Below are 72,089 nucleotides of genomic sequence, written 5' to 3' on the forward strand. Positions count from 1 at the left end.
TTACAGGAGAATTAGGCAGGCCCTCCCTGTACTGTACTTGGGTTCTGTCTCAGTACATGCCCCATGCATGGAGCCACTCTTGAGTTGTCTGTGCTGCCTACTTTGCACTGCTTGGGCACATGAAAAGTAGATAGGATGTATTTCATGGCAGTGATGCTGGGCTTGCTCTGCAGGCAATCTAGTCATAAACTTAGAGTAAGGTCTGTTCTATGTATTAGAACCATAAGTGAATTTAGGCACCTAACAATGATTCTATTCCACCCTGATATCGTCCCTGAAAAACTATTGACACAAGATTGGGTGGGTTCTCCTCCTTCCCAATTTTTTTGAGTCAGACTCAAGAGTCAGATGATGGTGTGTTGCACAAATTAGTTTAGTGAATTTGATACCCCGGTCTAAATTATGTATTCACTGGAAGAATTCTGAAGTATTTTCAAAAGACAGAGGTGCTGGAATTTTATTCAAGGTCTGAAGTATCCAGATGGCCATGCCCTACATTATATGCCTTCTGCATCTCTGCATATAGTTATATACAGAATATAGTTATATGCAGAGATGCAGAAGTAATTCTGAAAGCAGATCAGAAAGGAATGTGTTTGTATGTAAACTAAAGGCATGTGCACTAAAGGCATGTTTCACTAAAATGAAACCTTGCATTCAATTGTAAATATGTAAAGCAAAAGTAATCCTTCAATATGAAGAACAGTAGACTGACTCTCTAATAACATCTGTTTAAATATTATTCTAATGTTCCAAATACTATTTAGTATGACTGATACTGTTTAAAGTGTTTCTGTTCATTAAATGTTTGCTTTCCCAAGAAAGCACCAGAATCACCCCTTCCCTGCTTCAGGTAGGGACAGTGGTAACAGAGGTGGTAACAATCAGGTTCTTCCTCCCCTTGGGTGCCCTCCACCAGCGCAGGACCATGCTTAGGGGAAATCCACCCACTGCCTTTGCTGCTGCCACTGCTGCTATCACTGTCCCCAATGTGGAGTGGGCCAAGAGCAACTCTGGAGATCCCTGTGCCCCTAGGTCAGCAACAGAGCAAGGACAGTAGCAGCAACTGGCAGGGAAGGGAAGAAATGGGAGGGGAGGTGTCTCTGAACATGAATGCAAAGTGGGGGATGTTATCTGATGTGGGTCTTTAAAAATGTCCCTAGCTGCTGCTTCTGTGGCATGGTCTGTCCATCCTGGTATGGGCGTTGGGGAGGAGCTGGGAGCAGGGGAGTGCAGTCCCCCCTGCAGTGCTGGTCACTGTTCCCACATCCCCTTTACAAAAACCTGAATCTGCCTATGTTCTGGTCCCACTGAAGTCAGTGGAATCTTCCCATTTTCTCTAACACGGCCAGTATTTCAATGCATAGCATACATCCGGTACAATAGAATAGAAAGTCTTTGACTTTCTTTTTCTATCCCTTCTTTAGTGACCAATAGCATCCTCATACACCATGACACCTCACCACATAGGCATAAAAGACTGCAGAATCTAATAAATACCAATTGTCTGAACAGTGAGAATTTATGCAATACATGTCACTTGGTTTCCAGAGTTTTTAATAATTTTCACATTTTGGTAGTTATTAATGTTAGTATGCCTGATTCATAGAAGAAAAATATTTTTAATGCTAAAACAATTATTTTATTTAGTGACTAGCCGAGTCTACATAAGGTACTGACTGAGCAGTAGCCCGTGACTATGGCAGAAAGTGTGATGTGATGCTACTGCGCAGTAGTCTCAGGCTACTGCACAGTCAGTGTCACAAAAAAGCCATTCAGTGATGCTACTGTACAGTAACTCCAGTTACTGCACATTTAGAACTTTTTTATACAAATACTAAATGACTGCGAAGTAATGATTGTGCAGTCAGCATCTTGTGTATACACAGCCCCTAAGTATTAAGATATTTGTTCAGTGGATTTCGTGTCTGTGTGGTGATTGCAAATTTGTATTTTTTTTTCCTTGAAGCTTAAATATTTTATGGAAGATATTCTCCATTATTTCTCCCAGTTTTCTTTCATTTTGTCTCAATGAATAACTATTACCTGTAAAGCGCTTACAAAATACAGTCATTAAGTACAAGATAAACATTTTGTATCTGCTTTGATGTGGCATCTGATTCTGACTGAAGAATCACTGTCTAAATTTGTTAAACTTGTATTCATTTAAATCTGATTTATAAAGAAAGACTGGCTGTCTAAAATAGGATAAAGGTATACTTAATGATTTTATGTGTAAAGTGCACAAGCACAGACGCAGAATTGATTGGCAGACTAGTGCTGTGAAATGTGAATGCAACACACCTCAACAAGTTTAAAATGTTAGTAGTTAAACACTTTGGGCCTGATTTTAAGCAGTGCACCAGAAAATATTAATGGTTTAATTAAACCTCTTCATGCATGCACAAAGGAGGCTTGTTCTTAAAGGCTCCTATAGCATGCACACCATTTTTAAACTGATAACTAAATTGTATACATTGATGGCAAGCTTAGGATCATAGCAAAGTAGGGCTGCAAGAGACCTCATAAGGTCATAAGGTCATCTAGTACAGCCCCTTGCTCAAGCCTGGATCATCCCTGACTAAATCATTCCAGCCAAGTATCTGTGTAACCTGAGCTTGAAAATTTCCAAGAACTGAGGTTCTACAATTACTTATGCTTCTCCACCCTCATAGTCAGAAAGTTCCTCCTAATTTTCAGCCTATATTTCCTCTGCTACAGTTTGAATCTGTTGTCCTAATCCCAATGGCCACAGAGAATAATTTATCTCTTTCCTCTCTATAATCACTCTTCAGGTATTTGAAGACTGTTATCAAATCCTCCCCTTGGTCTCCTCTTCTGTAGACTAAATATATAGACTAAATAATATTACATCTTACAGCTTTTCCCCCAAGTTATGACCGGTCCCCAACTGTCTACATCCTTCTTGAAATGTGGGGCCCAAAACTGGAAATGGTATACCTAAAATTTACTCATCAGGCCTCAGAAAAGTGACCCTATTCTAATGGAACTTGATTCCCATTCTCTCACTTCCAGAGGTCAGTCCTATTGTATGTAGAGAGACACATAGCATTCCCATTCTGGCTATGGGAAACTCATAAAGGCAGACCCTAGTGTATCTAGCTGACAGATAACATTACTGATTTCATCATAAAGGTTGGAGCCAGGGCAACTTGCACAGGACCAAGGAGACCTGTGGTTTAGAGTTATCTTCCCACATCACACCCACATCACTTACTTCCCAGGTCTGTGTACCAATCACCATCCAAGGGCCAAGCAGAATTGAATCCTCTCTGTTATAGAATCATAGAACCGGAAGGGACTTTTAAGATCATCAAGTCCAGTCCCCTGCCATGTGCAGTAAGTTATTGGGCTCAGACAAGCTCAACAAGGTGCCTGTCTAGGCTCATCTTGAACACCTCCAAGGGTGGTGAGGAGACTCTACCAACCTCTGGAGTGCGTTGTAGAGTTGTTGTTGTAGGGAGCTGTCAAGTCATTTCTCAGCCTTCTCTTAATCAGACTGAACAGGCCCAGTTCCAGGCGTCTCCCCGCATAGGGCCTATTCTCCATGCCCTTAACCATATAGGTGGCCCTTCTTTGTACCCTCTCAAGCTTATCCATATGCTTCTTGAAGTGCGGTGCCCAGAACTGGACACAGTACTCCAGTTGGGACTTCACCAATGCCAAGTACAGTGGGAGGAGAACATCTTTAGATGTATTGACCACACATCAGCCCATGCATGCCAGAGCTCTATTTGCCCTTCTGGCAACCTCATTGCACACTTGGCTCATGTTCATCTTCTGGTTGATTGTGACCCCCAGGTCTCATTCAGATGCTGTATCAGCCAGTGGACCACCACCCATTGTGTAGTTGAGATGTGGGTTTTTCCTACCCAGATGAAGAACCTTGCAGTTCTCTGTGAAACCTCATCTGATTCTGTTCCACCCATGAATCCAGTCTGTCAAGGTCATCCTGGATCTTTACCCTATCCTCTGATCTGCCTGCATTTCCCCACAGCTTGGTATCATCCACAAACTTAATCACTGAACTTTCCACCCCCTCATCCAAATCATTAATAAATATATTTAAGCTCATGAATCCAAGCACTGAGCCCTGGGGGACACCACTGGAGACTAGCATATACTTCTTAAAACATCTAGCTCTTCTTTAACTTTAATTTATAAACTAATTGATTCATTAGTAAATTCTCAGAAAATTATTTCTGTACAAACAAAGCAGGGGCTATAACTTTTGCTACCAAAGAGGTTAAGCTCCTGTTCAACTTCTAGATGCAAATCAGGCATAAAAATGGGGTAATTGATGGTGCTTGTATAATTGTGCTAGATACAAGTTGCAGAGTGCATTTACGTGTTATCCTATGGTTATGTTGTTAGTGTGCCATACTTTAGTACTTCCATGTGGAAGTACAAAAACATGAAGTAGTAACCATCTATACTGTGCCATATGCACAGTGCACAGTTATTTTAAGCAGCTACTTCACTGTAGCAGTGCACTATAAATGGGGGAGCGTACCGCTATGGTAAAGTAGATGCTGGTCATGTGTAGACACCTATGGACACTACGTTGCCATAGTGCGTCACTATGGAGACATACTGCCATGTGTAGACATACCCACAGATATGGAACAGACTACCAACATGTTAAGTAAGTTTTGATACACATCAGTTGTCCTTCCTTCCCCACCAATGAAGATAAGGATCCTCCTTAGTCATTTTTTCCTCTAGAAACTGGCTATAACTCTGATGAATTCTCTTAAATGCCCATAGGAACATGAAGGTTAAAGAACTTAATTTTAAGATTAGTTATTATGGAAGGAAACAAAACATTTTCATCTTAGTTCCCTGATCAGTTATGCATGTGTATGCATGTGTATTTTAAGTATGTGCATGATAATAATTTTTGTACAAAATAAAAGAGACTGAGGGAACAGAAAGTAGACAGAAGGAATCCTGAATGGTTTTCACAGCTTCACATCATTTTAGGCCAGGAGGCATCATTAAATCATTTAATCTTTTGCATCTCACAGGCCATTACATTTCACCTAGTTTCTCCTGAATTGACCCTAACGTAAGCTGGATTGAAGCAGTTTACTTCACAGTGAGCTAAATTGTGTTCCACAGGAAAAGGGAAGAGAGACTTGGATGCCATCAGTGCCCAATGCCCCTGGAAAGAAAAGAAGAAAACATATATAGCTGTTCATGAGAAAGAATTTCACATTTGTGTAGGCAGGTCAAAGAAAACATGCATTCAAAGTAAAAAAATAAACATTTATTTAATGAATTATTTGATTTGATTTAAATGCTGAACTTCCCGACGAAGGCTCGTGGTGGCTTACAATAAGAAAACAGAATAAATATAAAAACAAGAGAGTGACAAGAGGACCAAAACAGCTTACAGTAGTGTAACAGGCCCATGCTGTCCAATCAGAGGGTGTAAGGTCCACTAGCGATAGGACCGGCCTGCCTACAGGCTTCCCCAGTCTCTTCTCTACCTCTAATCTCTCCTGCCACAACTTGATCTTAATGTAGTGTTCTTAAAAATTTTGGAGGCTGCCCGCAGAGGGACAAGGGATGGCCACTTCTAGGTGCCCAATGTGGTATGCAGTCTCCCAGATTTTTACACTGCCCTCCACAGGAGAAGTCATCCCTTTCAGGACTACTTGCCCAATTTCAGCCTTAAAGGTATTAATTGTGATCTCCTGCCTTCCCCATAATTATGCCCATGCCTTGCTGGTGTTGTCATATATCATGCTTAGGAAGCTTCTTGCCTTACTAACATTCAATCTGCCACGGCCTTTAAATGCTTGTTGGGGTTGTGGCTGTTTCCTGGCCTCCATTCCTTTTTCTAGCTGGGCTCTTCCCATCAAAGGCCCAACCTGCCTGGATCCAGCTTAGAAGCTCCAGCCCTACCTGTCTTTCTCTGTCCTCTGTCCTGCCCCAGGCAGGGCACTACCCCCTGTTGCTCAACACCAGTGCCTCACCATGGCCTCCTTACTCCCCCTACAGCCATCTCCCAGTCCACCTGGTGAAGTCCAACAAAAATGCAGGCTGCTGCCTTACATAAACCTATCCCTCTGATTCAATACATCAGAATCAATGCTCACAAAAAAAGAAAAACAAAAAAATGAACATTACCTCTTTAAGGGTACTTACTCATAGCATCAAAGTGTCACAGACTGGCCAGTGTTACTGTTGTTGGCATCTCCTCTTAGGCTCTCACCTGGGGCTCTCCCCTACCCTGGGGATCTTTAAGATAGACGTGCACCTGGCTGGGGTCATCTGACCCCAGTGCTCTTTCCTGCCCAGGGCAGCGGGTCATACTCGATGATCTCCTGAGGTTCCTTCTGACCCTAATATCTATGAAACGATGAAAGGTCCTGGCAGTCTGCAAGAGAAAAGCTCCTCTGTACTTGCAAGTCCCCAAGATTCCCCACTTTCCAGCTAGATGAACCTTGTGCTTCCTCCCCTTTCTCCTGCCCAGCTTCCATTACGACTTTTTAAGCATCTGAGGGCACTCTCAGCCAACCAATCACCTGCAACACCCTCCCACAGACAAGTCTTATATTTTAATTAACTGATAGCCCTCATGCCAGTGGCTACAGTTTCTTAAAGAGATAGGGTCCTGGCTCACTGTCACTGGTTCTCTTCCTCTACTTTCCTCTTGCAAGCCTCAAGAGGGAAGGTGTTCCAGAGCTGAGGACCAGTTGCAGAAAAATAACCTCCCCACATTTTCATCAAGTAGACTTCACGTATTAATGGTACTTATAAGAGGTTGCTCTTCACTGACCTTAAGGTTTGTGATGCTGAGGCATTAGGGTCCATTAGGTAGGGCCCAGACTGTTTATGACCTTACAGGTCAAAATCAACATGCTAAATTGCAGCCAGAAATCTAATGGAAGCCACTTCAGACAGGAGGATTGGAGTTATGTGCTCCTGGCAACCTGCCTCCATCAGAAGGCAGGCTACCATGTTCTATTCGAGCTGAAGACTGCCCAAAACCTGCAAGGGCAGCGCTACATAAGGTGCATTACAGTAATCTAGCCTTGAGGTTATGAAGGCATGGATGATTGATGGCCAGATCAGATTAGGGGGAGGGGACGGGAAAATGGTTGCAGCCTTTTCACCAGGCAGAGTTGATGGAAAGCACTCCTAGCTGCCATCCCAAGATCCAGATGCAGTAGAGCACTCCAAGGCTGTGAACCTGAGTGAGAAGAGGTGGCGGCCCCACCATTAATGATAAATGAGTCAGCCCCTCCTATGACATGCTGTCTGCCCACCACCATAAACTTTGTCTTATCTACATTTAATGTCAATTGGTTCAACCTGTTCAGTCTTCAACAAAGCAAAGTGGGTCATGAGAGAGCCACCAGGCAAAAGGAAGTCCCTGTGAGGGCACCCTGGGCCCCATCCCTGACTGTGGGTACAGGCACCTGGCATGTCTACACCCACAGTCCCTACAGCAGGGGGTACTTACCTGCTTCACCCTGGACAGGGCTTTTAAACCCCCACCAAAGTGGGGAATTGAACAACCTGATTGGCTGAGCCCTGGCAAGAGGTGTACTAGGGGTGTACTAAGCTGCCCCTGGAAACATGTGGGACTTCCACAGTGTTTTCAGGGCTCTGCTACCTTTTTTATTCATGCTTCATACAAGTTTCTTTTTTTAACTTTTTTCTCCACCCTCCCTCTCCACCACAGTTTCAGGCCATTTCCAGCCAAATCACAGTTTTCTAGGGCTTTAGGGGAAATGCTAAATGTTGGGCTTTCTCCCAAAATCCCCTGAAGCCTGAATTACAGTGTTACCTCCACACTGAGCAGGAGAGGAGACAAAATGGATCCCTGGAGGGCCCCAGAGGAAAGGTCTTGAGGGGATGAAAAATATTCACCTATCACCACCCTCTATGAAGTTCTTGCTAAGAAAGAGGAACCAATTTAGAGCAGTCCTGTGAATACCCACCAGGTCCTGTAAATGCTTTATCAGCAATTCACGGTAAATTGTATCAAAGGCCACTGAAAGATCAAGTAAGATCAGCAGGGCACAAATCTCTCTGTCAATCTCCAAGCAAAGATCATTGACCAAAGCCATGAGTGTAGTCTGTGTGTTATATCTAGGATGAAAGCCAGACTGACAAGGGTCCAGGAAAATGATGGCCTCCAGATGTACCTAGAGCTGTTGGGCAACTACCTGCTCAATGACCTTCCTCAAAAAGGGGAGGTTGGAGAAGGGTGAGAACTGGCAGGGGAGCATCGAGTGATGGCTTCTTGATCAGAGGCCAGAGAAATCTCAGCCTTAAGAACATCTGGTACCCTGCCTTCTGTACCATATAATATATTATATGATTTTACCATGTACCTCATCTCCTGCCTTCCAGTAGCCTCATTGCAAAAATCAATATTGTGCCATCACTTGGAGAGCTGTGTTTGGTAAAATGCATCCTGATCAAAAAGGATATAGCAGAATCATAAGCTGGAGGCAGGATTTCACAGAAGTGAGTACATGTAATATACTCAGAAAGAAAATTAAGTTTGAAGAATCATTTAAAAGCTGCAAGCTGAAAATGTTTAGTTTGGTGATGAAATCTTCAGTGAGGAACTGTTTACATCCAGTGAGAGCACACTATAAAATTATGTAAAATACTGTATGTACAGAGAGGTACAAATGGCACTTCTATTTATTTTCTCCCCCCCCACCCAAAAAGGGGGATATTCCATTAAATTGAAAGACAGGAAATTTAAAATAGATAAAAGGAAGTACTTTTTCATACAATATCCAATTAGTCTTCGAAACTGCTTGGGACAGGATATTTTTGAAACCCAGAAATTTTTAATTCCAAAGGACTAGATACATATATGGTTAACTGGAATAGTCCTCAAAGGCAGCTTATTTATCTGAGGGTTTCTTTCACTTTCTTCCAATGTAAGAGGGAGGATACTAAGGTAGGCCCACAATTTATCGTATCTATTCCTTTGTTCCTGTACTGAATTTTGACAAAAATAAATAAAATAAAGGAAATTAAAAATATGACTAAGGAGTTGGTTAAAAGGAACCAAATAATAGCAATTGGGCAAATTGAGGGAAAAAAAGCTTAGTTATACATCAAAAAACCTGGACAGGAAAATACTAGGTGTGGGGGAGGGAATCTTTTCACACTCTGGGAGCTTAAATGCCCCAAACAGTTCTGGAGGATACAATAAAATAACCGCTCCTTCTACCAACTTAGCCACTCAATTTAAGCTGAGTTATATGTAGCTGGAATCATTTTTTAAAATACATATGCAGGTATTCTTTTCTTCCCATGGTTCAATACATGCTTAGCTGGCAAGTCCGAGTAAAACAGTTCTCATTCTCAATCAAAAACAGCATCTCCTGTGTCCTGTGGAGCAAGTGGTGACCATCAGATATGAACCTCTGTTGGTTTAGTTTGCTCCTTGATAGCTGGATCCATGGGGCTAGTGCTTTGGGGTCTACAGTGGCAGCAGCACCAGCAGTGGAGGCAGTGGCAGAAGCATCATGGAAAGCAGCTGTGGAACAAGCGCCCACATGCTGCAGTATGGGAAGTGGAAACCACAAGTCAGGCAGCTATAGACCAAGCAGGGCTGTGTTGGGAGGGCTCTTGCTGCTAAGGGCCATGTTCTACAGGGCCCCAGTCCCCAGCCATGCCCCCAAATGCACTGACCCAACAGCTGTCAATCAATAAATGCAGCATTTTTGCCTTATGCCCCTTTATAAGGTCTTGCTCTTGATCTGATTAATTGGCAATTTGTATAACACAGCAGCTAGCAGCCCAGATGAAGCAGCTCCTTGGAATGGATCCATCCCAGGAGTTGTGTGTTTATCCACCTCTAGCATCATCCTGCCCCTTGAGTTAATAGCTGAATGCTTGGTGGCTTATGAGAAGAAGGACTCTGCTGCCTGTAGCCAGACTGGTACAAGTACAAGAACAACAATCAGCAGGCTAAATTTCCTTCCTGTAGGCAGCTTACAGATATAATCCTCCCCCCTCCCCAAAAACCATGGTTCTTTACTTTAAACTCCACACACCACCATGCCAAGCCCAGTGCATGCCCAGAAAAGGCATCATGTTACTTGAACCCAGCTCGCCCAATGTCTATATCGATTGGGTGCTTTAGTAGGGCTTTTGTGGCACTTTTATCTAATAGCTGGTTGCTGACTCTTCTGGTAAATCGTGTTTTGGGGGTGGGTTTCCCCTCACGCCTGTCAGCAGCACAGCATGCCTCCTGATCTACTCCCATGCACATCATCCAAACTCAGAAATATGGTTGTCAAGACCCTTCAGGTAGTCTCCTGGATCTCTGTGTGCTTGAGACCAGCTGCTAGGAATAAACCTGGAGTGACCTCACCACTATTTATCCCAGATAGTCATGTGTCTGCAAGAATAAATAAGCAGAGCATGTTTAGGGCTTATTCAGCCAGCACTTACTGTCATCAATGAGTAAGCATTATCTATAAGGATTCAAATCATAAAAACACTGGCTTCCTCTTACAGTCCCAGATAAATTGGGTAAGAATGTGTAAAATCTTCCCTTGCTCAGCTTTGTCAAGTTTTCTTACTTTCAGAGATGGCATCAAAGTTTAAAATACTTAGTGCCATATACACTCCTCCTGTAGAAGCTTGATTGCAAGCTTGGCCAATCAAGAATGGAAGAGTTATGGGATCAGATGAACAGCAAGCAAGATGGAGCCTGCCTCTGTAACCTTGTGGTTCCAGTTCTCACCTAGCTAGCATGGGTAACGATGACAGTGGAGATGTGGAAGCATAGACTTAGCCAAGGCTACCAGGGTGTCCCTTGCAGTAACTAGAAACAATGGCCACTAACTGACAGAGAGCAGATTTAGATTAGACATCAGGAAAAACTTTTTCATGGTAAGGTTACCAGAATCTGGAATAGGCTTCCAAGTGAGGTGGTGCTCTCCTTTACGTTGGAAGTCTTTAAGAGAAGACTGGACAAACATCTGGCTGGGGTTATATGACCCCAGCACTCTTTCCTGCCCAGGGCAGGGGGTCAGACTCAATGCTCTAAGGAGGTCCCTGCAACTGCCCAAAATCTATAAAATCTCTGAAGGCTTATATCCACACTACTAGCACTTCAGGGAACCTCAGTATGCATCTATAGGAGTATGATTAGCCTGTGCTAAAAATGCTGTTACTGTAACTCATATTAAGTAAAGGCATATGAGTAGCTAATAAGTAATCTTTACCATAAAGGTGGCCCCAACTAGCTTAGCATGGCCTAGCTTAGATTGAACTAGCCAAATGGGGATGGGCAGTCCTCCAAGGAACTTCATCCACAGTGGTATTCTACAAGCTTGTGCACTGTGATGACACAGCCCTGTGATCTGGTGAGATACCTCATAGTGCTTTGCAGTACATTGAAGTTGGGCCATTGTGTGAATTCATTCACAGGGTGCTTGCTCTCACCTAGTAAGGAGCTGCTGGGGGAGGGAAGTAGAGGGCCAAAGTGGTGAACACAGGAGAGCTCCACTTGACCCTGACAGCTGTTGCCATGCTGTGGTATCTCTGCACCCTGCTGCTGCTACTGTGGCACTGTGGTACTCTCAGCATCATAGACTGTTATTTTTTCCCCTCCTCTAAATCAGCAGCTGGGGCAAGTACCCTACTCACCCCTGTTTAGGCTATTAAAAGACCAATACTGTATGTACATAACTTCCAAATGGATGTCATCATTAATGTGAACAATTCTTAAAGTGAAATCAGATTGTGTGCCTGCCCTGGTCCGCTGCTCTCTGGGGCAGGGTAGGTGCCCCCAACTGTAGGAAGCTGGTGGCTGGCAGGGTCCTGCCAGACTTGCCAGCCCCTGCCTGCCGTGACTGGGTCCCCACCAACCCCCAGTCAGCCTCCAGATCAGGCTGACCACTATCTCCACCCTGTCTCCCACCCCAGAGATCCCCCTCCTCCATCCCTGCCCTTATGGCTTATCCATACTGCCTTTGTCCCCCAGATCACCTGTGGTTGCCAGTGCTGTCCCAGAAGAGCAAGCAGCAAAGGGGAACTTGCCACTGGTGGTGCTTGCCACTGCCACTGGACCAAGAGTGGTGCTTGCCACTGCCACCACTCTTGGCGCAGTGGTAGCTGTGGTTGCTGGGTAGGTTGGTTCTCCTTCCCTGCTTCCTTCCCCAGGACAGCACTGGCAGCCATAGACATGTGGGTAGGGGTGAGCTATGATAGTCAGGGGGAAGCCCCAGAGGTAGGGGGTAGGGGCCAAATTTTTTATCTTTGAGTGCTCCCCCAGCTGCTGCCACTATCACTGTTAGGAAAGATAGAGCAGCTGGGAGTGGTGCCTCCTGGGATGCTGGAAGACCACTAACAACTGGTTTGGGGCCTGTGTAGCAGTAACTTGTGACTCAATGGAAAAAACTATTATTATGGATTATCTGTAAGATGCTCATAGGGTCTCCAGCATATGTTCACTGCCCTAATGTGTGGACCCTCCTGTTCTAAGGACCCTTAACATGTATTTAAGTTAAATGTGGAACAGCACCCAAAGATGCTGAATACCTTTTGACTAATAACATGATCTCTATGAAATCTCACTAGAAACACTTCTTTTTATGATGATTTCCCAATACAAAAATTATGTTTTGAGATAGAATCATAGGAAAGTATAATTGCTGCTCAAGTTGTAGCAAGGTAGGTTTAAATTGGATATTAGGAAAAACTTTCTCCCTAGGAGGGTTAGCTCTATAACAGGTTACCTAGAGAGGTGACCCTCTATGCTTTGAGGTTTTTAAAGCCCACCTAGACAAAGCCCTGGCTAGAACGATCTAGCTGGGGCTGGTACTGCTTTGAGCATGGGGTTGGACTAGATGACCTCCTCAGGTCCCTTCTAACCCTAATTTTCTATGATTCTATGAAAGTAGAAGTGGAAGGGACCTCAGGAGGTTATTTAGTTCACCCCCCTGCCCATGGCAGGATCATTCCCAACTAAACCATCCAAGCCAAGTGTCTGTCTAACCTGTGCTTGAAAATTTTCAAGGCGATTCCACAGTTTTTTTCTATGTAGCCTGTTTCATTGCTTGACCACCCACATAGTCAGAAAGTTCCTCCTAAACTCGAACCTAGTCTCTTAATTTCCCTTGCTGCAGCCTGAGACCACTGCTCCTAGTCCTGTCCCCTATGACCACAGAGAAAAGCCCATCTCCACCCTCTGTAAAATTGCATTTTAAGTATCCTCCCTCAGTTTTCCTTCTCCAGACTAAATAACCCCAGTTCTTTTAGCCTGTCTTTATAAATCTTACCTCCCAGACTTCTAATCAGTTTTGCACTGCTCCTGATCCCTTCCAAACTGCCCACATCTTTCTCGGCTCGTGGAACCCAAAACTGAAGATCTATGTTGGTTTTTAAAATGCTCAGTAAAATTATATTTTGATTACTGAAATGTTTTATACCACTGTGCTTTGTGTTATGCAGTCAAATGCCATATGGAAACTCAGTACATTATGTACATACAAGGTGTGTCTATATGCGATGCTACTGTGTAGTTGTTACTGCACATTTATTTAGTACTTGTATTAGCAAGTACTAAATAAATGCTCAGTAACTGGAGTTACTCTGAAGTAGCACTGGTGAACATCTTTTAAGTGACACTACTGTGTGCTTTAGCCAAATAGTACTGTGCAGCAGGGTTAGTAGTGTCCATGCTGTGACATGCTACTGTGCAGTATTATTTGTCTACTGTGCAGTTAATGTCTTGTGTAGATGTGCTCACAGTTACCTTTAACAACCATACTTGTAATCCTTAAGAAAAAAAAAGGTAATTTGATAGGATGCATCACTCTGGTTGAGGCTTCAGACTCTGGGCAGGGTCCCACCTTGCTTTATTCAATGCCCTTGGCCCATCAGAGTTTTGGTTCTGTCTGGGACCTTGGCCTGGAAGATGCTTCTGCCTACCTCCTTCCCAGAAATAGCTACAAAAAAGAGGAAAGGGTAAGCTGGAAAAAAAACAATGGGAAAATAAATCATGGGTTGTTGAGTACTCTGCTCTGCAACCTCTGTACCTCCCCTCATAGCCACCCTGCTTTACTGGGACTTACTAAGTGATGAGCAGAGGGAAAAAAAAGAAAAAAAGAAAAGCAATGGTCTTTAGGCCAACATAAACAGTCCCCAATCCTCTGGGTGTACTCACCCCCCAGGACTCCTCCTGGGTAAACATAAACAGTCCTCAGTCTTTTGGGTACCTTCATTCCCCCAGGATCCTTCCCAAATTAACATTTAGGCTAGGTACTGGCATTCAAAAAGCCTGAAGCAGAATTGATCTAAGTTACGTGATTTTGTGTAAGCGGCGTAGTTTAGATTGGTAGTGAACAGACTACACTTTCACCCTTTGGTGGGGAGGTAGAGAAGGGGTGAATCTTGAACTAGTTTCCACCATTTTTAAACCAGTCTATGTGCTCCAAATGTCTGTTCTGTTATATGTATAGACCAGTTTTGTGTGCTGAACTTCTGTTCTGTTACTGGTATAGACCAGTTTCCAACCACTTATACTGCTAAAAGTGTAATATCTGTACCTGGTCAAAGAGTGCCCAGTGCTCCTTGTGTAGTCACACTCTTCACTAGAGACTCCCCCTCTTGGGCTGCAAGCCCCTCCTGTGGACTTTGCATTCATCCTTGTCCTCGGAAGGGCTCCATCCTTGTCTGCCACAGGAACCAGTTCATCTCCTGTATCCTAAAAGACAGTTTATATCCCAGTGATGTCCCTTCCCATCTGGTCAGCTGAACAGGTTTCCTTCTCATCTGGCCCAAGTGTGGCTAGTTTAAGCATCTCCTCTCGCTGCTGGGTCCTACAGCTGGCTTTTTGCAAGCTGGGCTCTGCAACGGTAAGTCCCTAGCTCAGGGCCAGTTGCTTCTCCTCAGGTCTCTGCCCTCGCCTTCAGCAGGCTGCATACCCTGTGTTGTCTGACTGGGTGCCCTTTCTAGTGGGCACCTCTGCCACCTCAGCTGCTCTGGCATAACTTTACTCTAATTCTCTTCCCCTTTGTGCTACAAAGGTTTTGGTTTTAAAGGGGCCTGCTGATTTTTCTTCCCTGGTCCTCTGTGCCCTATTACAGGGTTAGGGTTCCCTGTTACAGGGTCACATGGCTAATAATGATCCGCATCATCCCTTTTTGCCCTTTTAAAATCTTAACCAAACACTAGATCTCTTACAATCCTCCATTTCTGAGACATTAAAAGTTTACATTGACAGTGAAGAGAATTGCTGAGCGATCTTATTTTAAAAAAACTTTAGAGTGATTTTTTTTTGTACTTGTTGATTTTAAAATATTTGACTCCATTTCATGATGTTTACTTCTTCCTTTGCTCCTGTTGGAACACACAGTATTTCTATCTCACTGTTTTGTATAAATACATCATTCATGTTCAGGACAGAAAGTTTATTGAATATTTCTGCCTATACCTCAATATTATCATCAATATTACTTTTCTACCTAGTCATGAATTTACACCAATGTCTTCATTTCTTTAAATCCTGTTATAGTTCACTATTTCTTCTTTATGGATTTATTCCTACTAGTTGTTGGCTTTTTACTGATAACTTTAACTTGACATCAGTTGCCTGCATTTCTTAACTTCTGCTTTATATTCACTGCTACCAGTTTCCTTAGAGTTCACTTATCAGTTAACTGCTATATATTAGATTAAGATCTCATATAGGATTACTTCATTCTGTGTGCACCCTTTTCATATTAAACATCATCATTCTTTTTTTTTTAAATGCTATGTAAGTTTACTAGAGCCTGTACCTCTGAGTTGTCAGCTCCAATAGCACCTTTGATGTTGATCTCCAAGCTCTCTCTATTTGGTTGCTCTCTTCTTCCTTTGAGCTGTATTTATCCCCTTGATGACCTCCCCTTTTGATATTACTATAATGGCCTCTCAACTAATTTGATTAATCATCATTCAGAAGTTACTGCTATTAAAATAGAGGTTGTGAAAATCTCATAGTCTTCTGTCAACACAGAAGGTGGCCTGGTGTTCCACTACTTGCTAGGCAGATGTTTAACTCTAGTATATTCTGTTGCCTATCTTCTTCAGATGACATGGGAAGGAAATCATCTTCACTTCTGGTTGTCTTCTGTACTCTACTAACTGTACAGTGAAACCTGATGCTGTTGTGAGTGCTAAGCTGTCCCTTTCAAGCCAGCAGCCACCTCACTGAGTCCCGCAACCTCTAGATTGTTTGCTTCTTCCTGGTCCCTCTCCTATATATCCCCATCATCTTGCCAATGAGGGCAGCTTCAAAAGGAGTACTGGAGAAGAGCTTGTCAATGGCTGATATGTGGTATGGTGGTTGAGATGCTATGCTGAGAAGTTGGAAAGAGTCATGCTCAAGTCCTTGCTCAGTGATGAGGTCTAGAAGCTCTGCCTTTTGTCCCAAGTAGGTGCCTTAGCCACTCAGCTACTAGGGGAAAAAGAAAAAGAGATTTTTCTCTTAAATCCCATCCCATTCCCGAGTGAAAGACCAATAGCTGTGGGTTCTGCTTGACTACATTTTAGGGCATCTGAGGCCACTAAATCCACAAGGGGCATACATGAAAGTCTGGTAATGAACAGCCAGCATGGAGCTTTCACACATACATTTCTTTGTACATAAATGATGACATTCATGTGCAGGCTTATATGTCCAGGAATCCAGTTCCAACCTTGGCATAACTGGCTTTTGGCATTTAGATGACCAGAATGCCACTTAAAGGACCAACTCTGGATACTTAGATGACCAGGAAGGGAATAGAATTTAAGAAATCACATGCTTAAATTTCTTTATATAGGTACCCTGAATGTTAAAGCATTGGGTTTTGTTCAAAATATTAGGACAAAGTGGCCTAACAGTGCCTCATCTGCGTCACTGACATTTTCTAGTGGTTGTTCTTTCTGTCTCATCTAATCTTTTTTGATACTTCCAACAACACTTTAAAGACTCCTTTGTAGAAGTTTTAAATCTTGCATCTGGGTAACTTACTGAAAATGCAACCTGACAGCCAAGTGGAATCTGTCTTAGCTTCTTTACGTAAAAGGATCAATAGCACTTTACACCTAATCTTTATTTCAGCTTTTAAGCTTTTAATGCATCATTTGCTCCCTTTTGACACATAGGGAGGAAAAAAAAGTGCTACAAAACAACAATATAATTTTTTCCTCAATATAATTGACAGGAAACTTTTTTCTTTAGCTCTACGAAAGAAGAAATAAGATGTTAGGGTCACAGAAAACATTTATTTTGTTTTTCAGAAGACTGGGCAAAGGAAATGACTTTTCAATCAATATAAAGCTAGTCAATCAGAAAAAAAAGACAAAAACTGAAAAACACTGCAGAGGAAATTGAAGGGCCTTTTGCACTCTGTGCACAAGGGTGAAGAAAGCATTTTCCCTGGACTATGCATGAGCAACTGCTCTTCTAGTTGGCTTTTTTTCTTCCCCAATCTGAGTCAGCAGGGGCTAACATGGGGAGAAAGAGAGACAAAAGACACTGTGGGTCATTGAGTTAACCAGGCTTGTCTTCGTTAAAGACTTCTGTTTAGGGTCTACCTCTGTTCCTGCCTGCCACCCTGACCGCTCTGCAAGGGTTGCTTGACATTTGAACTGTGAAAGGAAGTAATGGTCTGGGAATTTTTGTCAAATAAAGGAGACATAGTGGATATTTAATTCAAACCTGTATTGGTTTTCCATTAGGTAGGCCTTTTAGAGAATGCAGATTTTCAGGAATGTATGTGTAGGTAGAAATATATCTATTTGTTGTTTGGTACACTGATAGATGTACCCCTCAGAAAAATAGCATGATTTGGTGGCTATGGGTACTAAGGGCTATTGCACGAGGGCTGGGGAAGTTATAAACCTCTATATAACTAAGAATTACAGGAGATAAGAAATTACTGCTCTTTCTGAAAGAAACAGGCAGCAAGGAAGCTTTTCAAAACATAAGGCTCAGCTAAAATTAAACTGATTTCATGTCTCTCAAATTGTCAGGAGAATGTTTCTTTTAATTCTGTGTAATTATCGTTAGGTGTAACTATCTAAAATATTAGAATAAGGAAACCAGATGAGAGATAATATGGAGTTACAGCAGATATGTGCAAATTAGGGTGTTGGAGACAAATGGGGGGACCTACTCTTGACACATAAAACAAGTTAATAAAAAATTCCTCGTTCACCCTCCTGCTTGATTTTAAAGGGTTGCTCTGGTTACATTTTGAGAGGAAACCTAACATACTGAAATAACTCCCTCCCTCTCTTCTGTGAATTTTATTCCTGATGTTTTTAGGCCATGTGATGGTATCTGAAGGCTCTTCCTCTTCCAATTGTCAGTCTTGAACCATCATCTCGGATAATAACATTCTGGATAAAGTGACTTGTTCTGAAATTTAAACTTTTTACTTTTTAAAAACTGGGGCCTATTCATGAATGTTTGAGAGGAAGTTCCACCCCTGTACAGGAACAGTAACCCACTGAGGGATAAAGGGAAGTGGGAGTCACCTCTCTGACTCACCTACTGACTGCTAATCTTCTAGTCTTTCTTAACTTGCATACGTGTTTTAATGGTTTGCAGAGGTACAGAATCACTAGGGCTCAGGTGTGCCCCTGCCAGAGTCCACTTGTTCTTCTTCTCCTATTTCCTGCCTCATCTTAAGAAACACCTCTTACCAGAGCTGCTCTAGACATTATCTAAACTTGTACCTCTGTCCCACAACTATTTTGAGCTAGTCAATGTACACGGCAGTGATAAAGACTGCCCTGAGGTTTTTGTGTGCATGCACACTGCTTTTGAATGATATCTAAACTCACTTTATAAAAGAGCTCTCAATTTGTCTGCTTCTGTTGCTCCATAAACTAAAAGGAAGGTGAGTTGTGATGACTTAAGTCATGTAAGTTCTGCCACCAAAGCCAATTGCAATTTGTTCTTTTAATTAGAAAAATTGACACAGTGCACCAATAATTAAAACTTTTTTTTTACAAAAATACTTTACAATATATGCATGACTGCTTAAAACAACTTTGCTTACAGAAAAAAAGAAGCATTGTCCACCACAAACTGAGTAGGTTTATTCAGTTACCTAATTAATTGGAGAACTCAGGAAAGTTCAGAGAGAGGTTATGCAAACACTGATGAACCCTTAAACTGCTTGAAGGACATGATGCCCTGCCCTTATTTACTGAGGAACCAATACTGAATGAAACACCACCAAATATATCCAGGGCAAGTAAGCCTGTAAGTTGAAAGTTAAGACTGAGGATATGCAAATATTAAGGAATATAAATTAAAAAATTCTAAAATAAGGATAAGGAAATATGTCTCTAACTAGGAAGTTGAGTATATTCCTATGTATAACAACATGTTAACATAAAAATTCATTTAACATTCTTGTCACTCTTATTCAAAGCTATATAAACATTGAAAATTAAACATAAAGTAGTGTGTAGGAATTGTAAAAAAAAATTAGAAAAGAAGAAAAGAGATTTTATACTGTACTTGATTCAATGGATTCTAAGCCATCAGGCCCAAATTTGCAAAAAGAAGACATTAAAGTTAGGCTCCTAAATTCTGAAGTTGATTGTGATTTTCAAAAGCATGTAAAGGCGTCACATGTATCCCTTTAAAATGCCATTGGAGTCAGTTGTCTAATTCCATCAAGCTACTTTGACACTGAATTTCAGGTGTGGTTACTGAAACTACAGAGTACCCAATACTTCCCATGGAAATAACCTGAGCTGAAGGGTGCTGAGAACTTTTGAAAATCATATAATTTATCTATCAGTCTAAATTAGGTTTGAGATGAAGTTCTGGGTACCATTTTGCTGGCACTAACACATCTACAGTGCCTACATCTCCCTACTTTTTATAGAGCCTGAGAGGATCAGAGGTAGGGGAAGTATCAGAGGTGGGAAGGTGGGCTCAATGTTCTACACAGTCTCAGTGATACTGCTCTTTGTCTGCTTGAAATTATAATAGTGGTGTGTCAACAAGTGACTGGTGTAAGATTGGGAGAGCACAGGGGTAGCCAAAATCCCACTCGAATGTGCCCCACCTCCCAGCTGTACAATGCATAAACTAAGAACTGGGCAAAACTAAGAACTGGGCCTAAGGTGTGGCAGTGTGGACTGCCATGCCAAATGCCCAACTACTTATTGAGTTAAACAGCATGAAGGTGTCCAAGCTCTTTTCAATTAAGTAGAATTACTTTGAATTTGCAACAGTGAAAACAAGAGCATATTTAATTCAATCTATCTACACTTATTACATATCCCTAAATGTTGCCAGTTCATAAGTAGAAAGTGGCAGAAAGGTAGCATTGCCTGACACATATGTTAGACTCAGTCTTAGGCCAGCACAGTACTTGTTAATGAGCAAAATGAAATGGCACTGCTGGCAAAAATGTCATGGCAAAAGTTAGCGATAGTCTTAACATGACATGGCCAATCCATATTCACCATGGCTTTATGTTTAAGCAAGTCTGGGAACAGAAATCTTTAGAACAAATTTTGGCCATGCTACTTGATCAATCATATCACTCATCTGAGAGGAAGCACAGTTGATTGTCAACATTGATCATCATCACCATTACAGAAGGCAACTACTTAGCTTTATTAGCTCTTTACTTATAATGTATTTTTTCCTTGAAAATGGGTACCTTCCAATATAGTAATTTATATTTACATGCTTCAGCTTTTTTCCCAGAAGGGCCACCTCTCAAGCTTGGAAAAAGTTATGTGAATTGGCATTCTAAATCAATCATTGGCTTCTCTGTCAATAGTGGCTGTGATGATGAGAATAATTTGATCATGCGATATGAAAACACATCTGGTACCTACTAACATTTAAGACAATTGGGGATCAGCATTGGTTGCTCCACTCCTCTGTAAGATGTAGTGGACTCCCAGAGTAAAGCGATCCCTTCACTTTCACCCTAATCACTATCTGCCTACTTGGGCTTATGTTTGTACCCAAGGGAGGAGTTTTTGCTATATGGAACACAGAAACTATAATTCTGATAGGCATTTTTGTAGAATATGCAAAGGAAAGAGTAAGCAAGTTGCAGGTGTGACAACCTGGCAGGCAAACAAAAGTTCATAAAGATAGTTTGCAAATATCTTAAATTATTTTTTTAAAATGTGACACAATTACTAGAGCTCTACAAAGCTTCAGTCCCTGATGCGATTCAGCAAAATTCAACCTGATTTGGTGGCCAAATCTCCAAATCTGAAGTGAATCAGAGGAGCCCTCCAAATCAATTTGGAAAGTTTTGGCAATTCAGACATAGACACAGCTTTAAATGTGTTTTCTACGTACCTCTAGGTAGCAGGTGGCTTAAGAATGCTGCTATGCTGGGGCACATAGAGTGTCCCACAGAAGCATGAGGGGGTCCCCAGCACGCTTGGCAGCAGACCCGAAAGTGGACCAGAAGTATTTCTGATCCACTTCCGTGTCTGTCGGGGAGCACGCTGGGTGGCCTCTCTGAACCCCCCTGGCTTGGCAACTGGTGCCTCCTGGATCTGGGGGGGCACCTGGGGTGCCCCTGTGGCTGATCTCTGAGCTGGAGATGCATGAAGGGCCCCCTGCGCACTCCTCAGTGAATCTGGAAGTGGACTGGAAGTATTTCTGGTCCACTTCCGGGTTTGCTGCTGAGCACATGGAGGCCCTCCCCCCTCCCCCACGCTCCTGTGGGATGCTCCATGCACCCCAACATTGCAGCATTCACAAGGCATGCTGGTACCTCAAAGCATGTAGAAAAAACTTTTAAAGCTGTATATATGTCCAAATCACTGATTCTCGCATCGAATCTTCAGATTTGGATTTGGCTAAATCGAATCTGGGACAGTGATCTGAAACAATGAATCAAATCACTGTCCCTGATTCAGGCTGAATCCAAATCCAAATTAAATAGGGCCTGGTTCGCACACCCCTAAACATTACCTCCCACCTATTAACCTAAACAGACAATATGAACAATATGGTCCAGTTCCCTAAAGGGATGTGTATCCATCTTCTGTTTATGTGTGCTCATACTTTTTGAGTGTTAGACAGTGCATGAACACACGATAGATTTTAACATCTATGAAAAGCAAAACCAGAATTTACACAAGTGAAAACCATGCCTCCAAATGGCTTGTGATCAAGAAAATTATCCTTCTAGTGACTAAAGCTGTTAGAATCAATCCACTATATATGCAGATGTTAGTGCTTGAAAAGTATATGCATAGATGTTTCTTTATGCATTAAATACAATCTATAGAAGTTTAGAAAATATAGTCTTATAATTGTACAATTTTGTTGTTTGATCTCACAGATTAAGAGCAGCAATCAGCTTCTCTATTAATGGGTGATTTGCAGGTTTTATATAAGTCATCTTTGTTGGGATATATGTGAATCCAAATTTTTGGTTCTGATGTTTGTAAACACATTAGGTCCTGAATTTCAGTATTTATATAGTTACATTTTAAGAATATTTTCAGACCCTCCCCCACAAATTCCAGGGTATTACTGATAGCCAGTGGGTCAGATAAAGAGGCTGCATTTTTTACACCCCCAGGTTTGATGAAAGATACTGAATCTCTATAGAAAATGTTATAACATATTGTACATTGTTTCCCCACTTCTATGAATTTCAGAGATTAACACTGAAACATCTAGTTTGTTTCATGTGGGTTTTTTTGTTTTGGGGGACTGTATGATGTGATACATTAGAGTGCTTGTTTGCAAATTCTTAGTCCAAGTCACACATGCAAACCAATCCCCAGATACAGCCTCATGGAGTGTGCCTACATATGCAATTAATGTGCCTTAATTTTCTGTGCAGAAAACTGTGACCCTGCACACATCTGAACGTGCACCTGTCAGGAACAAATTTGCTCCCGATGGGAGCAGTTCAGTCTAGGGCTACTTCTCCCCTTCTCTGCCCTCCTGTAGCAGTCAGGGGGAGCTTCAAGCTTACCCAGATTCCAGACGTGGGCTGGCAGGGGAAATGGGGGCTGGTTCTGATCTCTGCAGGATGAGGGAGAACTGTCCTGGCTGCCAGATGTGACCTAATCTCTGCATAGCTGACGTAGCTGAGAAAGCTGTCCTGGCTGCTGGGCAGTTGCCTCCCAGCCATGTGGAGATAGGGACATGTCGCAGTCTCCATGTGGCTGGAAGGCAGCATCCCACTGAGCCAGGACAGTTCTACTCATCTCCTGTCCCCCCCTCTGCCTAGGCTGACCAGGAGCAATTTGTTCTCGGTCAGTGTCTACACATGTACTTTGGCACACTAGTTTAATGCACGGATTTCTAGTACCTGCATTTACAGGCACTACAAAACAGTGCATTAGACTAATCTACTGCATGGTAATTGTTTTGCATGTGTAGACAGTGATGCTTTACTTGTGCATTAGATTTGCCTAATGTGCACTAAAGTGTCTAGTGTAGATGCATCAATGAAGGCCAACTTCTGGTACCACTAAGTGTGTTTACTCATACTCCTGACTGCGCATTTGGTACTGCGCATTTGACAGTCATTTAGTAGCAAATACTGTGCAGTCCTGGTGGAGCACAGTTATTTTTACATGCTACATTGTCATAGCGATGAACTACAGTGATGTAGCTTGTTGCTATGGTGACATAGCATTAGTGTCACAGCTTGTATCCACCGACGCTATGGCAACATAGTGTCTCATGTAAACGCACTCACTGAAGCCAATAAGAGCTTAACCATTAAGTATGGTGGGAGTAGGATAAGCCAAAACTAATACATTTAGAAAGACTGTCCCAGGAAGAAGTTCCAGATTCGATTATGAGTGTACATAGGAGAGTCTTTGAGGACTTATAAAGGAATATAGCAAGTAAAATGTATCAGGTAATAACAATGCTACAGATAAGGTGGAGAGATTTATTAAGAGATCAGTATTTCTGCTAACTTCTCTATGCAGCCACTGTTGTTCTTACTTCCTGGACATGTGGCAGATAATAATTCTTCTATCATCCATGTAATATTAATTAGAAACAGGTTCAAAGTTGGAATTGTACTGGCGCTTATGGATAATTTTTAATTAATAGTTAATTGTAAAAAAGATTCAGAGAAAAAGATAATAGTGTCCAATTTCTTTTTCATTGTCAGTTTTTGGCTATTGGCATACTTCAAAAACTTCTTGGGAAGCTGAGAAATTCTGCAAATAAGTTCAACTTCTTCAGCAGTTTAAATAAAAGCTGGGCAAAAATTTCAGGTTGAGTAATTTCAGGGCCACCAGAACTCTTCTGTGAATCCAGGGACTATATAAGAAATATTTCTCCTGAAAGAAGGGGGAAAAATAAGATTTTTGTTTAAAAAAACAAGGCATTTTTGCTATTTTTTTAATTAAAATAATCAAACATATGAAAACACCTGGAAAAGAAAAGTTTAATTTAGATTAGTTTTAATGAGGATTTTTTTTTTTTTTAATTTCAGGTGATCCCCAAATATTATTTAAAATTGGAACTGAAGTGTAAAAACCCCTATTATTTGTATGGCTTGTGCATACCAGGTATTCTTTCCACTGCTGACTCTTAAGATGTTACTTCAGCTCAGGGGAGAGATGTTGCTTTAGTTCAGGCATAAGGGAAGAGGCAGACTATAACAGAATATTTGTGTGTGAATGGGGAAGGGATAGATGATGTTGAAGGAGTCTTCTTCTAAGAATCTCTATTGCCAAGGTATTTGATAGAGTCCACAACTAACAGATCTCAGAGTCTGCTTCCTGGATAACCGGTCCATTATGAACCTGTGAGCCAGAAAATTAGGATGTGTACAGAGCATAAAACCATTCAACTTGGATCTAAACAAAGAGGAACCTGGGGCATGGGCATGGTATTCATAAATTTCATAGACATTAGGGCTGGAAGGGACCTCGGAAGATCATCGAGTCCAGCCCCCTGCCCAAAGGGCAGGAAGTCAGCTGGGGTCATAGGATCCCAGCAAGATAAGCATCCAATCTGCTCTTGAAGGTGTTCATTGTAAGTGCTTGAACCACCTCCAACGGCAGGCTGTTCCAGATCTTGGGGGCTCGGACAGCAAAGAAATTCTTCCTTATCTCCAGCCTGAAACAGTCTTGCAGTAGTTTATGACCATTCGACCTCGTCATCCCTTGGGGCACTCTAGTGAACAAACGTTCCCCCAGATACTGGTGGTCAAGGACAAGTGGTGTCCAGTAGCTGAACAGGTGAAGAAACCCATAACAACTTACTTCAACATAGCAACTACTCAGGGCAGCTAAAATGTGACCTCAAAACACCAACAGCGTCTTCAATATGACCAGAAATAAAAACATCAGAACAAGGAGAAGATGCATGAGAGCAGAGCCTGTTAAAGGCAGCAAATTGTGCAGTGCACAGATGGGAAATCAGGACCTTCTATTCTCCCAGTCTTATAGCACAAAAACAAGAGGACAAAGTAGCAAATTCAAGAGACATGACAGAAAGTGCCTAACTACTGAATTCATTATTCCCAGATAATCATGGGAGCAACAAACACAATAAGATTCAAAAAAGGAACCACCCTGCCTTTACTGCAGATTCTTACATACGGCATGTCTCAGAGTAAGATGCAAACCTTGTTTATAAAAGGTAGAATGAAGGGAAAAAATCTTTCCTTGGTATTTAGCATATTTACTCAAATATAAGATTCCCCCATACTGACTGGGAGGGGCTCAAAGCCCCTCGTTTTACATTTACATACAAGGAAGCTTCATTAAATACCCTAAAGCAGCATGTTCTTGCTAATGGGAACCAACTAAGAAGCTGATTAAATGGATCCAACACTGAGCATGTCTATAAAACACAGGACCCATATTGGGGAAACATTTTTTTTTTTTTTTCTGTTTTTTTGCACCAGTCCTGGAAGCACTGCAATACCAGGTCAATGCATGGAGTGGATGTATTGGGGAAACATACTGATGGGAACTTGCCACTAAGGTAGCTTGGTGTAGCCCATATGAACAAGATATATGACAGTACTTACTGTGTCAACTCTTTTTCAGGTCATGGCAAGCCACTAAACTAAATACATTTAGACTTCCTCTTCCCCCCCACATCTGAGCTGCACCTTTCTTTCCCTTTCCCAGTAACTTCCTAGTCCTTCTTAAATGCCTTGCAGACACCACCAAATGGGGCCCCAAACAGTTCACCCCAAATCCCTGTAACCCCCTTTCTCAGCTTTTTGCATTTGATTAGTATGGTTCTGCCCTCCATAGGGTGCAGCTGAACCAGGCTGCCTTGCACCTCACTTACATATAAATTTCTGGAGGATCTCAGGACTTGCAACAAGAACATTGGCATCATATACCTGTCAGATGCTACAGCTATAAAAACTAGACTGATCAGGTGCTGAGGGCTTCTCAGGTGCTGCTGATAGAGTCAGTCCAGCAAGCTTTTTAAGCACATGCCTATCTATATGGATATGAGTTGTCCATTAGATCAGTAGAGATACTCATGTGGTTAGAATTAGGCTACATACACACTTTCAAATCACACAGGACAATTTTCATAGGTTTGTTTTCCTGAGTGAAAAATTGACCTGTACAGAAGTTCAGCTAAGGCTGGGCAGGGAGTATAATGCTTGTATACTTCCCTGCACCCAAGTGCTGCAGTGTGATTCAGGCAGGAACTAAGCTAGACATAAAACAACGCCCCTCCCAGGTGCTTCAGTTCGGGGCTTTTCCAGCACAAGCACTCAGAAGGCTTGTTCTGCTCCCTGCTTGGCTGATAGTGACACACACTTTCCTTCCCTCTGTTAGAGAGTGAAGAGATGAGAAGTAAAGCACACTGGGATTGTGGAGGTCAGGTCTGTGTTGCCTGACATTCCGTCTCCCAAGAGATATTCTCCCAGGATCCACTCCACTCAGGTTGTTCTTGAGTTGTCTTTCTGGGAACCTTTTCGGGAGAAAAATTATGAACTTCTGTACACTTGTGGTTTCTTCTGAGAGACAGGGGACTCTCTCTGGAGAAAATGAATGCCTGTCCAAGCACCTTAGATGCAGACCTAAGCTGCTTGCTGAATCAGATCCAGCGGGATTCTTAAGGGTTTATTAATCGTAATATTATCTAGCCCTTTTAAAAACCCAGATATGTAATTTGACTTTATTACCTCTTATGTCAAAAGACTGCATGTCAGAACTATTGTTTGAGGCAATATGACTTTTAACAAATGAGAGTCAACACAACCTCAAAAAAGAACAGTCTGTAGCCATTTGAATGCCCTGGCATCTGTATGACATAATGTAGTTCTGCATCCTCAGATTCACATATCGAGTGATTTAGGTTTTGATATATTAATAAGTGTTTCATTTTCTGCTTCATGCATTTTTTTGAGCCTTGCACAATCTAGACTGAACTGTGAAGCTGTTTTGAAGAATAATGAGATGTACATGCATTAGAGAGTACTGGTGATGCAGAAAGGATTCCCCCTCCCCCCTCCTGTTGGCCTAGCATATTTTATAAATGTTTATTGAAAGGTGCCCAGTACTTTCACTTCAAATACAGAAATCAGTTCTAAACAGCATTGACTCAGAGGGTGGTCCTTAGCTATAAGCACTAGTCTATTTAGACTGTTTTCTATTTTGTTTAGGCATTTCTTCATTTCAGACAACATGGGGTAAGGGCAGGAAGGAGCACAATGATGTGGCCTCAGTTCTAGGCCTCAGAGCATACCCTGTGACATGGCCCCAGGCTCTTTTCTATTATGCTGACCTTATGTCTCAAAGCCTTATGACCTATGACACCATTCAATTGTTATTTAATCAATTCAGTCAAAATTAAAAAGGTGTATTTTTATTTGCCTTAACACCTTTTCTTTCTGGTATTTGTTTTGGTGACCTTTGAGTATTGGATTTCAGCTGTCGATAACACACTGCATGCCAGATTGCTTTTTCTAATAAATAATGAAGCAAGTTCTGAGGATTATTTGGATTGCATTGATGCTGGTTAAAAATGGTCTGCACATAGCCCAGAAAGAACAATGCGACTGCATATTGCACGGCATCACTTCACAGGAAATGTGACTGTAGGAAAGGCTGTAGGCAGGCTAAAAGTAAAACAGCAGTTAGGTACTCATCCTGAGAAATACAGCTGTTTATACAGTTCCTACTCTGGGTTTTGATAAAAAGAAAATGGCCAGCAAATGGGAGTTCATCTTTGATTGCTATATTATGAGAAATATAAAATAAAAAGGAAGAAGTTGGCCTTCTGCCTCATTTTGTGAAAAAGTGAAAAATAATTCATGCTTTCCAAGAGACAAACTTTTCTTATTTATGCAAAAAATTGGAAAAAGAAACAGATCAAGTTCCTCTCATTTTACTTTACGTCATTACTTTTAAAAATAAATTTCATTAAAGTAAATGTGATTTTCCAGTTACTTAGTATACTTAGGCCCTAATCCAGAAAAGCTCTTATGCTTGTGTTTATTATTAGTATTAGTTTTTAATGTTTAGATTGTGGTACTGCCTAGAGGCTAGAGCCAGCTAAGGCCCAATTGTACTAGATGCTGTACAACTATGTAATAAACGACCATTCTTGTCCCAAGAATCTAATGGTCTAAAAGTCTAAATGTGGCAAACAAGTTGAAAAATAAACATAATAAGAACTCCATTGATGTGCATGACTCTTATTGATTCAGTAGCCTTGATCACAGGACAGTAAATGATCAACAAATTATTTCATAAGGCCATCTTAATGCCTTTCAGTTCACATGCTCCCTGTAAGCCTACACTAAGGCAGACCAAATAAGTGGCTACTTTAAAAATATTATATGTGAATTAATTTCCTCTTGTGGCTATTTCCCTGCTACTTTTCCCCATTTCACTCCTAGGTGCAATACAGAATTCTATTTGTGTAACAAGTCCAATTAGCTATGAGTTAAATGCAGATCAACGTCATTTTATTGATCTGGTTACTTTGAACTTAGCATCTTTTCCACCCACTAGCCTCACAGATAGGGTAAAATATACTGGTTTTCTGTCTGAGTCCCTTATTTTGGTTTTCTCTTCCCTGAACATCCAGGCATGTACTTATTTATTGTTATCCCTCCTATAAACAATGGGAACAACAACTGATGGATGCTGAAGTTCTACTGTGGCCTTTACAGAGGTTAGACACAGCTGCATGTTCTGTGCTTGGCAGAAGGCAACATAATGTTTAATCTCTTTCTGTACCCTCAGTGGCACACTGATGCAAAGAAAGTGTGAAGGAAAAGGAAGAAGGTAGGATTGTGGCCCCTTTCTCCAACCTCCCCCAGGGCAGTGTAAGTGTTCATAAATTAGTGACATTTATTTATAAAGAGCCTGAGACACATGAAGCACTTTAATATATTTTAAAACTTACATTAATGTAAACTCAGCTTCATACATCACTGAACATTATTAATTGGCTGTGGATGTGTGGGGGGATTGGGTAATTTGGGCTGACTACATGCAACTGCAAGCAGGGGAAGTGAGAGTAGCAGAAGCATTATAACAGCTTTCTGGATAGAAGGTGAGAATAAAAAACAATACGGATGAGCAGGGCACTTATTCTACATAGCTTCTGTGGTTTCTGCATAGCTTTTACTCAGGGAAAGGGCACAATGCTTTTATTAGGTGTTTCAGGGATTTTCCATACTTTGAGTGGAAAACAAAATCGTCAGAGTCACACCATACAGCAAATATCAAAATTATTTATCATCTTGTGGTTTTTAAATATTTGCCTGTAAAGTTTGTATCAACTGGAATAAAATGTGGATGATAAGTAGAGATGGCCTATCTTCAACCCTTCACATTATAATGGCTGACATGTAAACACTAGGGGGCAAATCCTGCTGCCCTGAATATTCAACCTACACATCTCTGCATTGCGAGAAGCTCCTACATGAAATGATAGCAGCTCTCCTAGATGAAAATATACATATTATTCTGATTTTTTTGGCAGAGAGGTTAGCATATGGTCATACTTGTACATGTCTTCTGGCTTGAAAAATGAAAGTGATATACAGTTTCATATTGGGAAAGCCTTTGTCTGCTTAAATACTTACTTTCCCAGGTGACATGAGAAGGTCAACATCCTGGTTGTAATGGATTCAAATATCAAAGGTTCTAGTAATTCCCTGATCCTCTTTGCACAAAAAGAAGGCTTTGCCCAGGCAATCTACAGGCAGCATGCCCCATTCCTGCTCTACCTTATCAATGTACCTAAACAGAGTCATAGCTCCATATTCCTGGAAGCTCCTGGGCAGATGTGGGAAGGGTGAAAGGACTGTTGGACCAAAATTACTGAGAGATCTAAAAGTGAGCTCTTCTCCCATCTTTCAAACTCTCTATGAATTGAACATTAGTCAGGATGTTTGGGTATATATCTGTATCTCTGTAAAATGCACCCCTCTGTAATGATATGTGGCTGCAGTGCAAGAAGGTCATAGCTACTCTGGCAAAAGTACAACATTTGTGGTTTAAGCTTTGGAGGCCCATTAAGGTTGAAAGGGAAGAATTATACTACAGAAAAGGAGAAACTGTTTGGCTGCCAGCTGTGCACATAGCATTTGCCCTGTACACTTTGCAGGTGGCAAACATTAGGCTCATGACACAATGAATAGATAAAATCGTTAAGATAATTCATAGGGTTTAAAAGACGTAGTTGTTATAATTGTTGTTGCTTGCTTACTGCTGTATAGTCGACCTCTTTGGAACAAGAGCACTTCCCAGTAGATGAGAAAAGACACCATCAAGAAAGTGCTCAGAAATGTTTGTAAAAGTGTTCCTATTGTATATGTGGCATTTACAGAATGCATTATATTGCCAGCTAATATAAGGACTCCAGTTTCATTCCTTCCTCCCTTGTCCCCTCAAAATTTATACTGGTCTCAATTTAAGCTCAAAAGTATTATGAATCTGCAGAGCCAGAAGAAGGAGTTTTAAACCTCTAGAAAGGGGACAATTCCCAGCTCTCCAAAGAAATGTGCAGCACTTGAATGGTTCATGGATTTTAGGATAGAAGGGTCCTTTGGGCAATTTTGCCTGCCTTCCTACAGAACACAGGACCATAAGGCTTCACTGTACAGGCTGAATTAATGCATATCTTTTGAAATTTACAAGTGAAAGGAGAATCTCCACATACCTTGGTAGGTTGTTCAGTTGTTTTATCACCCTCATAGTCAAACATCTGGTCCTTATTCCCAGGCTGAATATGTCTGACTTAGACTTGTCTGCCTGACTAAAGGTTACTAAATTTTGGATTCTGTATGTAATACTTTTATACACTGGGTCAAATCTTCCCATAACTTTCTCCTTGATAAGCTACTTAGACTGAATGCCTTGAATCTCTCACTATGCATTTTCCAATGCTTTGATCATTTTTGTGAGTCTTCTATGTACTGGCTCCATTTTTTCAAGATCGTTCTTGAAGTGCAGGCACCTGCACTGGACTCAGTATATCTATAGCCATCACAGTAGTGCCAAATCCAGAGCTAATATGACCTGTAAACACCTACTTGATATTCCTCCCTTTATACAGGCCAGGACTGCATCCTCTTTTTAACACAGAATCCCATTGGCCACTCATTTTCAAATAGCCTCTGGGTCATCTTTTTCTTAATTCTAATAGTTGATGTATATACCATCCTCTGGATGTTATTAATAATTTGCATGATGGTACTGATTTTTTTCATGCATTCAGAAATTCAGAAAGGCCTATGTTTAATTTATTCAGAAATTTATCAAACTATTTAGGTTCAATTTTTTGATTATTTGACCAAAAGTAGATCAACAATTTCTAAGTAAGAGACAGTGAAAACTTGAACATTTTTTTCAAACATGTTTTATTAGGCAGCTGTTTTGTTGTTTGTTTGTTTTTTCTCATGGTGAGCTCCTAATTTTGCATTATTATGAGTTGATTCATGGACATAGCACTATCAGAAGGGTCTAATGGGATATTTAAGGCATGCCTTTGGAGAGTGCTTTACTTCAATACCTATAGCTTGCATACTCCCTAGTTAAAAAAATATTGGCATGCAAGAAAGGTGCAGCAGTATAACTATCAATGTGCTATTCATTGCTCAGACATACATAGATGCAGATACCAGCAACATCGCTGATAGCTAAGGGCAATTTCATACCAATATGCTTACTAATGAGGTTCACAGGCTTAGCAGAGAGAATATGTTCTTTGTGGTGATGAACAATCAAGAAATGTTAAGAAAAACAACATTCACATTAAATATCAAAATAGGCTTTAGTTTGGCAGCCAGGCACTACAGCAAGTTGGAATGCAGGGGAAAGAGGCAGAGAAAGAGAGAAAGAACAATGGTGCATATTGCCACTACCAGTTCATTAATACTCTTCCTGAAGGCATGGAGGACATTGGATTGTGAAACAAGACATGATAATGCCTCCCTAGTTTCACTCCTGGACATACAATGTGCCTGCTACATTTTCTTAATGTGGCTACTCTGTAGAGTTTCTGAAAATTACCCATAGTAAAGCACCATCTTCCAAACCACAGCATCTGTCTCTAGTAAGTCCACCCCTCAGTCAGGCTTTAGGAGACAATCAACCACCTTTCCCCAGGGTGAGCTGGATTCACATCCACTACGGAGTAAAAATGGAAGGGGGAAGCAGATCCTTTTGAGACAGTTAAATATATCATGATAGAAGCATAGGAAAGTTGCCCTTTCTGATAATCTTGTTGATCTGCACTTGGAATAATGAGAAGCCATGGCATAAAATAACTTTTATAAAAAATAAAAATGAATGAAGTTGAAAGGCAGCTGCTTCAGAATCAAGTAACACATCCCAAATTAGAAGGACACACCTCCACTTGTATATCTTGTCTCATTAGGTTTTAAAAAGCTCTGTATGGGATGTTTTTTTCCTCAGAACTACCTTATTTCAGCATGTAAATATCATTGAGGATTTTTTGATGGCACTGGTACATAACATACCCCCTCATCCCCACCAAGTTTTTTTAAAAAGCATTTAAAATGAAAAATCTTGATTTTCTTCCTGGAAGACACTAAACAAAGCTTAAAATGTCCTAGAAATCATGGATTACCTGATTTAAGTTGACTTAAGAAGCCTATCTCCCTGTATAACAAGGAAATGGTCCTTTTTATAATAAAGAAGAGATTTTGTTAAACCAATATTACCCATCACACACTAGAGAAGCAGCATAACCTGCTTTTAATGATCTAGATTTTTGAGCAAACTCTGAACTTCTAAAGGAGAAGTAGTACAAGTGTAAAAATTGGCTTGTGTTAGGAAGAAATTTGTAACTGCCCTGACTAGATTAACCATGGTAATTGGCACTGTTTTTTTTAAACATATTGTGCAGCGCTTCGCAGGCGGTAGTAATAAATAATGTGCACTTAGCTGCACCATTGGTCATTCGCAGTCCTATCACAGCAACCTCCCCCCATTCAGGGAAGATAAATGTGATTTAAATTAATAGCCAGTCCTAAATAACTCCTCAGCTGGTAAACGATGCATTTATCAGGCCTAGACAGGCAGTGTCCTTTGATTCATGGTCCCCCCCTTACAATGTGAAGGGTGCGTACAAAAATTGTTATTACTTTTTAATAAAGTGTAGCAGTCAGTCTTCAGTCATTTATCAGAAATGGAGGCATTCTGACAAACAGAAATATCTTAGCAGTGGATGAATGAGAGGGATAAAGGACACATTTCTCAACAAAAATAATCACTGCCTAAATAATCTCATAAAAGTCAGCTTCTAAGTACCTTGAAATAAATGTATCCAAGTGCAAGATACAGCCTTGGTGTGTTGTTCAACTAAAAACTAAACCAACTATTACAATATTCACCTTCACACTGAAGGAAAAAAAAACATTGCTATTTTCATCATCTCTCTGTGTGGTATGGATTCAAACACACATAAAAGTCAGTGGCTGATTATAGATAAATAACAATCACCCGGTAAATCTGCACTTTGATTTCTCAACAGATGGATTAACTTTTACTCTTTGGCATCACCTTTCAACTAAATGCATTTACAAGATGCAACAGAGCCAACCACGGGTGAAGCCAAAATCAAACTGAATTCAGCAACTTATAAACAATTACACTATATGTGATTTTTTTTCACTTAACCATTTTGTTTAATTTGTTTTTCTTTTAAAGGAGTTAGAACCTCAGGAGGTTTTATTAGCTCCATTTTTATTTTTTTTTTAGACATATCTTTGCAAGGGGCTAAGTAGCTTCAGGACCTAGAGAACTGAGTGTGTTCACTTCTTCACAAGCAGAATCAGGCCCTTTATTCTGTAGTCATCTGCTCACGGTGAAACCCTGTGGATTCTAGCCCTCCTGAGCATGCTTTAACTATGCAGGTGTTCTCAATGAAAGGATTGCAGTTGTAAGACCTGCCCCCTAGCCACAACCCTATCCTCAAATAAAAATATTTCTTCTTAGAATCACCCCATTGGTAATGGGAGTTATTCTTCTATGCATTTCAGTATTTACACACTCAGCTAATGAGTACTAGTTTAAAAAAAGCATAATGAATATAAGGCTCAGACTTCCTAAGAAATAAGGGGTGTATCTGCATGTGCATTAACATGCTTTAGTTAACGTGCATTTAATGTAGTCCATATGGGTATTTATACACATACATTTGTCTGTTCCAGTGCACCAGAGATCCAGCACATCAGAGCAGACTCGATTAATCAAGTCTGCTCCACATGTGAGCTGATGTGCCCAGTGTTGCGTCGCATGCATTTGCATAAATGGCAAAATGAGCATCCACGCTGAGAAAATGGCAGTGTGCTTTTGAACTAAAATATGTTTGATGTGTTTTAGTTCAAAAGCGCGCTGCCGCTATTTTCTCAGTGCCGACATGCATTCTGTTGTTTATACAAATGCATGCACCACAGCGTCAGGCACTTTTAAAAGTGCCTGGCGCTGTGGTGCAAGCATGTGTACAAAATGCCATATGAGGTACTAGAAAAATGCACGTTAGTCTACCGTAATGTGCATTAGCTAAAGAGCATGATTTTTAAGTGGTGCTTAATGAATATTAGCCTATTTTAATGAGCATTAGTGAAAGTGCACAGTGTTTTTAAGTGACGCTTTTTAAAGCCCATTAAAATAAGCTAATGCACATTAAAGTGGACATGTAGATATGCCCAGGGACACTGTTAACTGAGACTAAACAGAAATAAATTGGAACTAATTAGCTTTTACTCATATTTTCTGTTCCAAAGAGAGTTTTTCTAGTTGTAGTTTGCCACAATCAATGGTCTATTTGTTTATGACCACCGTTCCAAAGAGTGGCCTAAGCAATATTACACCAGCAGATGAAGATTGAGCACTAGTTACTGGGTGCATCTACACCTGCGCATTAATTGTGCAGCAACAAAAATTGCTGTGCAGTACAGGCACATTTCTACACATGCACACCTGTACTGTGCAGTAAATATGGCAATTTACGACAGCTTGAGTGCAAATTTGATACCTGCATCATGCACATATCAAATTTACGCCTGATTAATTACTGTGCCATAATGCACATGAAGATGCATTACTGGGCAGTAACCCAGGGGTCCTCCCTGCTGGGTCTTCCCAGCCACTAGGGGGTTGGTCAGAGCCCAGCTCTAGGGCTCTTGGGTGGCTGCCTCTCCTGGCCTCAATTTGGGATTAAGTTAGTAATGGCAGCTGGATCTGACTTCTATTTGGGACTAAAGTTAATCCCAAGTGCTGGCATTCATGTGGCCATAGGCTGGAACTCCCCCCAGTGGTCACAAGGACATATGGCAAGCTGCTGTGACTTGGGACTAAATTTACATCCAGGTCACCTGAACATGTAGATTCTGGCCTATTCCCACTTAGTGCACAGTAATTTACTGCACAGTAAATTTAAGTTGGTGTAAATGCATGTGTAGACATGCCCACTGCTGAGTTCCTCTGTACGTCTCAGACCCAAGAAAAGTATCCTAAAGAATTAAAAATTCCACAAACACAAAGGAGAGTAAGGATAAGAAAGAATGAAAGTGATAAGAAGCAAGTGAGATTTCAATAAAAAGACATAGAGGGTGGAGTTCTCTTTTCCCTTTTGTAACAAAATGGCAGTTTTCCAGCTGTCCACCTGGCTGTTTTTGACCCTGGCTTCACATTGTGGCTGCATAAGCTTGAATGTATTGACAGAGCATGTGCAGTAAGGTTATGCCCTGCCTGGGGGCATATGTGCACAAGTGAATTGGGGTGCTTAGCTGAGCATTTAGGGTATTTACTGAGGAAGCCAGAGACCTAAGTCCTAGACCTTTCACCCACAAAAGGTATGAATGTGTACTTCTCTAACTTCTACCAAAATGCTTTAACCACCATGCTATAGGTCAAGCACTTCCCAAAACATTGTTCCTTTTGCTGAGACACTGCGCCTTGCATGTAATAATTTTTGGCTCAAATGGATGGAGGGTTGTGTAGAACCCTCTTTCTAAATCACCAAGAAACGTTCTTTGAGTAGATGTGATATCTTTTATTAGACCGACTGAGCAGTTGGAAAAATGTTCTTGGTGAGCTTCTGGGCCTGGTCACCTTTCTTCAGGCATAGAGAGTCTGCTGTTCTGAGACTAAGAAAAGAGAGAATCTAAAAGTGTGGCAGGATGTCAGTGAGAATGTAAGTAGGTAGAAATTAGAAAGACAAAAGGTAAAGCAGAGAGGTAAAACAGAGATGGGAGGGGGAAGAAAGCATGGGGGAAAAAGCATAAAGGGAGACATTATAGCCATGATCTCCAATCTTTTTAAAGTGAAGATTACTGTTTGAAGTAAAGAGCAACCCAGGATCTACAGCACCCCCCACCACACCTGCTCTGCCCTGCCACCCAGCAGGTCTGTCTGGGGGTGGAGTGCATGGAGAGAGACAGATCGAGGGTCCCTGCAATGAGAAAAGGAGTGGGGCAGGGGCAGGGTGTCAGGGCCAGGGAAGGGTCGGAGCTCAGGCTTGTCCAGGCATGTGTGGTGGGGGGGCGGGTGTCACAGGCTGGCTAGGCACTGTGAGTGTATCAGCTGTTAGGCTGCTGGGTTCAGGATCGAGGAGGTGAGTTGGGAATGAAATAAAGGCAAATTTACTTATAGCTTAGCATACAACAGTTAATAGAAAGGTTAATGTGACAAACAGATAGTACAGTAATAAAGAGCTAATAGTGAATGATAACAACAGATAGAATGACAAAGAGTTCCCACATGGGGTTGGCAACTTATTGGCAGTCCCTCTATGCCAGATGCATGCCAAGTTGTTCCAGCAAAGTCAGGCGTTCCCGATCAACACTGTCTGAGGGGTCACTAGGAAGGTCCTTTGGTCAGGATCCGGTCCTCACTCATAGTGGGAGTCCGGGGTCCAGGCTTGGTACAGTGATGGTCCTTCTGTCCTGTCCTTCTAACTGGTCACTTGATACGCACTTTCCTTTATGCCTTATCTTATGCTAATCTGTTGGCTTTAGAGCCCCTCACAATCTTGCCCTATAGCTGTTACCCTATGGGACGAAAAGGTGTTAGAAATTATCATGAAAGGTTATCGCCTGAACTTGGATTCACCGAATAAGCAAATTACACCACATTACTTTGAGGTTTGAAATTAGGATTACTCTGCCCTTAATTTCCTTTTCCTGGATTCCTTGGAATGTGCTAATTATATTAGCTGGTCAGATCTTGTTATGGCTTGACCTTTAAAAAACCTGTTAGATCAGCTAATCTTGTAGCTCTGCTTATTTTGGGGACTCAGTGGTCCCATGATCAGTGCAAACAGTTAGATTCAACACTTTGGTTAAATTGTGACAGACAAATTCCACTTGCAGGTTGCAAACTTGCAAGCTGTGCATTAGCTAATCTTAACTGCTTAAGACAATTGCCTGAATGCCTCCATGTGCATATATTTATTGCTCATGATAGTAACCCCTCTGGTTCTGGCCACCACAGGCAGGGACTCCTGCTGCTGCACACATTCTGGCAGAGGCCCGGGGCCATAAGCAGAAGGAGAAAAAATTATTTGTAGGGGGGGCTGAGCCCCTCTTCCAGTGCCTCCACCACCCACCCCAAGCATTGCCCAGCCCAGTGCTCCCCCTACCGGGAAGAGCCCAACTTAGCCCTGGCCCCAGCTGTCAGCTGCAGCCCACCTCCTCCATGCTGATCTGGGGGCACATTCCCCCCATGTGCCCCTGGGATGCATGCAGCAGTGAGAGCCATCCCTCCCTCCCCACACCAGGCACCCACCAGGCAAATCACTCATGGCTCTGTCCCATGCCGCAGCCCCAGCCCCATTCCCTCCCCATTCCTGCTGCAGCCATGAGATCCCACAACCAGGCTGCTTTGCAGCCCTAATACTGTCTCACATTTCAGGTGGTCTAAGCCCCATTAGCAGCCCCCTTTCACCACCTATGCCCAGGGGGACATGTGCCCCTCTGATCTGTGGGTGGGATGAGGCAGCTCCCACTCTGCACTGGCTAAGGCCCCCCAGTCAGAGACTCTCCAGTCGTGATCAACTGGTTAGTGACCTCTTCATTACAGTGATAGAATACAAGGTAGAAAAGTGGCTGTCAGTGAAAAAGGAAATAGTTGGAGATCAGGAAAATAGGAATGAGAAAAGCTCAAAGTGGGAGAGGATGTAGTCAAAATGTAAATAGGTAAAAAAGGAAAAACAAAAGGTAAAGCAGGGGAGGGAAGGGGCAGACCAAACGGAGACACTACAGTGGTAATGATACAAAGTAAGAAAGAGGCTTTCAATGACAAAGGAAATGGTAGAAAATCAAGGACACAAAAGTCAGAAAAGTAAGGGAGAGGAGAAAAGGTGGGGGAAAAGAAGAATATGAGAGGTCAGGTCAGGCAGGTAGCTGGTGAATCAGATGTCAGGCAGGTTATAATGTGTCATAAAACCAATGTCTATATTGAGTCCATGATTTTTTGTATCCAGTAGATTTATGAAGTGAAGTTTGTAGGCTCGTTTATGGAAGGTGTTTTGTAAGTTCCCTCTGAAGATTAGAACTGAGAGATGGGAGAGGGAGTGATTGTCCTGTGAGAAGTGTGCCTCCATAGCTAGTTGGGTATTCTTGTTTTTGATAGATTTTCAGTGTGCTTTCATTCTGGTGTGCAGTTGTGTTTTGGTTTCTCCTACATATTTTCCATCAGGGCATTTGGTGCACTGGATGAAATATATAACATTTTTGGAGGTGCATCTGTAAGATCCGGGCATGGTGTTGGCTCTGTTGTGGGGTGTAATTATTGTGGAATGGTGGAGATATGTTGGCAGGTTTTTCATTTCTTGTCTTGGAATGGTCTGTATCTGTTCAGTGTAGTTTGGGTCATAGGGAGTTTGCCACCAGTGAAGAGGTTAGCGAGATTCAGTGCTTGTTTAAAAGCTAGGATGGGTGGTTCTGGAAAGATCTCTTTATGAAAGGGGTCTTCTTCTAGTATGGGTGGCAATTGTTTGAGGATTTTCCATGTAGGGTCCAGGGAAGGGTGATATGTCATAACTAATGATGTGCCATTTGTGGGGATTTTATTTTTTGTACTGCAGCAAATCTACACATGGTATCTGGGTGACTCTTTCAAAAGTGTGATCTATCTCTCTGGAGAAGTGTCCTTGCTGGCTGAAGGCCCTTTTGAGATTCATGAGGCATCACTTATGATCTTGGATATTGATCATGATGTCCAAAAATGAAATGCTGGTGTTAGAGTATTCAAGCGAGAGTCTGATGGAGGGGTGATGACTGTTGAATTTTTAGGGGAAATCAATCAGAGACTGCAGGGTTTTGGTCCAAATGATGAAGACGCTATCTGTGTATCTCAGGTATAGTAAGGGTTTGATGCTGCAGTTCTTGAGGCAGTCTTCTTCTAGGTGGGCCATAAAAGGTTGGCATATTGTGGGGCCATTTTGGTGCCCATAGCTGTGACCATAGTCTGGAAGAAATGTTGGTTGTTAAAACTGAAGTTGTTGTGTGTGGGGATGCAGTATGAGTTAAGTGATATCCTGAGGTCTGTACTCTGAGTTGTAATCTTGTTCTTGTAGATATTTGAGTCAGGCTTGGATGCCATCCTGGTATGGGTTGTTGGTATATAGGCTAGTGAAATCCATGGTGGCTAGGAAGGTATTGCTGGGAAGGTGATTGGTCTATGTTTTTGAGTTTTCACAGGAAGTCAGTTGTGTCTTGGATGAAACTTGTTCTTTGGGTGATGAGCAGTTTTAAGATGGATTCAGTGAAACCTGATATTTCTTCCATTAGGGTTCCATGCTTTGAAATTATAGGTCTGCCGGGTTCTTGTTTGTGGATTTTAGGGAGCAGGTAAAAAGTCCCTGGATTGGGTAATGGAGGGATCAGGGTCTGAAGTTTTTCTTGCAGTTCCAATGGAAATGATGTGATGGTGGTTTTGAGTTTTGAGGAGAAAGGGGGAGTAGGATCTTCCCCTAGTTATCAGCAAGAAGAACAATTGAGAGTAGAAGCCAGGACCTGATCCCACCCAGGGAAGCAGCCATTCTACTGAATCTCACCCCTCTGGTATTTCTTTCCTTCTGCTCTGTATATCTCTTTCTCTGAACTGCCCAGAACAGGTGTGGCCAACCTGTGGCTCCGGAGCCACATGCAGCTCTTTATAAGTTAATATGTGTCTCCTTGAATTTTTGCACATGGTGACCAGCTTCCAAATGGAGCTGGTCACTGTGTACTTATGCAAAGTTTCAAGGAGACAAATATTAATTTCTGAAGAGCCAAATGTGGCTCTGGAGCTGCAGGTTGGCCACCCCTTGGCCCAGCAGGTCAGCCTCAAAAGGAGGCAGAGCCTCCACAAGGGCCTAGCCTGTAGTGTGGTGCTTAGAACACTGTACTAGAAAGTGAGACAAACACAGGTTCAAAGTTTTTCTGGGGAAATGGGAGTTTTAGATCATGGGTCTCCCTCTACTTCATGGATGAGTAATCTAGCTATCAGTTATTGGAGCTAAAATCTCTCTGGAGTATAAAAATGGTGAGCTACTGGTGTTCTAAACAGCCATATTTGTTTGGGATTTGGATTTATGACTGGCTTAGCAAGGGTTTGAACCTAGGTCTTTCTGGGCGCATCTACATGACCAATTTACTGCTCAGTTGTCTAATTAACTGTTCAGTAAACATCTCAGCATTCACAAGTGCACACCTGTTAGGGTACAAAAAATTAATAAACTCCACAGCAAGGTAGGACTTGTAAAAATAAGTCCTACCCTGTTGCAGAGTAATTTTGTGCATAGCATTGCATGTGTAGACACTGAGCCAGCTGGATGGGGCATGAGGGGGTTTCAGTGCAAGGACTGCCTGCCACCTAATCCCACACTGAAGTACACTTGTGCCCCAGCCAGCATTTCCACAGAACATTGAGTTGGGTTGGAACAGCCCCAGCCTGGCAGGCTAACTTCTAGGGCTCCCTGCCAGCTGGGGCTGCTGCAACCCAGCTCAAGGTGCTGTGGTCCAGGCACACTTGTAAATGTGTAAACTCTGCAGTTTACTGATGCATGTTAATGGCATGTGTAGATGCACCCTCTGACTTCTTAGTATAGCACTCAAGGCATCACAGCACAGATCAGGTATGAAGTGGCCTGTTTTGTGGTACAGCTCTGGAAGCTGGCTCCCTAGGCAATAGGAGGTATGTAGGACTAGGAGGATATAAGCTGGACAGAGGCCACATAGCTCAAGGTGAATGTGTGTTCTGTTCACTACTGATCTAAATTACACTCCTTACAGAAAACCACATAACTTAGATCAATTTTGCATAGGGCTTTTTAAACTTCTGCACCTAGTCTATGAGTCAGAAGCTTTTTTCCCTACATCTGTTTTTTTTTTCCTCTAATGACTTTAGCTTTGGCTCAGGGATGGAAGGGGAGGGGCTGGAACCCAGGTCCTCTGACTTCCTAGGTAAAGAGACTAACCAGTCAGTTACTCGAAAAGATAAGGCAGCCCTGTCTCCCTCATCTTCTTTTACCAAGATATTGTTGTCATGGCACATGCCCACTCTGCACACACATAGCCATTAATTCATGCAAGACTGCATTCTCTGCAATAGAATTCCTTTTGGGGGTGTAAATACCAACAGTGTCATGCAGATGACCAAATCTGGACACCTACACAACCTGGAAGAAAATTGTTTTTATATAATTGCTTTTATCACTCAAAATTCCACATCATTATTTCTGTCTAGTAGGACCAATACAACTTACTGTTACATACTACAAATACCTTCCTCTTTTTAGCAGTTTACATGTTGGTTTTAACACTGAAAATGTTCCCATTGTCACTCCTGGATGGTGGTATATGCATGGCTCTTGTCCTGGGGCTGTTCTAACCTGATGGCACATGCCAGCCTGCCTTTCCTTAGATATTTGAATCTGTGCATGCAAAAACACATATGGTCACACACACTAATGTGAGGGTAATGTGTTATTTATACATATAGATAAGGTTATCAAGGGTGGACCCATGCAGGGCTGCACTGAAGGGGGAAATAGTCAATGGACTTTGAAAACTCAACATCGTGAGGAGCACTAAAGTCCCAGTGCAGCCTCTTTCTGTGCAGAACAGTCAGATATTAGACTTCACTGTATATCTGAAAAGGTGATTAAGCTGGGGACAGCCTAACAATGGTCAATTTCTAGTCAGTGTACTCAGCAGACAAACGATATGAATAATGTCTTGATGACGCATGCACCCCTAGAAGAACATTTGTGTCTCTGTTTCAACTTTATCAACCTGTTGATTTTTACCTGCGTAGAGGTGCATGAGTATAATATATTACTGCAGTAATATAAGCATTGTCCACTACACTACAGATGTACCACGTGACTGCTTTGTGCTGGGAGGTTCAGGGCAGTAATCGAATGGTGAGAACTGATGACCAGGGATCCTGGTTTTCTCAGTTTAAATATCACAAATTCTCTGATTAAAAACCAAAAAATTCATCACTCCCCCCATCAACACCCCCCATAGGCTTGAGGGTGCCCCTCACTCCCCACCCACAGCCCCCTGGCCCTGCTGGTGCCCCTCACTCACAGCCCCCCCTGCACCCCTAGCCCTGCTGGAGGGGGCCCCAGCTGCCAGGGCTACAGGGCTAGGGACCCAGGTCCACAGCTCCCTACCCCACTGCAGCAGCGCCTCAGACCCAGCTGCCACCCATGGAGGTGGCACATACTTCAGTGGGGCAGAGCATGGTGCCTGTCTCCCCCCTCCCCCACCTTAAGTGGTATGGCAGAAGCAGAGCCCATGGGATGAGCGGATGAGAACTGCTGTGGGCTTGGGCTCCCACTGTTGCCTGCCCCCCCCGGGCCTCCACAGCAAGGGACACTCAGTGCTGCCTCTGTGAGTCCCGTGCTGCCGTGGCAAAGCACAATCTGCCAGCCTAGCAGCAGCAAGGGTGGCAGCCTGGACTTGTGCCTCCTGCTGCTGCCAGGTGGGCAGGAGACACTTTGCTATGGCGGCATTTGGCTCATGGTGGCAACATCAAGCTTCCCCCCACAGTCCCACTCTGTTCTGCCACACCGGGTCCTACCCATGGCCCCAAGGAGAGAGCAACAGGATGCAGAGCTATGAGCCTACAGAGGAAAGCCCATCTCTGCCCTACGCACAAATTGGGGTGGGGGTGGGGCTCATGCCCCCAGTGCCTCCCTCCCAGGACTGCACACAGTGGCAGGGAGCCAGCCCCTCCCTGCCCCTCAAGATGAGCTGCCTGGGGCCTCATCCTGCTCCCTATCTGTGTCTTGTGGCTGCAAATTCTGGTCCCAGACCCCAAGCATCACCCAGGCTGGAGCTCCGACAGCCTGCAAAGGGAAACCCAGTGTTTTCTGTGTTTTTCTTTTGTCCTTAAAATAAGAAAATCTGAGTTTTTCTCCGTAAAATGAGAAAATAGGGCCTTTACCATATTGTCAGGAAATTATTTGACAAGAGCTTTAGGGGGTGAACCTGAGGCTCTTTTTGCTTTTGATGAAGCAAGATCATATTTTGTTTACCATAAGGTCACTAATGTCAGTAGTCCCCCTATTTATGGGGTCTCCATTTTGGCTGATTTACAGGTAGCAAAAGAGAGAGCCTCCCCACCCCACTTGTATACACAGATGTGCTCTCTACTGCCCTGGACCACTTGTTTCTTCAGTGATATTAAGCAGAGAAACTATCTCATGCGACTGAAAACTAATTTTACTCATCTGTGCTTTAATTTATTTTCTTTTTGTTTTTACATCATGTTCTTTGGTCCCAGAAACCATTATGGCTAAGTGAGCTACAGGATTTAAAAGGAGGAAGCACCACAATCACTTTTTAGGGCCTTGTTACACCTTATGTTGTAAGGCAAACCAATGTTACTTAGCTTAATGGTGTTTGACTTAGTGGAGTAATCACATCTTAAGGTGAAAAACCATCTCTGAAGAGACTGACTGCCCCTTACCTGAACAGCTGTGACTTGACACTAGAGGCTTGGTGAACATGAGCAGGACTAGAAGCCTGTAGGTAAAATGTTTCTTAGTGCAAACCAAGTCAGTGCTGCCAGCCACACTGCCTTCATGTTGCCTGTGTTTCTTTCTTGATCTCTTGTATTTATTGGCATTACTACACCAATACTGATACATACACAAAAGGCAGGGCTGGCTTGCTGCTCCTGTTGGGCAGAGCCAGTGCCGCGGCTCCAGAGCACTCAGTGGCCATGACGCCTCCTGCCACTGCCCAGACCAGCTTGCTGCTTGAACTCCAAGGAGCCCGATCCTTTTTTCTTCAGAGGTCTCCCCTCTGCACGTGCCAGCCAAGCAGCCAGCTAGTTGGGTGTCACTTCAGCTCTGGAGAAAAAAAGGGTCAGGCTCACTGGAGCTCTGGCTAGCTGGTAGCCTGGCCAGCAGTGGCGCAAGGGGGAAGCAAGCTCTGGAGGCCACCTATTTTTTTTGTCACAGCTTGACCCCCTACACCACTGCTGGTGGCAGCAAACTGGTGGGAGGCACCATGGCTGCTGGGTGCTCCAGAGCTGCGCTATGCCCAATGTCCCCAAGGCTGAGGCACTGTGACCAGCCCACCTATGCCACAGCATCCCATGCTGGGATGCTGGAGAACTTCAACTCATGTGGAATAGGTGTGTGAAGTCACTGTTGGCTTAAAGATGGCATTCAAAGGTTTATTTTTTGGGGGGAAGGATTGTCTTATAGGTATAAGATATATGTATTATAAGGGCTCAACATGGGCAGCAGGGTTAATTAATTTCTAAAGAGCTTGTGGCTCAAAGTCCCACAGGGGTCCCAGCCTTCAGAAACAGACTGGGTATCTAACCCAGGCAGGAAAACAGCAAAGTCACATATCCTGGGTAACTGAAAACATCCACACTTTATTTTCATACTAGAGATAGACCTGACTCCAGGGTTTCAGGGCAGCAGTGCCTGCATGCAAAAAGCCTGAAGCTTTCCAGTTTTGGGGAGACAAACCAAATGAGGAGAACACCAGTGAAGTCCAAAATTAGGAGGTGGACATGTAATAGGTTTGTGAAAATGGGGTTTTGGCTGACAACATGGGACATGTTGCTGTGTGATCAACCAGCGACAGCCACGGATCAAGAGTCATCAGAAGTCACCAGGAGAAGAAAGAATACAAAAGAAGGATTTTTAAAAACAGAAGAAGAAGCAGTTGGCATCAGCCCCAACCTCCAAGGCTGCTGACAGTGGACACTTAAGTAAAGGACCTCAAGGTGGCGTTTATGTTCCGGCTGAATGGACCACTTGCCTTGTGTATTTTCTGGGACCGGAAAATTTGGGTAATGTATACTGTATTTGCTTTGCCTGCGTTGCCTTTTTTCCCCCATCACTGTATATCAATAAACTCACCTATTATCAACTGGCAGGTGTGGTCGGTCTGATGGTTGTGCCCACCCAGAACAAAGGTATTGGGGCTGGGTCAAACCCAGTGTCAACAGTTACCATACCTTAATGGAACAGGAGAAAAAAATAGATGAGAGATAATCCTGCCCTAGAGTGCTTTAAGCCACTTAAAAGGTGTTAATGTGCAGCCAATCCATGGGTTAAGAGCTCCAGAAGCCACCCAAAATTGCCAGGTAACAAGGCCCTTAGAAAGTTATTGGTTTTCTCTCAGTTTAGTGGATACAGCTCATATATAACAATTTTAGGTGAACTAATGTGATCTTTCCATTCATCATGCAGAGCTTTTATTACTCTGACCCTGCTAAAGCTTGCACTTTTAATTTCTGGCATGATGTTGGCTAGCAACACCATTTAAAAAGACTTGAGAGCAAAACTGGCTGGTGGCTTATTGTGCATAATAAGGAATTGATTTCTAACAGAAATGTTGGAGTGGCGATGTCTGTAGGTGCCACCCCTGGCATTTGCTTTTTCTGTTTATTTAATGGAGAACATTCTTCTCCCCTCTTGGTGGCCTATGCCTCATGTGAAGATCACAGATCAGAGCCTATCACACTGGAGGTGATTGCATTCCCAGAGCACCCAGCTTTGAAATGCTCTGGGCAAAGCCATGTTCCAGCTAGTTTCAGTTTTAATACTAGCTACTGATCAGCAGGGATTCAAGTTTTCTGTTTCCCATGGAAAAATGGGGGGAAAAAAAACCCATGGATTTTCCCTTTCAACTGAGAAAAACACAAATTTTCAACTTTTGCAAATTGCTGTCTGCAGGCTGGCAGAGTTCCAGCCTGCAAGAGGCTGGGGGAGAAGAAGAAGGATGGGCAGGCAGGGGGTGCCAAGTGCAAGTGCATGCTCACATGTGCACATGGCTGCCAGGCAGCCAGGAGAGCAGCTCCCCACAGGTAAGTCTGGTGAGGGGGATTGAGGCTCCAGAGGGAGGGAGGGAGGGAGGGAGTTGGGCAGGGTTGGGGTTGGGGCTGGGGCTGCTGTTGCAGCCCAGTTGGGTGGTGTGCTAGGACTTGGGGCCTGGGACTGGAATGTGTAGCTGCAGGGCCCCAGTGGGGCTCGGACTCCACATCCTGCTTCCCTCCCCCTGGGGCCTCCATAGCCCAACAGGTGGGACCCAGCATGGCAGGAGAGAGCAGGGTGGGGTGGGGCTGGGCAAGGAAGCTCCTTGCTGCTGCAAGCCCCATGCTGCCCTAGCAAAATTTACCCTGTCTCCCCAGCAGGGCGGGGAGGGTGGAAACACTTAATTATGACCCTCATTGCTTCTGGGTGGGCAGGGGGCACCTTGCCAGGCTGGCACAGAGCTCCCAGTGATGGCAATGAGCTTTCCCACCCAGCTGTGCCAAGTCCCACCCATTGGTCTAGGGAGCCCCTGGTAGGAAAGCAGTGGCACAGGGAGCCTGAGTCCACAGCAGGCAGCCTGCACCTGCCCCACCCCCCCAGCTCTGCTTTGGCCATGCAGCCTGTAAGGAAAGGGGATATGGGCTCCATGATCTGCTCTGCCACAGCAGCTGCCCCCCATGGACAGCATCCAGGGCTCAGGCACTGCTGCAAAGGAAAGGGAGCTGTGAACCCAGGTCCCTGGCTCCATAGCCCTGGCAGCTCAGGGCCCCTTCCAGCAGGGCTGTAGTGTAGTGGGAGCTGTAGGTGGGGAGTGATGGGTTCCAGAAGGACCTGGGGGGAGGGGGTTGGCTTGGGAGTAAGGGGCCTGAACCTGCATCCTGGTGAGCAAAAGGGGAGGGGGGAACTCTGATTTTCCATGATAAAAAACCCAAAATCAAACACCATATTTAATAGGTAGAATTTATTTTATTAGAGTGGTTGAGGCACTGGTAGGCTTCAAATTGCTTTTAAATTGTAAATATATCAATAAAACATTGTGTTCAATTCATACCTATATGTATATAGTGGTGTTTCATTTTAATTGCAGATTTTGGATTTTTTAATCAGAGAATTTGCTATTTTTCATCAGAGAATTTGCAATTTTTAGACAAAGAAAACCAGGATCCTTGATCAGTCAGCTAAAGGCAGGGTACCTAGAATTTTTGCACTGGCTTCCTTTTACTTTGAACAGTTCTTCAAAGTTAAAAACATTCAAAACTGAGTGCTCACATTCCATGAGCTACCTCCAAAACACCCACTTCGAGAACGTCCTTTTATTGGACTTTCTCAAATCTAGAGAAAATGTTACAGATTGCACAGACAAATGCCAAAGTATGAAAAACAGTAATACGCTAAAAATATTGCATGCTACCCTCCTATTAGAGTATGAACAGAAAAAACAGAAATTATTTTACTTTTTTCATTCCATAATTTGGGCTAAGCAGGCAAAACTTTCACTAATGTCAGTGGGAAAATATTTTTCAATGACTGATTTCAATAGGAGCTTTGCTTGAGAAAATAATAAAGCCTTACGTTAGAGCCTCAATGAATATGCATATTGGTTCATTTAATATTTAAAATATAGTTTGGCTAAGAGGTGATTAAAGGGGGTGACAATAACAGTCTATAGACATTTGAAGGCTATAAATAAGGGATAAACTCTTCACTAAATTGCAGAATGTGTGTTATCATATTAACTTCAAATGGTTTCATGTAACTGAGGGCATAATTTGGTCTTAAGTATGTGGAAAAAAACATTTAGATCAGTATTCAGGAGTATGTCTATGAGTATCAAGAAAAAACTTCCTGACATTGAGGCATATTAAGCTGCAGAATAGTCTCCCCTGAGAAGTTATGAGAGACATTTGAGACATGTGAAACTAAACTGGACAAAGAACTAGAAAACGTCCTATAGGGAACAAGTTAATGTGTAGAGTGACAGGACAGGCTTTGATATGGGCCTCAAAGAAGAAATCAAAATTGTGCCAGTAGTGGCCTTAGGGGAGAGGAAACTGGGCGACTGCCCAGGGCCCCACACTTTAGGGGGCCACAAAATTTTGAACGTAGCATATAGCTCAATGTTAAAAATACTCTTTCTTTGTATTAAGATACTTTCATTGCAGTTTCATGGATAAGTCAAAGTGAAATTTAAATTTAAAATGTCCAACTTGCTTATAGGTCATCAAAATTAAGCCCCTAAAGGGACCCAAATGATTAAATTGCCCAGGGCCCAAAAAATCCTAAGGCCACCACTGATCACACCAATACTTTTGCGAATGCAAAAGTACATATCTCTTTGGTGGGGGGGGAGGGAGAGATTTTAAACATCTACCTGTTTAATCAAGTAGTTAAAACTTATAAATTCTATTATTTATACCCCCACTTAAATGATTCATTCACAAATAACTGGTAGAAAAAGGCAGGTGCAACACTTCAGGCTAATTTAAAAAATGTGTCAAGTTTCAGTTATTTTCCACCTCTAGATTGTATGGTACTGTTATTTTCAAACTTTTAAAATGTATGTATTACAGTACTTGGTCAAATAAAGGGCACTTCTAAAAACATGTATGCTTAGATGATTAGTGTTTACCCTTTGGCCTCATGGTCCAGATGAAGGGTGCAGAGCCAGTCAGTCTGTGTGTGTAATCTGGCATGTGGCCTGGCCCCACACACTAGACATAGCCAGTAGCCACTGACCAGCTCTGAAAGCCACAGCAATTAATGTTGCCACCACTCCCCTATTGTTAAACTTCTGGACCTGTGGAAAACGCCAAGGACCAGATGACGAACTCCACAGGGCATGGTGATGGTGATGAAACAGCCTTTAAAAGGTTCAGAGCATATTGACAAGGCTAAACTTAGTACTAAAGTTTTCTATTACCCTGTAGTGCTATTGTTTCCTTCTCTGGGGATAAGAAAGAACTGGCTATGTTCACTCAGACACAGTGAGGAACTCAATCAAGCTGTTCCCTAGTATTTTGTGCATTTTGGTTACAGCAGCATAAACATTATAAACAAATAAAATGCATGTTTATGATCACACAGTGAGAATAATGACATTCAGTTATAGCCTCCTTCAGTATATCTTGAAATTAATTGAAGTAACTTGTTTTTCCCACACATTGTGTAGCTAGACTGACTGACTGACAAGTGAAATAAATATTTTTGGTTATATAGAACTGCACATAGATAATACCTTATATACTAATCCAATCCAGTATTAATAGAAATTAGGATGTCAGTTCAACTTTATGCAATAAGGAATTTTAAAGACAGAACACAGAAAACACTGAATACCTTGTTTCATAGTCTCATATTATTTGCAAGTATTTGCATCTCCATATTTTTCCATAAAATGTATTGTCTTCTGAAATCAAGTAATTATCATTTTCAGTAAGAACACTAAATAACCATTTTAGCATTTTACTCTTAGCTTTGTTTCATTTCCTTGACTAACCCCATCAACTGCTTCATTTAGTTTTTTATGTACTTCTTGCTAAATATGTTGTTACATTTACCCCACCCGATGACATGTTGATGTGCTAGAACTAAAGAGCAAAGATTTGGAATTGAAAATGTGTCCTTGTGTATTTCTTTAAAAAAAGCCGTCTCACTCTTTTATGCTGGAATAAATTAGCCCCGTAATTTAGTTTCATCGAAAAAATACAACCGAGAATCAATCCTCTTGTGTATAGGCCAACATTAAGCCTCATACACAGGTAACAGTCAATCCATTAACCTCTGCTTTTAGCTTAACCTGTGTGTCGCTCGCATCACAGTTGTTCCTCCTTTTAATACCTTTTCCTTAATAGTTGCTCACCCACAACTGAAAAGGGCAGAGCAGCTTCTCATGACATTGACTGTGCCACTGCAATAATAAGCTTCCCTTTTCTTTTTTTTTTTCCCCTACCTCCTGCCTCACTATGGTGTCAGCAACCATTTTTTTTTGGAAGGTAATCTAAAAAGAGCTGTAGAGGCAGAGGTCATGTTAAACTGTAACGCAAATGTTATTCCTCGATTATCTAGCTGGGGTAAATGTCAACTGCTTCAGGCTAAAGCAATTGGAAAAGCAGAGAGTGTGAATCTAACAAAGAGAGAGAGAGAAAGAGAGAGAGAGAAGGAGAGGACTGGGGGAGGGGGCAGTCTAAACTAGGCTTAGCTGGAGGGATGAAAATGTTAAACCAAACACTCACTTCTCTTATTCTCCCCTGGCATACAGTCATGCCACATCAGCTGTGCCCTAACTGTAGCTTTGCCTCAACCATCCTTTTGTTATGTGTGCCTGCCCCTGGCCAAAAGTCCTGTATGCTAAGGCCAAACTCTAAACGTCATATACACAATCAAGGGAGGATTGGTAAATAGCATTTAATTAAGAAAAAGATAAATAATAGTTTAGTACAATAGTTTAATGCAGTAAGTTAAATTAATTCATTATAACGTATTTATTTAAAAAATAATATAGTATAATTTATTACATTTTAAGGATTATCGTATCTATTATTATACATGTTCTCATTTAAAAAATAAAGCAATAAATATTAAAATGCCTTATATTACTAAAGCTGAAAAGTGTTTATTATTATTAATCTATAGATATATATTTATGAGTGAAACATTTCTGTACAAAATACCCCTCCATGTGGTTGAGAATTCTTCTCTTCTGTTTTTAGTCTGAAAATCTCAGGTCCTTTTGCTGGTTTTTCTTTATCACCTCTTCTATTTACCAGTATTATTACTTATTTTACTAACTACAGTAGCCTATAGCCATAGCAATGAAACACTTCAGCAACCAATATGTGATATGTAATAGCAAGGCTTTGCAATTCCATCCCAGCACATAGAGGTAACTCTTACCCCGCATCTTGCTATCACATGTTGTAAGGTGTCTCTAATGTTTCTGATTTTGTGCCCAGCCCTTGCCCCCAGAAGACTTCTGCATGTAGCATCCAATATTCATTGGACAAAAAGGAAAGACAGCAGACACCAAGAAGCCAGGACCCCTTTCACTTCAGGGCAGGCAGTGCCCACCTCACTGGCCCACAATTCCTTTAGTTTTTGCTCCTCCCAGTCCTGCATATCTTCTTTTTTTGATTGCCTTCTAGGACAGCTTCAAAAGGTAACAAAGGGAATCCTCTGAATTCCCCTTGAGGTGTGAAATGTAATTTCCAAACCTTTTCTGTATGAGGCACCTAAAACCCAGGTCTGCTGCTTCCTACGACATAGCAGGGCTATCACCCTCCTCCTTCCTAATTGTTTGTTCTTCTCTCTGACCACATTTTGGGGGACTTACATTCAGCTGTACACCTACTCAGACACAGTAAGCACTTATGCAGCTGCATCTAGATGTATAAATAGCACTGAGGCACATAAAGGTGAAATAGGATCTGGCCCAATATTTCATATATCAGAGCCCCATTGTTGGACGTTCTGAGAATGGTTCTTAACTTACTCATACTGGCTTTATACTTCATTTAAGTTATCCTTGATAGAGACTCACACAATTACTTTCAGCATATTCAGCTTTAAGCTGTACTAGCATAAATTCTCCAGACCATCCTAACTACCTTGAGTCAGTACAAGGTGACAGGTGGATTCTCAGAAGATTGATTCCTAGTCCACTATGGGATTAAAATAACATCTGCAACATGCTGAAATGCATCTGGAAATGGAAAGGACACCGATGCTGTCACTTGAGCTCAGTTATTATGTCCTTATATGACCTGCACTATTCAGGGTTTTTGCTACAGAGAGGCAAGGATTCATCTTACAGGTGAGTGGCAGGGCTGTATGAAATTTTGCTGGGTATTTCATTTTGAAGCTGTTTTGACACATTTCACGTTCAAAACAGTGAAATCAAAACAAAACAAAAGGCTTCAAAACAGCTTCAAAATTAAACGAGAGCATGCAAAACATTTCAGAAGTTTCAAAACATGTTAAGTGTTGAAGCCAGGCTTACTTGGTTTCAGCGCCAGCCCCAGGATGCAGCGGCAGCCTCCTCTCATCTGGTGCACAGATTTGGGGGCTCGCACCCCTGGGACGGCTGCAGGTCTGAGTCAGACTCCTCCTGGGGGTACAGGCCCCTGGATCTGCATGCTGGATGACAGGAGGCTGCCACTGACACCTGGGACCGGCGCTGGGCACAGCTCGCACCCAGTGCCGGGGAAGATTGCTGCTGCTGCTGGCCCCAGGCAACAGCAGTCTCCGGTCACTTGGTATATAGATCCAGGGGCCTGCACCCCCTACAAAGAGTCTGGCACAGCTCCGCAGCCCTCCTGGGGGTGTGGGCCCTCAGATCTGTGTGCTGGATGAGAGGAGGCTGCCACTGCTGGCAAGTGTCATTGCTTTGAACAGTTTGAGGTGCAATTTCCCAGAAAACGCTGAACCTATCTCCTTGAAACTTGGCAAGCTTCATGCCCTCAGAAGGGGCGATCATCCTTGCAATTTTCTTCTAAGTTGGGCAAAAAATGACAAAGCATTAGGCATTTTCATGATTCCCCATTATAACCTATGGGCAAAACTTCAAAACACCTCAAAACCGCGAAACAGTTTCGGCGAAATGAAATGGAACAGTGCTTTGAAACAAAACAAAATGACAAAACAAACCACTGTCCCTTTGAAATGTTGCAATGGAAGTTGAAACAGAACAGTGCTGTTTTGCACAGCCCTAGTGACTGGTCCCTATTCCCTGAAGGTATCCAAAAAGTTAGTAAATTCAACTTAGCTTCTTGAGATCTGTTTTTATCCTGCTTGAACACCTCCTCACAGAAGTGCTGATATTAGCCTGCATTCCCTTTATCTTTTTGAAGACTATCTGGAAAAAGCAACACTAGACTCTGTTATAGTGTTGAGGACAGTCCAGGTCGATCAGATGTCACACAACTTGCAATAAATCCCTGGGTCCAAAATCTGCTAAGTCATGAGAAAGGTATGAACAAGGAGAAGAATACTAGACTACATTCTCAACCTCTATACTATCAACACCTATGATATGGGGAAAAAGAATTCCCCATGACACTTTGATTTGAACCTGGAATGAGCTTCTGCCTCCATATTCCAGCCTTTGCTCCAGCTACTTCAGCTAGTGCAGGCTCTACATTTTCACCTTGTGAAGATAATGCAGGTAGAATAGGTGCTGCCTGCCTATTTCCAACCTCCCAGGTATCATATTATTGGTAGACTGAATAATAGCTTCCCAGACCCTGCCATGTTGTATCCTCAAGACAAACCATCAAGACACCATGATGGAACAGAGGATAGTCTTTATCTTAGTCTGAAATAGGATGATGGACTGACTATTGATAAAATGTGTATTTTTAACTTAGCCAGTTTCCAAACCTAAATTAAAGGTGAATTCTAAAATGTGTATACTTGTATGCTTTTACTCTGAAACATTTTAAAATAGCTTCATGATTTCAATGGAGGTCAAGAAATTTTGAGGGAACATACATATGGTATTTTCAGCATGCATCCTGAACTAAACTTTCACCTTGGCAGTTTCCTCACACCAAAAAAGAAAAGCTCAGAGTAACACCATATATATCAGCAGCTTAACTGACCATTCTTACAGTCATGTGTCAACCTTTAACCTCCTCTGCTGAACTTGGGTATAACTTATCAATTTCTCTTCTACTGTAGAAACACCTTTTAGACACTAGATTGGATTCTGTAATTCTTATACCACATGGAGCTATATATGGGACATACCCAATTACAAAATACTTCCCCAAAAACCAGTAGCATAGAGATACAGCTGGGTACCTGGGGCACAGAGGCAGCCATTACTTCTGTTTGCTCCATGATTGTAATTATAATTGTAGAGTTGCTGGAAGAAGGTGCTTTTTCACACATCCCCCAAGATGGTGCATGTGGAGGTTGCCACATTTGCCTTCCCTAGTTACACCACTGCCAGTCACTCTTAATGTCAGCATGGACAATTCTTTGTTTGGCCTAGGAGGGAATGTTAACCGCAGAAAAGTGAGGGAAAGGGAAGGTCAGGGCAGAGTTAAAAATCAGTTTGAATGTCCCAAATCCTTCTCTCCACCATCTGTTCAGAACATACATTGAGATCCAGTATGGATGGGAACAGGGAGAAGAGAATTCTTTGTCTCTCTCTGCTTCCATTTTCTGTGGTAAGTGAGGGGAGAGTTAAGTTGGGTCTTATGTCCTTTCTTGTCTTGAAAGAAAACTCATTAGGTTATGTAGTAACTATTCTGTTATGATTGCTGCCCTTCTCCCCCAATAGGTTATGGAGGTATATTTTACACTGGGAGTGTCTATACATGCATTTATGCTGGCTTAAATTTACTGTGCAGAAAATGGAAATAGGCTGGCATCTACATGTGCAGGTGACCTGGGACTAAATTTAATCCCAGGTCAGAGTAGCCTGCCATGTACCCCTGTGGCCCCCAGAGGGAGCTCCAGCCTCCAGCCCCATGGTTGCTAGCACTTGGGACTAACTTTAGCTCCAAGCTGAAGCCAAGAGAGGCGGCCAGCCAGTAGCCCTGGGGCTGGGTTCAGGTTGACTCCCTAGTGCCTGAGCACCCCCAGCAAGAAGGCCCTCTGGTTACTACACAGTAACATGTCTACACATGTGCTACTGTGCAGTAATTCGTTGGGCATAAACTTGATACCTGCATGATGGGTTTTGGTTACTGTGCAGTAAATGGGCATGTGTAGACATGCCTACTGTTTCCAAAATGATGTGGCTCTAACCCCAAACTGGGCACATCTACACATGAATATTAATGTGAAACAATAAACTCCAGTGCATGTTGCATTTACACATGTGCCCAAGACAGCAGCATGTTAAGCTGAGTCAAAGCAGCCCCAGCTGGCACGGAGTCTGGGGGGCCAGCGTGCCAACCCAGGGATGTTCCAACCCAGCTCAATGTGCTGCACGGTGGGTGGCTGGGGCATAAGTGGGCTCAGCTGTGGGGTTAACCCATAGGCAGACCCTTGACTGAAGCACCTTTTTGCCCAAGCCAGTCACGTCAGCATCTATATGCATGCTGCTATGGAGTAAAATACTCCACAGCAGAGTAGTACTTGTATTTACAAGTATTAACCTGCTGTGGAGTTTATTAGCGTACTGCAGCCTAATAGCCCTGCACATGTAGACACTGAGACATTTACTGTGGTGCTAATTCATCTACTCTACAGTAAAGGATCAGGGAGGAATTATTTTCTTGGTGCAATATTAACAAGACAGTCAGAGGAGCTTTTTCTATCTCCCTTGCAGCATCCAGGAGGCCCAGTTTGAGGTTAATAAACAGAAAATGCTATTGTATGTGAATTTATGTTTGTTGTAATTTGCAGCTGGTGTCCACAGTGGCTAGAGGCTTGCAGGGGCTGGTACACAGAGGTAAATATGTACTCACAAGATAACTAGGTGATTATATTAGGCTTGATAAAGAAAACAAGACCCTTTTTTTTGTGGAATGAGGGACCTTCATTGGATAATTGATTTGGGCACACACTTAGTAAATTTGCAGATGACACTAAGCTGGGTTGGGGAGCAGACAGTGTGGAGGACTGGATTCATTTGGAATGTCATTTGAAATAAATAGAATGAAATTCAATACAGACAAGTGCTAAATCCTGCACTTAGGAGGAAGCAACCAAATGTACAAACACAAAGTGGGAAATGATTGGACAGCTGCAGTGCTGCAAGAAAGGACCTGCGGTTTAATGAAAGTTTCGAGTTGATTGTGAATCAATAGTGCAATCTGTTACAAAAAAAAAGGGCTATAGCATACTGGATGTAATAGCATGAGTGCCATGTGCCAACCAAAGCCAGTGATTCTTATTTTCTATTTAGCATTGGTGAGGCTTCACTTGTAGTATTGTGCGTAGGCTTGGGCACTGCACTTCAAGAAAGGAAAGAGAAAATTAAGAAAGTCCAGAGGAGAGTACCAAAATTCATTTGAGGTCTAGAATATATAACATGGGAGGGAAGGTTACAGAAACTGGGCTTATTTTATCTGGAGAAGAAAAACCTAAGTGAGAATAGTTGGTGAACTGAACTGTTCTTGTTCATAAGGGACATGTCTACATGTGCCATTAATGTGATTGAATAAACTCTGATGCCATTTGCACCAGAGTTTATTGCTTCCCGGTAGTATGATGACACATGCATCTGGGACAGTAGCACACTGAGGTGAGGTGGAGCCCTGGCTGGCAGGGGACACCTCAGATGCTCTGACCCAGCTTAACATGCTGCAGAGGGGCTAGATGGGGCAGGATAGTGCTCCGGTGTGAGGCTAGCCAGCAGGCACCTCTTGCCCTGGAGCACCTTCATGTCCCATTCAACCCCATTTGCATCTATATATCTGTAAATAAGTCTATCATAGGATGGTACTTGTGTTTGGCAGTACTATCCTATAGCAGAGTTAATTAGTTTACTCCATCCTAATAGCACTCTACGTGTAGATGGTGACATTTTATTGTGGAGCTAATTAGTCAACTCTGCAGTAAACATCTTGTGTAGACCCTCCCAAGGGCATGGACAAATAGTAAGGATCTTGCATTGCAACAAGGGAAGTCATGGACCCTATTACTTGAAGTTTTCAAAAGTAGGTCAGACAAACACATAGCTGAGATTGTTTAGGCCCCTGGTAGATGTTACAACTAAGACACAATTAACCTTTAAATATAATTTTTGGAACCACAATTTAATCCACAATTTAATCATGCCATAAATACTAACCCTACCACATGTTCAATGAATTAATGGCACCACAAAACGAGACATTAGCTACAAAAATATTCTGCAAAAGTTTGGGTTTCACCATGCCTTAAATTGAATGTGTGGCAGGTTAACCAGAGGAGGCTCAATACTTTGGTTTGGTCCTGGGGCTGGGGCCAACAACCAGTTGATCCCAGGCCCCTCCTGCACTGAAACATAGTAATGACACCATTGGGATCTTATCCCTGATCTGAAAATCACGTCTTGCTATACACATGTGGCATGGCAGGATGCATAATTGTTAAGTTTGCGTATCAGATCTCATTGCACTATCAAATGAAAATACGCCAGGGGGCTTGAGTAGGGTGTTGGATTAGATAAATTGCGAAGGACCCTTCCAGCCTTATTTTTGTATGTTAAGCTGAATAAGTCCAAACTTAAATGTCCAGTATTTAAAGGAGAGTCATTAACCCTCCCCCACTAAAATTAAAGGCTAATAGTTTGGGAGCATTGTGCTCTAAAACACATCCCATGGGTGGATTTCATTTTTCTTCATCAAGAAAGGATCAGGCTTGTGATATCTTGCTTACTTGTAAATTTGGCTTCAAAATAAGGCAATGGTCACATTTTCTATTTGTGACAAAAAGTAATGAAAACAAACATACTGAAATCCATTAAAACTCACTGATGCAACTCCTATGGACAATTTAATATAGTTTGGGTTTTTTTGCAGGGTGCGGAGGGGTGGAGAAATCAATGAATTGGAGAATGAATTACATAAAAACAAGTTCAGGTAGTGTTTCATAAAGACTAGTAGTGAAATGAAAACCAGCACCTTAGCATTTATTTGAGTCTAGACTACTGTCCTGCAAGTGCATGTTTCTTGCTTAAATTAATATATGTGACTAGTCTCACTAACAGTTAGCATACTCAGAAATATAGCACAGATGTAAATATTTCAGGACAGATTCTATTCTACTTGTTAAGAGTCTAAATGGACTTAGGCACCCAAGTGCTATTTTATTCCATCCTATTTACATCCTGGAAAATTCAGTAATTCATCTACATTTATAACATCACATTATTTGACTCTTAAGACTGAATCACAACAAAGCAATAAGAAGAAGGGCCCATCCACTTTTTATATGAATTGTTTTTCAGGGCTGAATAGGACAGAATTGCAACCAGTGGCCTAAGTCCACTTACTTGACTAGCATCTAGCATGAATAGCTAGAAGAGAATAGTTGAATAGCATCTAGTCCTGATTGTCTAAATACATGCTTTATGTTCAGGAATTTAAAAAAAAATCAGAATGTTGAAAGAACATTTGACACAATTTTTATACATTATTTTGCCTTTATAGTTAAATACATTATATAGAAAACAGATTCAGTTTGAAAATCTTATGACACCCATTTCAATTGTATAGACATTTTTTATTGTTAATTACAAAATTGGAAAAACTATGCCTCTAAAATGGAAGAAAAAGTTTTAAAAAATTGGTTATGATGATCTCTTCCAAGTATAAGTGAATCCCAATTCTCAAAAAAATCTCAACAGACATTGGTCCATTTAATCAGGTAGTGAGAAATGCCTTGGAAAGGAAAGAATTTAGAAAAAGAGGGACAGAAATGGTTTAACCTGTTGGAAACCTATAGGGACACTAAAGAGATTCAGTCTATTTAGTTCAGCCAAAGAAAAGGTTAAGAGGTGACTTGATCACAGTTTAAAGATACCCTCAGAGGGATGAGATTTCTGGTAATGGAGAATCCTTTAGTTCAGTGGACAAGCTGACAAGGTGTAAAGGCCGGAAGCAAGAGCTTGATAAATTTTGACGAGAAGTAAGGTGCAAATCTATAACAGTGAGACAATTAAGTACTTCAGTAAGTTGCATAGGATCACCTTGGATACTTAGATCATGATAAGGACACTTAAAACATAAGCATCTGCATTTTAAAGCTCACTACCTTGTGCTAAGTGCCCTCTGAGTTTCTCAAGGTTATGCTACTTCAGGCAAGGGTTAACTCTGGACCGGGCTCATGTTAGGGTAACTTCAGCCCACTTCACTGAAATAAAATGAACAGTTTGCAGTCCTCCAGCACCCCAGAATGCATTGCTCCCCCCCTTTCCCCCCAGCCTGGAGCAGCGATAGAGCCCTGGGGTGGCTGTAAATGTGCAGGATGCTTGCTCCAATGCACTGCAATTACAGCACATTGGAACAGACTAGATTAATTAAGTCTGCTGCAGTGCGCTAATTAGCATGTTCCTGTAGCCTCAGCGTCTCATGTATTCAGTGTCCCTGTGCTTCAAAAAGGTGGCAGGGGCACGTTAAGTAAAGCTCATGGAGCTGCCATTTTGAAGTGCAGGACACTGAATATATGAGATGCCACAGGCGCTTTAATTACAGCAGCTCCCAAGAGCTGCTGTAATTAAAGTCCGCCCCCATGCCCACCTCTCCCCATGAACCACAGCAGCACATGTAAAGATCCCCACCATGTCCTTGTTCCTAGCCATGCCTCAGCTTGCAAGCCTTCTTGCAGCAAGTTAGAGCTATGCAGGCAAGAACCAATATTAAACCTGACCATGTGACTTCTTACAGCACATTCTAACCTCACCACTTAACATGCCACAGATTTAGTTTGGTGTAAATGTAACATGTATACTTTACCCTAGCATTGGGATTTTATTCCACAGTGTAGTAGTCAGCATGACAAATCTTGCATGCTTTAAAAGGTTGTTATTAATATTGTGGACTTCACAAACAAGACACTGGAAATATTTATAAAACTCAGGCGTTAGGGTAGTTTCTTTTTATCTATTTCTTCACCCAGCCTTAGTACAGCCTAATTGAAATACAATAATTATAAATGGGCTTAGCTTCTCGATTTAATTTCCTTGTGAGTAGTTTCATTTATTTTTCTTAGGCTTTGTTAACATGTTTTAATTAAAAGATTTAACAAAGCTAAAGATACTAGAGAGCCATTAGGTGCAAGAACATTCTGGGATATATTTTACAAAGAACTGGCATATATCTGTGGACATGTTTTCCTCTTTGTGCAACTGAGAGGCTAAACAAATCTGAGGGAAAAATATTATATAAAGGAAGTCATGCACAAGACATAGCTCATTCCAAGGCTAATTAAAATAAAAATAGACAAAAAGACTGCTTTCTCCTTTCAATTAAATGGTATTTATTTAAAATGTAAATTCTATTTTTTAGGCAAACAACAGCAAACAGTGCTGTGACTGTGAAAGTCACATTGAAAAGAACTGTGTCAGTTCTTCCTAAGGCTAAGGCATACTTTACAGGCAGGCCGATATCACATCACTTTGACTTGTGGTTGTGTAGATACACCCGCAAAGATTCACTAATAATGGAGCCAGCCAGAAAAGCAGCCACCTAGCCAGATGCCCTGCCTGGGGAAAAAAAAATCAAGCCTCAACATCTGTGTCATGCAGCTGCCAAAACCACCTCAGATTTTCGTTCTGCTGACAGAAAATGTCAGTGTGGAGTACAGCCTTGGCCTTGCCTGTTGTAAATTTAAATAACGGAAACAGAGGGAGAACTTGAATACTTTGTTTTTGGAAACCAGCTGATTCTGTCCATACACGAATGTAGAGAAAACCTACTTAGGAAGGAAGCAATTAGGAAGTCTAAGATTGCATTTTGATAGTTCCAATGAACTGACATATGTGAAATAGGTTAGCTAACAAAATATACTTAGTGTTAATGGATAGGGGGAAAAAAGAGAGAACTACTATATCTGTCAATATACTTAGAAAATATAGTAGAAGCATGTTAACTAGAAACTAAGTCCTTGTACCTACTGCATTCATACAAGAATATGTTCTGGCTAAAGAAGCTGAGGGTGAGCATCCAATCAAAAAATACATCTTCAGAAACTTAACTATATAATGATATATATACAATAGTGTCTCTCTTTCTCAGGTTCTTCCAATAACTGCTCTATGCTTGTTCAGGCTGTTGGTTTTTTTGTTTCATCTACTCTAAGAATAACTAACTCAGATCAAAATCTAGTGGGGGGGGGGAAATTTCTTAAGGAAGAATAAGGTGAGTTATTTATGCTTCTTGAAAACAATGTAGTGTGTTGCCAAATAGTCACCCACTTATGGAAGTTGTGGAAATGTCCTACTTTTGGAGGACCCATTAAAAACTCAGAAGACGTAGAAAAAAACTGCATTTTTTAAAAATTGTGCAAATAACTATTGATGTGATATTTGAATATGTACAGAAAAACCCAGATTGTTCCCAGGGTTTGGTCCCCTAACTATTGCACAGGTAAGCATTTGTGAGCCAGGTGGAGCTCACATACAGCCCTCTCAAAAAGCTGTTCAGGACTGATGAAGTGTTATACCTGAGTGGAGAAGCACCACCCTTTGAAGTAAAAGCTGCAGAAAACAGCTGAGTTGGTAATTCTTGATTTGTCAATACACTACTAATTAAGAGGGGCAGCGAAACATCCAGATATGAATGCTCCAAATTATATTCTATTAAGCACAGCATAATGAATAAGTATACTGTGCTGATTTTTTTTTTTGAAAAATTCCATTCAAAATATGCAAAAATGCTTGTGTGTCCACTTTCAACACGTACTTATTTACTTGGATTTATACATGAATTCCAGAAAAGATCAAGTAGTCTGCTCCTGGCAGTCCTTGAGAATTTTAGAAATATAATTGAATAAAGAAAGGGACCACAGGAACCTCTCTTCCCTGAATAGACTGAGAAATTACCTCCTTTTTTGAAATGTTGATTTTGATCCTGTTCCCAGCTTCAACAAAGTACCAGCAACAGTCTGCCTGAAATACCTCCTGCTAGGTGTTAACAGAGTAGAATAGATTTGGGAAAATTTGGTACACATTACACAAGATGTTTTGCAGACATAGTAAGACAAGCATTCAAAGATATTTTATTTCTTGCACATTTTGCTAACCTGTTTTGGATTCTCAAACTCCCAAAAGGGATTGGCCTAAAACATCATCATTTCTTTTTAATCTATTGGCCTAGGTAAGGAGTAGTGTTTTAAGGAGTTTTTGAATTACAGGCACAGAGGCAAATAGTTACCAAATAACAGTGATATCTGCATATCTTGTACACTGCAAGACATGGCCTGCATATTGAATACTTCATAAAATCTGTTCAGCCCTGTTAAATACTCTCTAGCTTAATGACCACATGCACACAGTCATAAATAGGGAAACCTGGGAAAACCCCTTTGCCTGAGGGGAACTGAAGAAAGAAGTCATGTGTAGAGCTAGGAGACCATCTGGGAAAGCAGACAAATGTAAAGCATAAAAATGTCTAGTGCTTTATACTCTCCATTGGCTACTCTAAAAAGATGCGGGCCAAGTTCTTAGAAATGCTGAGTATCTCTGTAGCTGAGCCCAAGATTCTTCCCTGGAGGAAGGAAAGAAGGATGGCTTTTCTGTCTGAGCAGTTGCTCCTTATAATTTTGTTATAGTCTAACAGTTACCATGAAAAAAGGAGAAACCTAAGCAGTTAGAACACAAAAGTGTTGACATACCCAGTATATCTGTATTGCGCTGCCTTGCACTTCATAGACTTATCCTGAATGTCCACTAGTCATGACACTTCAGGTCTTAAAGTTCCTGAATTTCTCCTACTGGGCATGTGTAAAGCCACCAAGACTTGACACTATTTAGTGGCTTGGTGCCTACCTGTTGCCTATGTCTCTGAGGCATTTCCTAGACTGTCACATCTGCTGGGTCCGGTCCCTTAGGCTAGAGTGTGATCAGCTGTGCCAGGATGTGTCCTAGCATACTTGTTCTGCATCACTGGGTGACACAGACATTGCCCATTGTCCTGAGCTGGGGTGCGGCACCTGGAGCATCCTCTGCTGGGGGAATCCCAGGGTGTACCTCTGTAAGTGAAGAAACCCAGGCAGGTGTGTCTGGGGCTTCAGGGGCTCAATACTGCAGGGCAGTTCCCAGGCGGCACAGAATTGGGCCCCTGAAGTCCCAGGATGGCCTGCTCAGGGTGACTGAAGAGCACAGGCAGTTCCAGGCTACCCATGCTCTCTCTCCATAAAGTAAACAGATATCTGCTGCAAAAAGCAGCACTAATTTTACTGTTGTTTGCTACATTTGTTGTTTGTGGGCATTTGTTTCATGACAAGAGGCAAGAAAGTCTATTTGCCTGAGCTTTGTGTCTCCGTAAGAATTTCTATGGGGACACAAAGGCAACATCTGTTTGCAGCCTCAGATGTTCTCAAAGCAAATCTTGCCAACTCACATACAATACAACACACAGCAAGAGAAATGGAACTGTTGTCATCCTTGCATGGGTTCAACAGATTTGAACCAAGGTTCCCACCTTCCAGGAAGATGTCTCTGCTACTGACCCTTTGGTAATTCTGGCAGGTAACTTTATCAGAGCTTCCTGTTAAAGCTGTGCCACTTCACATAAATAAATATTCATTAGGCTAGAGAGAGGAAAAGTGAGAGATTGACACTAAAGCCAGGTGGTTAGAGCACTGACCTGGGATGTGGAGGAATCAGGATCCAGTCCCTGCTCAAATGAATATTTAATATTATAGACAAAATGGAATAGCCTCAGCAGGAGAGACTGAGAAAATCCCATCTCAGGACACCCTACAGTCCAGTAACTAAGGCAATTCCATGATGTGGCCTATGTCTAAATCTAATCCGGTAGAGGGGGGATTTGACCCTTGCTTCCAACATCCCAGAGGAGTGTTTTAACCACCAGGATTAAGAGAGGAACAGTGGATGGAGAATGCGAAGGTGGGTTTAAATGTAGAACCAGATCCTTCTCCACCTTTTCTCATGCTCAGCAGCTTCACAGTCCTAACTATGCTGCACAATTTGGCATCAATTTCATAACCAAGTCAATTTTAGATTCACAAAATTGACATTCTTTTTCCTGTCTCCCTTGACAGATCTGATGTGGTATGTGTCCTCATAACACTCAGCAGATCATAGAAGTAGTTGCAGCTTCCTTCCAAAATGTAGCAAGAGGAAAAGCCCTCCTTCCAATAACATACAACAGCTCAATAGTTGATGCACTCATCCACATTGTGGGATTCCTGTGGATAACAACTCCAATGTGTATGAAAAGTGTGACATTTGCATACAGTTTCTTTTTTATAGGAGGAAAAAAAAGGTGCCAAGTCTCTTCAGAAGGATACATACTTCCTAAAATCTTTCAGTCCTGTTTTTGGAGATGGGATTGAGAATTAGGCAGGTTTTTTGTGTGCGTGGAGGTTTTTTTTACTTTGATAAACAGTGATTTCAACAAAAGGTGGACATACACATGAAATAAATGTGGCTATGAAATAGTCTGTGTTGCAGAGTTCATATATACACAATGAGAGAAGGTTCATTCACTTTGTATTGGGAAAAAAGAAAGGACTTCAGACACAAATGCTTGTGATAAAGGGCTCAAGGATTCATTCATAATAGAAAAGCTCACAGAAAGATACAAAATTGGTTCCTACTGATTTCTGCACAATACAACTTTCCTTCTTGGAATGTGTACAAAAAAAAGATACAAAAAAATAAAGAAAATGGATTTGGTTAAATTGTTTCCCTTATTTTGCCATAGGTACAATCTCCCCCTGACAATTTAGTAGATTACCAGGATATGTCTAAATTCCTAATATTCTAATATATCCTGATCATATTTTCTGTACTTTATATGTACCTAGAGTGCTTTTCTACTTGTTTTGCATTGTCTTTTACCATCTTTTGTGTCCCGATATTTCTAAGAAGAAATTAAAATCTATTAAGAGAGGTGGGAAGGAAAAAGAACAAAAATATTGTTTTACTCAAACAAACAAACTGGAAAGGCGTGTGACTTTTGTGTCTACTTGAGGTCACTTATTCTCGAGTGATTCTGATTCATAGAGTTTAAGTCCAAAACACATTACTGTAATCACCTCATTTTCTTTCCCATTTAACAGAAGTTATCAAATTTCACCTAGTAGTTCCTGCAGCAAAAACCCCATAATGGTCAGTGACTTGAGTGGGACCATTCACAGGACAGGAATTTAAGCAGTTGCATTAATCTTTTTAGGATCAAGGTCTACATTTGCATCTTCTGTTATTTTAGAAAATTTATTTTAATCAACTCTCCAGAGAATGAATTGATAGCTCCATGGACAAGAACTGTCTCTCACCAGTTTTAACTACAAGTCATGATGTGTTTTAATGTAGTTTTCCAAGAGTGGGAAAATAAACTGGCTTTCTGGGTTTTTTTTAAATATATATCTGATTCGGCAGTATCTTTACAATAGTGAAATGCATTCCGTCATATCAATACTGAATAGAAGGAATTTCAAAAGTTATGTAAAATTGCCAACACAAATGATGTACCTCCCTCAATTATTTTACTGCATATAATTTAAAATGTAATTGTAAAATATAATACATGTCTAGTAGCAGATTTTTTTCTCTCACAAAAGCAGAGAGAACATTTATCATCATAATTCTTTAATTCTGAACTCCAAAGCCAGTACTCACTACAAATCGACTATGAGTATTCTTGCTATTTGTTGTAACCTTATATGCGCAAGGACACTGTACATTTCATGTATTTCATCTTCCAAAGGGAATATGACTTTGAGGACAAGCACCATTGTGTTTATCAGTAAGAATACATGTGCATGAGGATTAAAGTGCATACTCATTTTATAGAATAGTAATATGCAATTGCAATGTGTTGTCTTGCACCAGCCTTCATAGAATGGGGTACAGTGTATTTAATGAAAAGGATTGACTTGAATGACAGCTGAATACCACAAAGAAAAGGGCAGCCCTGCATGGGTCATGACTGAAATTGGCTGCTGCTGTGATTTAGTAAGAGCTTTTCAGTTGGGAAGTGGATATTGTAACTCACAAAAGGTAACTTATAGCAACAAATTGAGCTGAATAGAGCTCTAAACTAATTCATGGTTTATTGAGTTCCCCTCTTGTCAGTGATAGCCCACAGTTAACTAAAGTGATCAGTCCAATAATCAGTCACAATGATGAACTACTGGCTTGCTAGCTCATGGAAATCATGTAAAGGGTTTAAAATACATCCAGGTGAATAATTTAATTATAAATCCCTTCCCCACACCTCCAAATTCTAAATATTTCTGGTTTGAGAAAACTGAATCCAATGTGAGCCATATCAATACTTTAAATTCCTGAGAATATCAATACTCTTGAAATTTATTTCAGAATGAGAAGAGCATTTTCATTTTTACAGCTATGAAAAAAAATTCATACTATTAATGAGAAATTTGCTGGGCTACCCAAAGCTAATGTTATTGATGCACCATTAAATCTCTTCCATTGCTCACCCTATTATATACTTATAAATGCAAATCAACAGTAATTCGTACCGCTTAGCCAATTTGCACATTATAATTCCTAATCATCATAATTCTGAGTGAATTCTAATGTGCACATTAGATTACCTTAGAAACAAGGCACAAAATGACAGGTCATCTTCAGTGGCTATTAATGAGTTATTCAACATTACCATTATGGGTTAAACATATAACACATCTATCCGTACTTGAGGATAACTTCAAGACCTGAAGTATACCAAATTGCATTACAATGATTAACTACATTTGGTGCTTTCCTTATGCCCATCGTATGGCACAGTTTTATTGATGTATCCCTGCAGTAGAATTCATCTACTTATAGCCTTTGCAAGAATCTATACTACCCTCAGTAGCATTTGACTGACACGGTGCAGTTGTGTGTGCTTATAAATCCCATTTTCTCCCAGAATATAAGCAGAACTTTATCTAAAATCTCATTGGGAATAACAAAGCCATGAATAACGACTTCAGTGATGTCATATATAATGTAATCCTCACAATAACAATGAAATGGAGCAGTTCTTCTAGAAAAGGTTTGTACTTCTGAAGGAATTTGAAGCCTCCCAAAACTCATTTTATACTCATTTCTGAAAACTTTTAAGTGAAGTTGGATTGTCAATCTGAAGGAAATGGGTCCCTCTGCTTTCAGTTGTAGGCATAACATGCCTTTTCAAAAGACAAAAGACTCTTGTGCTGTTAGGAAGGCTACATTATAATTACCTTACCAGAATCTTGCATGTCCTTGAAAGTAAGTACCCCATGAAAATAGTCACAAGGCAAAACAATAGGGCAGTGAAGGGACTGAAAAGACAAGCCTCAAACAGAAAACAGGATTAAGAATAATCAAACCATGGACTGATTCACTAATGGAGTTACCTCCAGAGGTGACAGGGAGATATTAAGGAATGACTGTCACAAGGCATAGAACTGTTCAGGAATCCAAAAGTTCAAGCTGTAATTTATGTTAGCCTTTTTTGCCTCTCCTGTTTTAGAACAGATAGTAAAAAAAAGCACAGACAAGCCTGTAATATAAAAAACTGTTTTCCATCTGTTACTGTTTACTATTGCATTAATATGATATTTAGGATCAAATTAATCTGTATTATAATACAGTAGAGTTTGACCAGTGATGAACTTGGCCTTTGGGCTCAGAAGATCACATACTGCATCCACATATATAAAGGTTTTCATTCCACAGTGAGAGCAGTTTACCTGGTAATCTCATAGCCCTTGTATAACAACATTGTTATCTTGTGTTTCTTTTAACATAATAACACCAGTAAACTAAAATTTAGCAAAGCACTAAAACAAGTTTGGTGCTGAAAATGCCAAACTACAGAGGCACCTCACATGCAGCATGAAGGTTTACAGGTTAGCACACTGTGCAGGATAAGTTAGAAGTTTCAGGATACAAGGTTATTTGTTATATATCACTTCTGAAAGGAAGTCTCATAAAAATGCATAGTTGTAATATATGCAGTATTAGCAGCAGAGACAGAACAGAACGGATGTGTGTAAATGACATTTTATTGTAAATAAATAATCTTTTACATGAATTTACTTGGTCATGTTCAATCGCCTTTAATGATCACTTGTGAAAGTATTCAAAGACATAATATTTTAAATCGCTAGGAAGTATTCATGTATTCATGCTCAGTCAAGGAATAAAATCAGTAGCGTGAAAATAATCTGTTTATTAAATACCAATTATCACATAGTCATAGAAGAAAGTGCTTGGATCAGTCCCTTGAGTTGAAAAATCCACACCCAAAATGCATCAAATTGTTTGAAATAATTAATAAACTCAAATAAATCATAAAGAGTTCAATGGGACGTAATATTTGTTAAATAAGTTATTTGGTGGCAGTTGTTAATTAACCTCTAGAATGTAGTATATCTTACAGAATGAAGTGAAATTCTCAAAAACATGATTATCAATGTGATTAAGACTACTAAAGACAATAGAATTATGTACAAGGTGAGCGTATTTGCAACTGCTTTGGTGTATTAGGGCCTTATTGCACATAACACTTAACACATGCTAACTACACTTACAATGCTAGTGTCTGAAGGCATTAATACCCATGTTCCAGAAAGCAGGGGGCGCGCTTTAATTAAAGTGCCCGGAGCATTACGTGTATCAGTGCTCCATGCTGAAAAATGGAAATGGGAGTGCTTTAACTAAAGCTTATCAAATGAGCTTCAGTTAAAGATGTCATTCCCCTGCCCCACCCCGCCTGCACCTTTTTCAGAATGGGGACTCTGATACACATGACACTGGAGTCTGCTGGAGCATGGTAATTACTAGGCATGTGCAAAGTGGGCAGTATTCAATTTAGATTTGGATTTGGCCCGATTCGGGGGACAGTGATTCGATTAACTGATTTGTATCACTGTCCCAATTCAATTCAGCCAAATCTGAATCTGGAGATTTGGTTCTGATTTGAAGAGTCAGTGATTTGGCCATAGACACAGCTTTCTATATTTTTTTTATGTTTTCTGATTCCATTCAGATTCCAAGATTTGGCCACCCAGTTGGGCCGAATCTCCTCTGAATCAAATCAGTGACTGAAGCTTTGCACAGCTCTAGTAATTACCACACTCCAGCAGACTCAATTACTCAAGCCTGCTCTGACACACTGTAATTACATCACACCTGAGCAGCCTCAATGCACGTGTATAGGTGTCCTGAATGTTCAGGTAATGAAGTACATGCTAAGTGTCATCATAGCATAGTAAAGTTAGGCCTTTTCCAGAAGGATGAATCTCTAGATCATATTACTTAATGCATACTGAGCTAATGTTTCACAGAGGTAATATGATTAGGGGACTTCAGTGTACTCTAGGTGGGGAAAAAGAAGGGATGAGAAGCCCAAAAAAACTGTTTGTTAGGCTTTCAGCCTCCTTACTGCTCTCGAGTTTGAACCAGCAACACACTGATATGGTCAGAAGAGTAGAAGCTTGACATGCAGCTGTCAGGCTCTCACCCCACCACTGTACTAAAGTGTTGCTGGGTCAAGGCTCTGGTGTAATGCAGGGGCTGGCAACAACACAGGTACCCAATCCTTGTGCCTCATGGGAGCTGGTTCAAGGCTCCAGGGTTGTGTGGTAACTGGGACTGGATCCCATGCTGTTAAGGTGTTGCACCTAGCCCCTGTACCATACTAGAGCCACGAACTGGCTCCTGTTTAGTGTAGAAGTTGGGATTGCTGTCACAAAGGTGTTGTTCCCACCTCCCACACTGCCTCATCATAGACTTGAATTAGTTCCCATGTGGTGCAGGGACTGGGACAGGCTCCTCTACTGTGTTGGTGCTGCTCCCTGCCCCTACACCACAGCAGAGCCTTGAACAAGATTTGGTATGATCCCAGAGCTGAGATCTAAATTTAGGTCATTTGTAGTCTCAGCCATGGGATCACACTGGAGCTCGTTCAAGACTCCAGTGCGGTACTACAATTTATATTTAAATCATAATAAGCACTAACCTGCAAGTGCACACAAAACATCCTAAGTCATATTAATGCCTTCTATGATCTAAATATAACACATGCTAAATGTAACATGTAACAAGGCCATAGGACCTTGACCTGTGGCCTCTGGAATTTCACTGTCCTCTTCCATGTTTGTAGCATTAGGTCTTATAAAGAATTGTCCTTTTTTTTCCTCTTTCATTGTGCATATACTCATACCTAATAATCCCTGTGAGTTGCTTTTAATATCTGTACTCTAGTTTGCTGGCTATTTATCTGTAAATGTATCTATGATGATTTCTGTAATACTCAAATACTTATGGCATCTGGGCCTCTATGATAAAAGAATCAAGCAGGAAAAATAAGCTCTTCAATCAGTCTCATGATCCAGGCTGTGCAGAAGCATAACACCTTTTGCAAGGCAGAGTCCTACAATAAAGTGAAAGGCAGGCAGTGGTGTTATTCAAAACACTCCGCATGGGCTCATCAACTGAAGTATGGGTATGGTGTCTGGAGTGATAACCACAAAACCTGAAATGCTACCTGAAATACAAATGCCAGCAGGAAGAAAACACTGGAATGGACAGCTGTAGGCAGGATCAAAGTTGATCTTGTTGAATGGATTTAGACAAAAAGCAGTGGAAACCAACCAAGCAACGAACAAACCACATAAGAGTAGAGATGTAAAAATGCTAAAATTAAACAAAAATTTACAGGAACCACTTACAGGAACTAGTTAAGGTATATCTTCCATTAAGCATTATAATCTTAAAAAGAGGCCAGAGAGGCAAACTTCTCCAATTCCACAGTACATTTAAATTACTGTGGGCATATCTACATGAGATGCTCTACTACACATTAGTCTAATCTAATGTGCATTAAAGGATCGGTGCCTAAACATGCACAGCAATTACTGTGCAGTAGATTAGTCTAATGCACTATTTTCTAGTACCTACTAGAAAATGGCACATTAAACAAATGCACCAAAACACGTGTAGACACAACTTGCTCCCAGTCGGGCCAGGCAGCAGGGGGCCACAGGTTACCCCAAGCTCCATGGGGCAGGCGGGTAACTGGGAAAAGCTCCATGCCCATTCCCTAGAGTGGCTCTGAGCCACGTGGATCTGGGAGCTCTGAGGGGCAGGCAGTGAGCTGGGGACACCTGACCATCCACTCCCTGGAGAAGCTCCAAGCCCACCCCATGGCTCAGAGCTGCTCCAGGGACTATTTCTGTGTGACTCAGATCTGCTTGGGGAGCAGGAAGGCAGCTATCCCCAGATTCCCTGCCCCCAAGTCCAGGCCTGACACTCCCATCCCTCTGCCACCCCAGGGCTGCCCCCAGTGGCCCCTGCCAGGCTGAAGCTGGCACCCAGGGAAGCCTAGAGCTCCCCCTGGCTGCTGCAGGGGGCAGAACAGGGCAGGACAGCCCTAGACTTAACTGCTTCCATCAGGAGCAAATTTGTTCTTGACATAGGTACATGTTCAGACTTGAGCCCAGGCGCAGAGTAATGTGTAATGTGCCTGAATGTTCTCCACAGAATATTCAGGTGCATTAACTGCACATGTAGACATGCCCTCTGAACGGAGTTCTATTTTCTGGGTGCATCTACATGTGCACTTATTGCGGTTTTGACTAATTAGTTCTGCAGTAAGGCGCCACAGTCTATACATGTACCATTATTAGAGCACAATAAATTAAACAACCCCACTGTAAGATAATACTGTCAGGGACAGTATTATATTACACTGGAGTCATTAAGTGTGGTATATGGTGACTACCAGGAGTAAATTGTACCCAG

The sequence above is a fragment of the Crocodylus porosus genome, unplaced genomic scaffold, assembly GCF_001723895.1.
Source record: "Crocodylus porosus isolate Cpor-Errol unplaced genomic scaffold, CroPor_comp1, whole genome shotgun sequence".
Taxonomy (NCBI): Eukaryota; Metazoa; Chordata; order Crocodylia; family Crocodylidae; genus Crocodylus; species Crocodylus porosus.